A 71,710-nucleotide genomic window follows, 5' to 3' on the forward strand; every position below is an offset into this window, starting at 1 on the left:
CCCTCTGGGCCTGCCCCACTGTGTGTGATGGGGGTGGTCAAAGGCACCTGCTAGGCCCAGTGAAACTAAGGGACTTGTGGCAGCCTGGGTCGGCCTGAAGCAGCGTTTGGCTGTAGTAGTCGGGGACAGAGAGTTGTGTCACTTTACCCATAAAGCAGATATTACCACGTGTTTATAGGACGCCAGGCTGGGTGCTTCCTGGCTTGGGGAGAGCAGCCGGGCCTCCTGGTGGTTCCCAAGTGCCCTCTGCTGGTGGCTTTGGGGAACTGCACAGCTGGGGAGGGGACCGGGCTCAGCCGCCTCTGGTGCCTGATCCTCTGGGTAGCCTGTCCTGTGGTCTCATGGGGCTAATGACTCCATGAGAAGAAGGCTGGAGTCACATCTTCATAGACAGCTGGGACTTAGCTGAGAACCAATTCATTGTAACTCAAAGACTGGCATCAAATTTATTATTATCTTTTGTTAAATACTTTAGATCTTTTCAGGACACATGGTCTATAAGGGCACGGTAGGTTGTCTTCCCAGTTTTGCGTGTACAGTTATGTGACAGGAGGAGAGGTGACATAATCAGGTGATATGCACGTAGGGAGGGTACTGGGGGACTGCCCCTGCACCTGCATCCGTGAGCCTTGCCCCTCTGAGAATGGCCTCTGGACTTCCACCAGGTAAACCTGGGACTTACATCTCCCAGTCAGGTGACAGCTTAGGAGGAGGGCCGTTGGGGACAGTGAGGATTACAGTCATACACGTGCATTCGATATATTTTAAAAGAACAATACACAATGGGCAGTGGGGGAGGTGTTCTGCCGGGCAAGCCCCTGCTCGCTGCACGGCCGCCTGTCCTGCAAGCGTCTCGTGGGGTGGGGGTGGGATGTCAATCTCCATGGTGCTAATTGGAGAAGGGTCTCTCTCCTGCCGGAGGTAGGGGTGACTGGGCAGTGGGTGCTGGAACGGGGAGTGGGGGCCCGGGCAGAGCAGCTCCAGCCTCCAGAGGGTCCTGGTCACTTCCCTGTGAAGGCTTGACCTGCCAGAGCACCGACATCAGGCACACACCAGGGGAAGAACACAGGGTTCTCCCCGGGGCCACAAAAAAGTCTGTTGATAGCCTCCCGGCATAGCGCAATGCTGCTGGGTCCTCTGGGCCAGCACCAAAGACCTTCCTCAGTGGGTCCCACGGTGTTGGCTTCTCATAAGGCCGTTCACAGCTTGGAAGGTGCCTTGGGTGGCAGATGGAGGACCCAGAGGGAAGAACCAGGCATTTCTCAAGCTGGACAGCTCTGGACTATCACCTGGTTCTTCCACTTTTGGGCCAGGCAGGTGGGGCTGGAGCCCTCCTCCAGCAAAAGGTGGCCATGGTGGCCTGTGCTATGTTGGTGTGGCCCCTGACTAGGGGTCAGAGACAAGAGTCGTCTAGATTCAGAAAGACCTTCCCTGGGCTCCCCTGGGACTAAAGATTTGAAAAGTAAATTCTTCACAGCAGCGCAAATAGTCTGAAGTTCTAACAAAAAAGTTCTGTTGGGTAGTTCTCAACACCCAGGGGAAGGTACCCTGTGACCCTGACACTTGGTGCTGCAGAGACCCCTGTCCCTGGAAGGGTGAGCTGTTCAGCAAGCTCAGGAGAGGACACCCCACCCCCCAATTCCTCATTTGTTGTTTGAGATGGAAGTACAAAGCTCTGTCTTCAGCCTTGGAGAGGCAAGAAAGCCATTCTCATGGGACTAGGTGCAGGGGACGGTGGGGCGGGACCTGGGAGACCACAGTACAAGTCTGGCTCCACCTCTGTCCCTGTGACTCTCAGACCTACGGAGTCCTTGTCAGAAATTGGGGACCGTGCCACCACCCAGCATGGTGGGCAGGGCAATCAGGGCTGGCCCCATAGGTGTTGGGCTACATGGAATCTGAGTCTGAAGGGAAGAAGGCCCCGGGAGATCCAAAGGGTGGCCTAGGGCAGGCGTGGTGATGGAGTTTGGGGAGCCTTGGAGCCTGGGTTTTATTCTTTCTAACCAGGGAGGAGGAAATGCCTCCTGGCCCAAGCTGAAGGAGAGGAGTTCCCAGCCTGGGCCCCCTACCCTCTGCTCACCATCCAGACACGTCCCTCCACCCGTGCCAAGGGTCAGAGCCCAGGGTCTTGGGGTCCTTGCCTGGGGGCCGCCCTCAGTAACAGTCGTCTGCAAAGAAGGGTGCACGGGCAGACGGTGGGCAGTCCCCCACATCGTGTGGCCCCACCAGCTCCCCATACTCGCTGTTGTAGAACACCTGGCCTCCCCGTGCCCCGCGGTCCGGCCTCCGCCGCCGCCCTTGGGTGTCAGGGTGCGCCCTGGTCACGTCCACATTCCGGCCAGGTCCTTTACAGCTGCTGAGACAGGGAAGGAGATGGTCAATAAGACAAGAAGACAAGAGGGACAGGACCCTAGTAGGGGGTCTGGTTGGAATCACCAGAGACATGACCAGAGCATCAAACAAGTCCAGAGCCATCAGGAACACAGGCTTGACGCACACAGCAAAGCAGGCTGATGTGAGTGTTGGCAAACACTGGAGCTTTCTCTGTCCCAAGCCTGGGTGTGGGATGATGGAGAATGCCTGCTCCATGCCTCCAGACCTATTTCTCTCCCAGACCTGCCCATCTCTGTGAACGCACCAATGCTGACTCAGTGGCTCAAGCCCCTGGGTGACATCCTTTCCTGAGCCCCTCACATCCAATCCACCCAGACGCCTGTACATTTTAACTGCAGAATGCATCCATGCCCCTCTCTGCATGCCCTGTCCTGCTCCAGAGCCAGTGGCCACCTCAGATGCTCTGCACTAACTTGGCACACCTCTCCTCCTCCCAACCCTGCCTCCCTAGGGCCTTGTCTTCAGGGATCCTTTCAGCTGGAGAATGTCCTTCTCCTGACAGACCCTCCAATGGCGTTTTGTCACTCTCAGGATGAACGCCAAGCTCCTCTCCCTGGCCTGGGAGGCCTTGAAGGTGCCAGCCCCAACCCCTGCGTCCTCAGTGATGGTCAGGTGACACTCCCCACTAAGCTCTCACTTTCTTTGAGAGTTTGCAAATGTTGCTTCATTGCTTCTGATTTTAATTTTGCTTTGCATGGTGCTAAGCCTGATGCCAGCCTGACTTTTTTTTTCCTTCATAAATGACTCTGCCTGGGGCACCTGGGTGGCTCAGTCAGTTGAGTGGCTGACTTCATGATCTCAAGGTTCATGAGTTTGAGCCCCACATCGGGCTCGCTGCTGTCAGCACAGATCCTCTGTCCTCCTCTCTCTGCCCCTCCCGGCTTGCATTCTCCGAAAAATAAATAAATATTAAAAATAAATAAATAAATGACTCAGCCTTTTTGCCTGAATTTACAGAATGTTTACCTTGAAAGTCTAACAGTTCAACTAAGCTTTGAGTCCAAGCCTACTGTTCTGGGTCAGTTTTCCTAGTCCATCTTTGGAGATGTAGATTTAGTTATTCTTTTCTAAGAGGGTTATCTTGAATTCCAAGTTTATTTTGTTAATTTTTTTAATCGTTTATTAATTTTTGAGACAGAGAGAGACAGAGCATGAACAGGGGAGGGTCAGAGAGAGAGGGAGACACAGAATCTGAAACAGGCTCCAAGCTCTGAGCTGTCATCACAGAGCCTGACGTGGGGCTCGAACTCACGGACCGCGAGATCATGACCTGAGCCAAAGTCGGATGCTTAACCAACTGAGCCACCCAGGCGCCCCTTGAATTCCAAGTTTAAAATACTAGGTCTATTTTACTGTCAGCATAGGCTTCCTCAGAGACTCCAATTTTACATAGATTGGCTCTTTTCTACTCAACTACTACACCACCAACTTTCTTTCTCATCTTTTTTACCTCTTTGTTTTGGTTTTATTTTCTTTTGTCTTTTCATGTCCATCTTCGGTGTCTTTCTCTGTAAGGAAGAATTATCATATCTACTGATCCTTGGGCACCCCCTCTCCAGTCTTCATTTTTGAGGGGATTTCTCTTTTATTTCAATTTCTTTCCTGAAATGTAGTCAACCACCATTTAATACTGTCACACTACCTATTTCCATCTGAGTGTTTGAGTTTCTGATTCCTGGTGTGGCTCCTTTGTTTAATTATGCATTGAATACACTGGAGTATGTATCAGCTTTTCCTTGCTTCCTTTTTTTTTTTTTTTGTTTTGAGTATTTACATCTACATTCTAATTGTTTTATTCTTATAATAATTCTGTATGGATAGTGATTATTTTTTTCTGTTCATGATTATTCATGCTGGGATTTCCTCAGCTAGAAGTATCTGGTTATCCTATGGAAGGGGCTTGGGATATGGGTGGCTTCTGAGGTTGCTTAATTTAGGAGTGCTGCACTAGACCTGTGTCTGTGGTGTCACATTGAATTCCTTCAACTGCATCCTCTGCAAAGGCTCCATTCTTGTCCTGCATTGTATTGTCACCTGGAGCCAACCAGTGACTTTGCTGGGAGTCCTGGGCCCCCTTGTGGTTGCTGCCACACAGCCATGCTGACCTACCACAAGCCCAGGGCTTCCATATCTTCCTCTTGCCTACACACTTGGATGAAATGCCACACTTCAGGGGGTGGATCTGTCATCCTAAGTGGCCCCTCTAAGGGCCGGGTGAGTGACCTAGAAGTGAGGACCCTATGTGGTAAGTGTGATTGGTGGTTCACAGGAGACAGGAAAGGACCAGACAGATAAGCTCCCTCCTTCTCCCTGCACAGAGCCCTTCAAGGTGCATTCTATCTTTGCACCTGTTTGGAGAATGTTCCATGTACCAAGTGAATGCACCCACCAGGTGACCTGCTGTACCTCTTGGTGGCTGGTCATGCTGTGCTTCCCAGGGAACCCCGTGAGAAGAATAGTGCTGTCACTTCTATTGTGAGGTGCAGTGTTGTAATAAATGTTTTCCTTGGGTGTGTATCTGTCTTCTGGATTCTTGCTTCTGGAGGACTCTTATCTTCTGCAACTTTCTTCCTCCTTCACTATGAAGCACTCCCTTTCACAAGCAGCTCCTTCCCAAGACGGCTGCCCCTGGTGCCTCAGACTTGCCCTGGAGCCCTGCTCTCCTCCACCAGACCTCTGGCTCCTCCATTATCTCCCCAGTTTGTCTGGAGGACCTTATCACACTCCTCTCTCACGGGACAGTCCCTATTTACTCTCCCTCCACCAGGACTCAGGTATGGCTCTGCTGGCCCTAGTGCTGAGTTCCCTACTCACAGGTAAACTTGAGTCTGTTTCTCTTGGTTACATCACAGGTATGGGCTCTGAGTGGCCTTATTTTGGGTGTTGTTTTTACGAAGATAGGTGGAGATTAGAATTTAACAATCACCCTATGACTCACCCTCTTACTGAATTATCTTTTTTTGAGATAGAAAATACTGTTTGGTAAAGGGACATTAGCCAAAAACTATTTACAACAATGCAGTTAGCATTAATTTTCCGAAACTAGGTTACCAATAGAGATCACCTGATGGAATCAAGGAAAACAAAAAAAGAGGCCAAGATGCATGGTATAGATGCAAGTAGTCATGTCTGGGTGTGTGATCCCACAACCACCAGCATTCACAGCGCTGCAAACACACCCTTTGCAGGCTGCTGGGAAAATATCCAATAGTTGGTTGAGTTGTAGATGTCATAAATACACCTACCAGAAAGGTGAACAATAGCATCAACTATCCTAACGTGATACAAATAAATACTTGTGGTTTAGTGTAAAATATTCAGTGACAACCTCATTTAGTGATTAAAAAACAGCAGAGGCAGAAGCCATGGTTTGTTCTGGAAAATTGTGTCAGATGACCTAAAAAGGGACTCCTGAGACAGACACAGACATCAAAGGTAGAACTGAATGGTCTGAAGAAAGTGGAAAAGGGCAATGTCTTACAGTATTGTAGTTCCTGTCATCTATTCATCCATTCATTCATTTGTTCATTCGTTCATTTCAATGTGGGGTTTGAACTTGCGACCCCAAGATCAAGAGTTGCACGCTCCAAAAAATGAACTATTGGGACCTCATTAAAATAAAAAGCTTTTGCACAGCGAAGGAAACAATCAGCAAAATGAAAAGGCAACCAACGGAATGGGAGAAGATATTTGCAACGACATATCAGATAAAGGGTTAGTATCCAAAATCTATAAAGAACTTATCAAACTCAACACCCAAAAAAAACAAATAATCCAGTGAAGAGATGGGCAAAAGACATGAACAGACACTTCTCCAAAGAAGACATCCAGATGGCCAATCGACACATGAAAAAAGGCTCCACATCACTCATCATCAGGGAAATACAAATCAAAACCACAATGAGATACCACCTTACACTTGTCAGAATGGCTAACATTAACAACTCAGGCAACAACAGATGTTGACGAGGATGTGGAGAGACAGGATCTCTTTTGCACTGCTGGTGGGAATGCAAACTGGTGCAGCCACTATGGAAAACAGTATGAAGTTTCCTCAAAAAACTAAAAATAGAACTACCTTACGACCCAGCAATAGCACTACTAGGTATTTATCCAAAGGGTATGCTGTTTCGAAGGGGCACATGCACCCCAATGTTTCTAGCAGCACTATCAACAATAGCCGAAGTATGGAAAGAGCCCAAATGTTCATCGATGGATGAATGGATAAAGAAGATGTGGTATACATATACAATGGAGTATTACTTGGCAATCAAAAAGAATGAAATCTTGCCATTTGCAACTACATGGATGGAACTGGAGGGTAGTATGCTAAGTGAAATTAGTCAGTCAGAGAAAGACAAATATCATATGACCTCACTCATATGAGGACTTTAAGATATGAAACTGATGAACACAGGGGAAGGGAAGGGAAGCAAAAATAATATAAAAACAAGGAGGGGGACAAAACATAAGAGACTTTTAAATATGGAGAACAACCAGAGGGTTACTGGAGGGGTTGTGGGAGGGGGGATGGGCTGAATGAGTAAGGGGCATTAAGGAATCTACTCCTGAAATGACTGTTGCACTGTATGCTCACTAACTTGGATGCAAATTAAAAAAAAAAAAAAGAGTTGCACGCTCCACCAACTGAGCCAGGTAGGCACCCCCAAGTCCTGTCATTTAAACAGCTATGTACAGGGCACCTGGGTGGCTCAGTTGGTTAAGCATCTGACTCTTGGTTTCAGGTCAGGTCATAATCTCTCGATTTCATGAATTGGATCCCTGAGTCAGGCTCTGGGCTGGCATCGTGGAGCCTGCTTGGGATTCTCTCTCTCTCCCCCTCTCTCTCTGTCCCTCCCGTAGTTGTGCTGCCTCTGTCTCTCTCAAATATATAAATGAACTTAAATAAACCCAGTAATGTACAAGTCAAGTAGGAGAATGAATAGGTAGACATGTAACTATTTCATCTATACTCTTAAAAGATTAAAGTTTTTTTGGGGGGGGGTGCGTAGGGTGCTATCACCTTGGACAAAGGGAGGTCATCTATCTGGGTCACTTTCTGTGCAGGCACACAAGGATTTCTCTGTAACGGTATTCTTATCAAAATAGGACAGCAGCCAGCTCCAAGTCACATGATCTCTCTGTCTCCTTCTGCCACTGAGCTTAAATACTGGGGTCCTGGGATGGTGGTGGAGTCCCCTGGCTACGGGTGCGTATGTACAGTGGGCATGGTGGCTCATACTCGATTCAGCTAGAGCATCCGTCATATGGAAGGAAGGTGTAGGGGACCAGCACCAGGTATGCTGAGCCAGGATGGTGATGGGGGTGGGGGCTATTTCGGGAGGACTGGTGGCCAAAGGCCTTGAGTTCCAGAGTAGTTTGCTTTGAACACACAAAAAGGCAATAGGCAACCATGAAAGGTTTCAGGTAAGACAGTGATGGGCATACCCAGGCCCAGCTTCCCTTTCTGGCCCTTTGCAGGGAAAGAGGTTCTGAAAGCCCTACCTGAGCCCGCTTTCTTGTCTGTACCTGCTCTCCAGCTGCTCAAACTCCTCGGAGGCTAGCACCATCCCACTGTCCGTTTGGTTATCCTGTGTGCAGAGAACAAGCCGAGGCTGTAGGCCCCCCTGAAGCCCATCTGCAGGCAGCTGCCCCCCGGCCAGAACAGCATGGCACAGACCTGCACTGCTGCAGACCTAACACCTGTCCTGTGAAAAGTGAGCAGAAAACAGGTGTCCGCCCCTCACTGGAGCATGCGGGGGAGGGTCACATGCCCTTGCCATGGAGGGAGAAACTGAGGCCCAGAGGGGCCGTGCTTGGCCGGCACTCAGAAGTTGGCAAAGCTGGGATACCGCATGCTGGGGGGTCCTACAGAGTGGCCATGCAAGCGCTCAGGGTGCAGGGAGAGCAGGAACACAAGGAGAAACTGGGAGAACATTGAAAGAATCTGGCAGCTCGTAGTGGATAAAAATGGTCTTCACGGAGACACATCCCAGATTTGGCGGGGTTCTGTCACCCTTAGATCGGGTGTGACTTTCGTTTTGAATTGCATGGAGGGGAATAGCACTCTCGTCAGAGCTGGGGGCCCTCCAACATCTTCACCTGGCCCCAGGCGACATGAGTACTCACTGACCAGGCCCATCCAGAGCGAGGCTGGAATGGGAAGGTTCCTGGCTATGTGTCTTGGCAATAGGCTAAGAGGGTGAGTTTGTGCTTTTACAAAGTGGACACGCGGGCTCCGGCTTAGTGGCATGGTGGGTCCACTCTGCTTGACTGAATCCGAGGACACAGCTATGTCCTGTGCCCTGTTCCCAGGCCTCCTTCTCTGGGGACACCATCCCCTTCTCTCTGGCCACATGGCTGGGGGGCCACCAAAGGGAAGCCCTGACCCAGGCTAATCCAATAATAACCATCTGGGAGGAGAAGCTGTCTTTCCACTGGGTTTCTATGCTGTGCGGAAGGAGACCCTGTGTGAGTGATGAGGGCACAGTGGGGAGCGGCTGAGGGATGGTGGCATCGCAGAGGCACACAGACCCCAACATGCCTGAGGTGCAATAGTGGACTTGACATTTCAAGGGACAGTCGGCACCCTTTCCTCAGCGACTTTTCCCCTGCCAGCCTCAGGAGTTCCTGGCACCTTCTCCCAGCAGACAGAGACCAGCCACCCTGATCTGGGGTGCCCGGGCCCACTGGCCCCACTTACCACGGAGGCCTTGTAGGTTGTTGGGGTCATGGGAAATTCTTCGAATGTTTTCATCCTGGAGGAGCCCTGGGTCTGAGTCCCTCTGGCCAGGCACCCAGGAAAGGACACACAGTTGTAGTATCTGTGGGGAGAAAGCAGGGAGTGCTGAAGAAATGTGCCCCAGAAAGCTCTCTCCACCTCTCCATCTGCCCCATGTCTCCCCAGGAGGACCCAGTCCTGGGATGAGAGTATGGGCCCTGGGTGCGGTGCTGGGCTGGGTCCCCCTCGGGTGCCCCCTGCAGCCATCTACCACGCGGCCCCCCTCCCCATGCTGAGCGGTGTCTCCTCTCCTGTGTGTGCGGGAGGAGAAAACCTCCTGAGGCCACTGCTGGGAAGGGCATGGGATGTGAGTGCAGAGCGCCCAGCCCCGGGGGGCAGAGGCGGGTGGTTGGCATGGAGCTGGCGAGAGATGTAGGGAGGCCTTCACCCCAGAACGGGCCTCTCTGTGCAAGGCAAGCAGTCTGGTGCAGCAAGCTGCCACCTGGCCTGTGTGTGTGGGTGTGTGTACACATGTGTGCCCATGTGCATGTCCGTGTGTGCGTGGGGATGACTGGTGGAAGGAGCCTCGTGGGCACCAGCTGGCTGTTCCTGTCTCCCAGGCCTGACCCTGCTCTATGCTGGGGTGCAGGGGGTGGTGGGTTTCAGAGAAACATAAAAAGCCTTCCTGGAGTATAAACAGCCATCGGCAAGAGACATCTGATCCAGAACTCTGGGAACTTAGGCTACCGTCTGAATCCTGAATACAGATTAGTGACAGGCCTACTCTGCTCCCAGGACCCCAAATTTCAGACTAAGGGGAAGTGCCTTTAGGGGCTATGAGTGCCAGAAGCAGAGGAGGCTGGAGGGTAGAGAGAAGGACTGAAGGGGTGCAGAGAAAAGCAAAGTGGCAGTCTATATGGCCTTGGAGGGGCCCCAAAGCTAACCAGGGCCTCCAGGGAGACACAGCCCCCAGTACTGTCTTTTAAAATCACTGTGCTCTTGGGGTGCCTGGGTGGCTCAGTTGGTTAAGCATCCAACTCTTGATTTTGGCTCAGGTCATGATCTCACAGGTCGTGGGATCAAGCCCCGCATTGGGTTCCAGGCTGACGGTGCAGAGCCTGCTTGGGATTCTGTCTCCCTCTCTCCTCTGCCCCTCTTCTTTTCGCTCTTTCTCTCTCAAAATAAACAAGCAAACATTAAAAAAAATTAAAAAAATAAAATCACTGTGCTCTCTGAGTTGGTCTCTCAAGTCCTTGTGGTTTGCTTTTTCTTGATGACTAACGAGAATAAAATATACCATGTTGGAACTGCTTTCTCCCTGCCCAGGGGATCCCTGGACCTGAGGCAGTGTGGCTGACCTGGCCGCCAGGCTGTGCCGGTGCAGGCTTGGCGGGCTGTCCTCGGTGTCGGCCTCGGCGATGTGCAGGGCCGTGGTGGACGCCTGCAAGAAACTGCCTTCCTCCAAGCTCTGAGAGCTGCAGGGAGCCATGCAGTCCTCCTCCTCCTGGTGGGAATGGCAGAGCCCACCAGGGTCAGACATCACTGTGTCCCCTCAGCCCCCACCCTCACGCTCAGGACTGCTGGGGCTCCTGACCGGTGAAGCTCTGTGCAGCAAGGTGCTCTGAGGTTTAAGTGAGCCTGCCTGGCGAATTCTCCCAACAGCCTTCCCAGGTGCCCCACTTATAAGGAGGAAGACACAACATGGGCAATCTCAACCCAGGGTCCCGTCCTTTGGGGCACAGTTGGTGTTGTGGGCACAGCCCTTGCTCACGCCTCTGGACCCCAGAGCACTAGGGTGGGCTTGAGCTGGCTTTGCTCTCTGCACCCCCAGGCACATTGTGGGAGGGAGACAGAAGTGAAAGGTGGGTGCAGGGGGCAGGGCTTGCAGACCCCCTGAAGGCCAGTCGAGGGCTCTGCATGGCCAAAGACGGGCTCTGACCATCTGCCCGATGGTCCTGGGGTTGGGGGTCAGAGGTTGCTACAGCAGGACAGGGTGGACAGAGAAGACTTACTTGTCGGCCCCTGCCCTGGAGCAGGTCCCCCAGGATCTCCACCAGCTCCGAGAACGCAGGCCTCTCTTTGGGGTCTCCTGACCAGCAGCTCAGCATGATGCCACGTCTGTGGGTAAAGCCGGCTGCTGGCCTGTGGTCTGAGTGCACCCGCACCATCCACCAGCAGACTGCCCAGCTCCCCTAACCTTGGCCCCTCACACCCTCACTGCCTACCCTGTCTTTTCTGCCTGGGGCAGGTGGGGGAGAGCTGTCCAGGGGCCAGTGGGTGGATCAGGGGTGGAGCAATGAAGTCCATCTGCAGGCCTCTACCCCAGCCTCAGGCCTGTGCCACCTCCCCAGTTCTGCTCCTTTTGCATGCAACACCCCCAACCCCACCAACCCCCCAACACCTACAGAGTCAGTGGGGAAACTCACATGGCGGGAGTGGCCAGCTCTGGGGCTCTCATCCGCGTGCCCTCTTTTAGCCGCTGACAGAACTCCTCGTTGATCTGCACCCCAGGGTAGGGGGAGGCCCCTGATGGCAGGAACAGGGTGAGGCAGAGGGTGGGTGGGGAGCAGGCAGCCGGTGCTCAGTCCAGCCCCCTCAGATTGGCTCTGTCCTGGCCCTTTATGGCAGAGGGCTCATCCTGCTGCTTCCAGGCCTGGGGTGGGGGTGGGGGCTGGCCAGCACTCCTGTCCTCCTATTATAGTTCTTCATTAGGTTAAAAAAGAATGATGGATGAAAACACGGTTGCAGGGATCCCCAGGGTCAGGGAGCCACACTGAGCCAATTAAAACAGGTTTGGCACAGTGACCCCTCTTCAGAGACACCCTCCCCAGGCATCCAATCCAATCCCTTCCTAAATCCTGTGGCTTTGCCTGCAGCACCTTGCCTCTCCTGACCACAGAAAAGATGGCCCTAAAGAGCCTCTTGGTCTCCCTCTGCCCCTGAGGGCAAGCCACACAACAGCAGGGCGATCCTTTTTATTTTTTTAATGTTTATTTATTTTTGAGAGAGAGAGAGAGAGAGAGAGAGACCGAGTGCAAGTGGGGGAGGGGCAAAGGAGAGGGAGACACAGAATCCAAAGCAGGCTCCAGGCTCCAAGTTGTCAACACAGAGCCCTACATGGGGCTTGAACTCACGAACTGTGAGATCATGACCTTAGCTGAAGTTGGACGCTCAACCCACTGAGCCACCCAGGAGCCCCAGTAGGGCAATCCTTTAAACTTTTTTTTTCATTTATATTTGAGGAAGAGAGAGAGAGAGAGAGAGCATGCACGCGCATGTGTGCCTGCATGCGAGCAGGGGAGGGGCAGAGAGAGGACAACAGAAGATCCGAAGCAGGCTCTGAGCTGGTAGCAGAGGCTCGAACTCAAGGATCGTGAGATCATGATCTGAGCCAAAGTCAGATGCTTTACTGACTGAGACATGCAGGCGCCCCAAGAGTGATTCTTTTAAGACAAAACCCAGACTGCTCTCTCCCTCACTCAAAGCTCTGAATGGCTTCCATGAGACTTAAATTCCAGGTCCTCACCCTGGTCAGCTCGTGCAGGGCATGGACCACCTCTCCTACCTCTTGCTGCATTTCCTGACGCCCCTTCCTCATCCCCTGCCCACCTCCGACACTCCGGGATGATGGGCCTGGTTGCCCCCTAGTCCTGGAGTGCTGTCTTCCCAGGCCTGCCTGCCCTCCCCCAGCCCCTTCATCAGCCAGGTCCTCCCCTCCAGCTCACACACAGCCCCTGTCTGTCCTCCTGTGCTCTCCAGGCCCTTGGATTTTTAGTAATAGTATTCATGGTAGTTGCTCTTTAGTTCTTTTACTTCTCCATTTGTTCACTGCCCAGCTCCACCCTAGTGTGTGTGTGTGGGGGGTTCATCTTGGTCCCAGGGGGCCCACCCAGGGACCCACGTGGAACTCTCCTAAGTAGGTACAATCCTTGAGTCAGCACCCAGTCTCCTCCAGGACACACCCCAGCCCTTGAAGGCAGGAGCGGCATCCCCAGTGACAGGTGAGGAAGGGGCTCATCCAGGGAGGGGACGATCTGGGGAGACCTGTGAGGCCTCTCCTCTGGGACCTGCGGTAGCCCCGGGGACTGCCTAGTAAACACAGGCTCTGTGCTCACAGAGACTGGAGCACACCACCCTCTTCCTGCTAGAGCTGGTGCCAGGGTGGCCCACGCTGGAGGCAGAGGGGAGAGGTGGAGGGCTGCTGCTTGCTCCAGGTGCACACGTCTGAGCCGCCCAGCCCCCTGCTTCACAAGGGCTAGGGTGCTGTGACCTGGAGCCTACCATCCTGCCTCTCCCCTCCCCCACACCCTGCCGTGCACTTACCCAAGGAGAAGATCTCCCAGAGCAGCACCCCAAAGGACCACACGTCACTCTGCGTGGTGTACACTTTGTCAAAGATGCTCTCAGGGGCCATCCACTTCAGAGGCAGCCGGGCCTGGGGGAGGCGGGAGGAAGCTTGTCCCCATGGAGGGAGGGAAGAGAGGGAGAAAGCCAAACACTTGGGCAGCCCCTCTCTCACCCCCAGTCTCCCCAGAACTCTGGAGCCACACCCCAAGAAAGGCCTTTGGCCCTTCCCACCCCTTCTGTGTTCAGAAGACTCTCACACCCTATAGGTGCCTAGTGTCTTCCTTGAAGTCTTCTGCCCTGCTGCTGTTCTCCCAGGTCTGTCTGGGCCCCTTTCTGCCCCTGAGCACTCTTAGGGGGGCACTTGGAACCCCTCCTCCTCTGGACCCCAGACCCAGCCTCTAGCGGAACCGGGACCCTGCACCCCCTCACCATCCCCACCTCATCTCCTCATCTGATCACTGGGTAGCCACTGGACGCCTGGCATCACCCCTGACCACTCCTCTTGTAGCTCCTGATGTGCCTTCCCCATCATCTGTCTCTCTAACCTCTTGTGGCCTCTACCTGGGAGCCCTGAGGGCCACAGCTCCTTCTGACTGACCTCTGCCTCCACCTCAGCACCTCTGCTCCCCTTTCCTCACGGCCTGCAGAGGGGGCTTCTGGAAGGCACACTGGACTCTCCCCTCCAGCCCCCTCTACTCACCCGTGAGTGAGAATGAAGGGCAAAAGCTTTCTGCATGGTGGCTATGCTATCAGGGTGGCCCATCACAGCCTAGACCCATCTCGCCCACTGCTCCCTCTCCAAGCATCTTCCTTTCTCCTCCGGGGGACAAACCCCTAAATTAGTGCCTGCCTGGCTGCCTCTGAGTGCCACCAATGAGACACACACTGCACCCAGCACACACAAACTTTTCTGTGACCACCCTGCACCATTCAGGGTCCACCTCTGCAGGGCAAGCATGTGGAGTCAGTCAGTGTCCACCTACTGGACAAGGACATGGGGCCAAACACAAGCTCTAGTTGGAACACCACGGTCCCTGCTCTTCAGCTCCTGTCTCTACTCCCCTGCCCCACGTGCCCTGGTGGGGCCTCTAAGGTCCCTATAGGCTCTCAGGCCTGCCATGTAGATGGCTGTGAGTCCCCCACCTGGCTCCTGGATGGGAGCTCCATGCCCCCATCGTCTGCCCTCCCTCTGTGGCCTGCACTCACGCTGCCCTTGCGCACGTAGTCAGGGTCTTTGTAGATGTCGCGGGCCAGGCCAAAGTCACAGATCTTCACCACATCACTTTCTGACAGCAAGATGTTCCGAGCAGCCAGGTCTCTGTGAATACACTAGGGGCACGAGGAGGTGTGAGGAGGGGTGGTCAGCACAGGTCCCCGGGGCCCACCCATGCCCAAGTCCTGCTCTTTCTTTTTTTTTAATCTTTCAAATTTTATTTATTTATCTTGAGAGAGAGAGAAGGGAGAGAGAGAGAGGGATGGGACAGAGAGAGAGGAGAGAGCAAGAATCCCAAGCAGCTTCCTTGCCAGTGCAGAGCCTGATGTGGGGCTCAAACCCACAAACCATGAGATCATGATCTGAGCTGAAGTCAGATGCTTAACCAGCTGAACCATTCAGGTACCCCTTGGGGATAGATTTCTTGCTCCCCTGACACTCTCCAGGGGCTCATGGAACTTTGGGGGCAGCAGAAGAGGCTGTGGAGTGGGACAGATTCCACATCCAGTTCCACTGCTGATAGCTAGAGATCTTGGGAAATCACTGTCACACTCTGGTGTCAGTTTCCTCCTCTGCAAAGTGGGAGAAACATCCCCTGACCATAGCATCACTGTGAGGTGAGCTAGGACAGTGTGTGTCTTGGTGTGCTGGTAGGTCTGCACCTTTCTCCCTTCTGAGGGGCCTGCTGGGACAGTCACCTTGCGTGAAGCGAGGAACTCCATCCCTCGGGCCACCTGGAAGCTGTAGCAGACAAGGTCTTCCATGGTCAGCGGGCTCAGCCACAGGTCCCGGGCTGCACAATGGAGTGAGGCGGGCTCATGAGGGGCCCCTTCCACAACTCCTATCTTCCACCCCTCCCCAAAGGGAGCATTTGTTCACCAACCCTGGCGTATCCTCCTGGTTGGGCCCCTGAAGCCCCTGGCACTAGCTCACTGGCGTGTGGGCCCCTTCTCCTGCCCCTCAGCATCCACTTTCTCTGTGACACCCACTATCTACTCCCAGAGCAGTGAATGTTGTTGCATCACAGGCCTTTGCACCTGCTACTTCTTCCTGTTTGTTCCCACCCTTGTCTGGAAGGCAAATGTCTGTACATCCAATGATGCACGAATCAAATGTCAAGTCTCTGGAAACTGCCCCTGTGGTGTCTTCCCTTCCAAAGGAAAAGCCCATTACACACTCTCCCATGTAAGCCCCTTCAGGAGGGCCCAAGTGAGGCCAGTTTGTCTCACAGTCCCCTGATCATGGGTATCATCATGCCAGCCAGACTTCTCTGGGCAAGGGGAAGCCAGGCTCTTACGTTCTTGGACCGGAGGGGCCCGTCCTGCCCCGCCCTTGCCCATCAGGAGCCTGGAGAGGAGGGCCCTGTCGCTGCTTCCTGGCCTCCGGTCAGCCTTGGCGCCTTCCACCATGGCGCGGAAGCGCCTTCGCTGCTCAGGGGACTTCTCCTAGGTATGAACAAAGTGGGTCTCAGGGGGGGCTCCGCCACCCGCGGCAGTGGCGCTCCCCCACCCTCTAGCCCACCTTGGCATCCTCCGGGTCCCCGGCAGAGCTCGGGCCACTGGTAGGGCGCCCACTTACAGCATAGGGGTTGAAGGCCTCCCGCTTGGCACGCAAGAAGTTGGAGAGATTGCCGTACTTGCAGAACTCCACGATAACCATGAGGGGGCCTAGAGCAGGGCGAGAGCGCGGCGCTCGGGGACCAACGGCAAGGTAGAGGGCTGGCACCACAGCAATGCCCCACTCCTCAGTCCTCCTGCCCCGCCCCGGACCGGCCCCGCCCATACCAAGCCCAGCAGGCCCCTCCTCTCAGGGGAAGGGGAGGGGTGGGGCACGAGCTCCTCACCATTGGGCTTGGTGCACGCCCCCAGGAGGTTGACCACGTTGAGGTGGTTGCCAATGTGGATTAGGATCTTGAGCTCCGACATCAAGGCTCGGTGCTCGCTAGCTGTGGCGCCCTCTGGAGGGGATATGGGGGCTTCGCGGGGTGTCCGGCCTGCCGCCTCCCTCCCCGGACCCGGCCCCTAGTCCGTGCGCGTCCCTCTTCCCCACCACCGGCTTAGCTAAAGTGCAGCTAGAGCTCTCACGCGTGAGGGCGTAGAGTCCCCAGCTGGTCCTGCTCGCCTCTTTGAGGCTGGAGTTTCGGGTGGGATTGGGAAGCATGACTCGGATCCAAGCCTCAGGCCTCCATGAAGAACCCTGGGTCAGGCTCTGGCTCTGAACCTCAGTTTCCCCTTCTGCACCACAGCTCTGCCAGCCCACCCAGAGCTGCTGCCCCTCACCGTTCCCACCACCTCCTGACCCGCAGACTCCACACCTTTCAGCATTTTCACTGCCACAGTGTCACAGCTGCTGCCCTTGTTGATTCCAAAAGCCGAGGCTTCCACCACCTTCCCGAAGGCCCCATGGCCGAGAACTCTCCCTGTGGGGGCAGGGAGCCGGCTCCAGGTGAGCTGTATGAGGGCGAGGGTGAAGAAGGATGGGCAGCAGGGGCAACCCTTGTGAGGGGCCAGGAAGGAAGGCCCAGGAGGGGGAGGAGAGGGCGCCTCTCTGCCAAACAGGAAGAGCACTGAGACCAGGAGCGGGAAGAGAGGGAGAGGAGAAGCTGACAGGAAGGCCCTGCATCCTCTCCCAGCAGGTGCGATGGGCCCACCCAGCTCAGAGCTGCAGGAAGTGACCCCGGGGGGCCTGAGAACTGAGAGCCCTGGCCAAAGTTCTTGGGATGCACGCCCAGATGGGCAGGTTGGGCCAGGTGGGGGCCAGGCATGACTTTCTGGCCTGAGAATGGAGGGATTTCAGCACTTCAGAGGCTGAAGCCCATCTGTGCAGGCAGGATAGGGTGGGTGGGGCAGGCTGGGCGATCGCCTCACCGAGGTGCAGCCGCTCCCGGGGGAACTCCCATTGGCTGGCATCATAGGACAGGTATTCACACTGCTCCTCCAGAGGCACCTCCCCGGGGTCCATGATGATGGACAGGTAGCCTGTCTTGATGTCTGCATGGGCTGGCTGGGGTGGGGGTGGGGACGACTCACTGATTTGGCCACACCACGGTCTTGGGTAAAACTTTCCCCAGGACAGATGGGATCTCCTTTGGGACTCTCAGGCAAGGAGGGGACAGACTGACAACCTCTGGTGGTGTAAGAGCCCAGCATGGAGGGGTCTGAGAGGCTTCCTAGGAGGTGAGGCTTCCAGGTGAGCCAGGACGGATGAGGATTTTATTTCTTATCTTACACGAGGTGCATGGTGTAGAGAGACCCCACAAGGAGCGGTGGAGAGGCTCAGTTGGGGGAGAAACGCTCACCCTCCTCATGTTACAGAAGATGAGGAGGAGGAGGACCCAGAAGAAGACAGCGATGACCCCGGTGCCGACAAGGATCACGATCTCCATGCTGCCTTTATCTTCGGAGCCTGAGTGGGCAGAAAGGGGCTACTCTGTGTGTGTGTTTTGGGAGGGAGATGCACCCTGCGAGAAGCGCCCTGTCTGGCGGGCACGACTTGAGGGAGGTGACTATGAGAAGGCGTCAAGTGCGGGTGGCAGGTGGGCGGGAGGGTGCAATGGGGAGGTTGGACCTTCCACGGCCACGCTGGCGGAGGAATTGACGCAGCCCTTGGCGTTGCACACGCTGCACAGATAGCGTCCCGCGTCTTCCTCACGCACGCGCTGTATGCTCAGTTTCTGGTTGGAGTCTGCCAGGTAGATTCCTGTATGGGGTGGGGTGGAGGTTCGAGTTCATTTTGGGTCTGGGCCCTTGACCTGGATAGCCTCTCTCTGCACCCAGCCCTTCGCCTGGATCCACCACCTACCGGACTCTTCCTCCAGTAGCCTCTCGTCTTTGTACCACAAGATGCTGGGCACGTGCGCCCCTGCCACGGGGCACCGCATCTCCAGAGAGTCGCTCACATTCACCAGGAGATCGGTCAAGTTCTGTGTGAGCCGCGGGGCTTCCAGGGCTGAGGGTGGGGGTCGAGAGCGAGCTAAGTAGCGCTGCAGAAAGCCTCAGGGCATTCCGGGAAAGGGTCTCGCAGGGCTGGGAGCAGAGAGTGGGGACGGATTGTGCGAAGCTCAAGGAAGGATCGGGTTTCAGCACAGAGTGGGAGGGCTGTGGACCTCCACAGCAGAGGGGTGGGGTGGGGAGGAGGAACCTCAGTGGCGGCTCAGGCGCGTTCTGGGAGGGGAGAAAGGCTCTTGGGGAAACACCGCCAGCCCTCTCCTGCAGCCCTGCCCGCCTCACCCTGCACTGACAGGTACTTCTTGTGGCAGTGCTTGTCGTGGCTGCGACGGTCCTGCACCTCGCATACGTAGTCGCCTTCGTGCTCTGGAGCCACGCGGGGGATGGTCAGGCTGAGTGTGGCGTGGCGCGCCCCTGGCTCCGCCTCCTCCAGGCTGGCTGCCAGCGGCGTAGCGAAGAGGTGCACGTTCTTGCAGTCGAGCAGCAGTGGGTTCCCGTGCGCATCGTGCAGCGTGGACAGGTTGAGGCGGGTACCAACGCAGATGCTCGTAGGTGTAGTTGTCCGCCCGGCAGCTCAGGCGCACGTCTTGGCCCTCTAGGGGTTCTTCGGATGGCTCGGATACTATGCTGAAACCGTCAGGGATGTCTGGGGAGGGAGGAGGAACCTCTGTGACACTGCACCCAGAGTTGGCGCACCTACCTGTCTGTCCCGGTGCTCGCTCTCCCTTTCCCAGCTCTCTTTGGACTCACTCAGCTCTCGATCAAGAGGGTGCATCACGTGTATTTGGGCCGGGTGCACCACCAGGGAGAGCCCCCTTCTCCCCAACACTGACCAGTGGGACTGGCTCCCTGAAGTCAGCCCCACCATTTCCTGCCTGTCATCCTTCTAGCTCTCTATTGGATAAACCCCAGCCCCGCTGCTGTCCCTACTGCTCCTGGGAGCCTGGACCATCAGTGGGGTCCTTGTCTGCACACTTGGTGCCGTCCTGTCCCATCCTCCCTCGCTGCTGATCACACTCCACCACTATCCCCTCCTTGAAACAATCTCATTGTTTCATTAGCTTGTGGCGATGCCTCGCTCCTGATTTCCTTTTGTCCCTTGGTCACACTCCTTGTCCGGCTCCTGTGGGCTCCTCTCCCCCCTCCCTCCCTGGGGGAGGGTGTCCTCTCTGGCCCCATCTCTCTTCGAGGTGCCCTTATCTACATGCCTGGGCACAGTGACTGTCCTTTAATAGGCTTCTGAGCATAATTGGGGGCACTAAAACATCTGAAAATCTGAGGAAACTACAGACCTTTTTCCCCCAGGAAACATGTACATGTGAGCCAGCTGTGGTGTGGGAAGGGGGTGGGAGGAGCACCAGTGGGGAGGTGCCTCCAGGGCTGGGGGCAAAGGGTGCCACTCCATCCCAGTGGACCGGCACCCCAGTTCATATGCTGATGACCTCCAAATCTATCCCTCCCACCCAGACCCAGGGGCCCACTGGGCCCCTGATGTCTCTCCTGGGTGCCTGACATCATCAGAAACTCAATGGGCCCAACTTGGGTTCCTTATCCTCTTCCAGGCCTTGTCTCCTTCCTCCTGTGCCCGCTGGTTCCTGACTCCACCCAGACCTGTGCAAGTCACTCACTGGTCACGTAGAAGTAGATGAGCCGCTCGTCCTGGCCCACTTTGTTGAAGACCATGCACTTGTACATGGCAGACACGTTGGCATCCTGGATCACCAGCTTGCTCACCGTCTAAGCAGAACACAAGCATTTCCTGCCCAAGTTCATCCCACCCTGACCTTCCTCCCTTTCTGCAAGAGGGCAGCTGTGCCCAGCAGAGTAGTGGGGATCACTGAGGCCTGGAGCTGGAGGGGACCAAGCTCAGAGACAGGACCAGGTGGGGAGCAGAAGGTGAAGCCTTTGCACAGCAGAAGTGGCTCTCTGGAAAAGTCAAGGACGAAGCTATGAACAGCATCAGCTGTGGCTGAGGTCAGAGGGCAGCATTAGGCAGGGCTACAGAGACCTCTGGGTGTGGATAGGCTGAGGCTGTGGCCATGTTGAGGAGGAGGGGACAGACTCAGTCTAGCACTGGGGCGGTCCAAGCCAGGGCTAGGATTCATGGTGTGGAGCAAGGCCAGCAGCTGGTCACTGTGTGGGACCCTTGCGATGTGTCACATTCACCCCAGGGCTGCTCACAGCACTTCTCTCTCCTGGATGGTGGCAAGGGGAGGGAATGGGTCCCAGGTCTGGAATAGGACTGGCCTGAAGGACTCTGGCCTGGGGAATAGGAAGCTTGGAGGCTGGGGGAGGAGAGGGCAATAGGCCCTGCCTACCATCCAAACACCACCACCCCCCATTCCAAGCTGGGCACTTCCTGGCCAGGCCTGGAACAGGAAGAGGCTCTGGAGGTGTGTAGGAAAACAGGAAGTGACCGTAGGAAGTGGGTGCCTTTGTTCAGTCCCTTCCCCCCCCCCCCGCCCACCCCCCCCCCCCCCCCCCCCCCCCCCCGCCTCTTCTAGGCATTGCCCCCAGGCTGGGCCAGAGGCTCAGTTGCCTTCGGTGGAGACCTAGCTAGCCCCAGGCATAACCCTCCTAGCTCTGGAGCCTGTGGGTGGCTGGGGCCCAGAGCCTGGATGGGCTGCCTTGAATCTAAGCTTCTCTGTCTAGGAAGCAGCTGGAGGTCCCACCCCCCATCCACGTGCAGGAAGGGGAGCTGAAGCCCAGAGACACTGCAGAAAGACCACCAACTGTCAGAGCTCAGCAGGCCTAGGGGAAATGGAGGAGGCCAGGAGAGGGCTCCTCTCTGCCTGCCTTCTCCTCCCCTATCAGTGGCACAGCTGACGCATACCTTATTCTTCCCCTCTACAAATTCGGTCCAGGTGTCCAGACTTTCAATGGGGTTCACCGCATCCTGTGTGGTCACCTCTCTCCAGTCACGGCACTGTGGCATGTGGTCTCTCTGCTGCCGCCGGCTGCTGGGAGCAAGAGGGGGCCAGGTCAGGTCAGGATATGGGCAGGGAAGGCCCCACAGAGGGTGGGGGTCGAGACTTTGTCATACTCAGAGTCATCTGCTCACACGTGTGGGGATTGGGGCTTTGTTTCTGGAACACTATCTTCCACTCTTTATGCTTATGGTCCCCTAAAAACCTATCCTGTGAAGGCTGCCAGACACAGCCTTCCCCAAAGGCCGAGGCCTGCTGCCTGTGGAGCAGCACATACCTGTGGCCTCATGGCCCCCTCTATCCTTCTGTGCCCACCATCCCCTACTCAAGATGTGTCCCTTCGGCATCCCATTCCTAGATCTCCCAGGGGCAGCAGAGTCAACACTTTTGTTCTAGGAAGCCCCCTCCTCCTTCCAGAGCTGTGGCCCCTTCCTGGGCTGGGTGTGACCCCAGCACCTTTGGTCCCTTGTTGGGATATGGGTCTGGGGTCCCAAGGGAGGCTCTTGTCTACCCCCAGCAGAGCAGAGTGGGAACCTAGGGTTCTGTCAGTTGGCCTAGAGCAAAAAGGTAGAAGCATCAGAGGGAAGCAAACTTGGAAGGGCCTTGTGGTCTAGAGGAATCTCTTATGAGCCTTGGATGCAGCAGGCCACCCCTACCGAGCCTCCACCATTGATGGTCCTGTCGCTATAGCCCCTCTCCTGGTGCGGCTTCTCTGTCACTTCCTTGGGTTCCCAGCCTCCATCCTTCCCCAGCCTGTGCCCTTCCACCCTGCCCACAAGGATCTCTTGCTCAATGGCAAATGTGACCTGTGAGCCCCCCTACTCCGTGCCCTTCACTGCTCCCTAGTGCCTTCCAGACTGCTGGCTACCTTGGCACCCTCTTCTCCCATCCCCTGCTTGTCCAATTTGTCCCTGCTCTCAGCAAACTCCTTGGTCTGTCTGTCCTGCTGGTACCCAGCTCCGTGTAGGGGCGCATGGCTCCTCAGTCGGGCGGGCAGGCTCTGCTGCTTACAGCCGTGACCTTGGGAAAGTCAGGGCCCTTCTCTGATCCTCAGTTTCTTCCTCTATAAGGGGTCATCATGAACACTGCTCAGGAAAAGTTAACTGGGCATGATTGGTGTGCCCCAGTGCTCAATACAAGTCTCATAAAACTAGCTCACGTCTGCCCACTTGGTGCCCAGTTCCCTTTGTCCTCCTGGATGATGCAGTTATGTGTCTTGGGGGCTTTCATTTCAAGGCGGTGGGTGGCAGCTGCACCATCCCATGTGCAGCCCAGCCTGATGGATACTAGGGAGGCTCTGAGCCTTGCTCAGGTGAGGTAAGGTCAGGAATGGCGGTAGGGTTCGAGTTTAGAGCAGGACTCTGGGGAGGAGTGCGGGCAGCGAGAGGGGTACCCAGCCAGGTTGAGGATGGGGCTGGGAAACAGGGAAGGACAGGCTGGAGCCACACTCACAGGCTGCGCTGGGTGAAGGTCTTGCAGGGGGTCCATGGCCTCCAGTGCCACTGGACGCTGAGAGGAGGGGGCACCCCATAGGCAGTGCAGGTGAGGGCCTGGCGGCTGTGGCGGGAGTAGGTGCTGGGGGAGGAGGCCTCCTTCTCGTGGATGTGGGGGGGCACTGGGGGACACAAGCAGACAGCTAGTCAGCAGGCCCCTGCCGTGCCCACCATTCTCTACTCAAGATGTGCCCCTTCCTGTAGAGTCCACCCAGGAACAGCAGAGTCCCCCGTCTTGTTCTAGGAAGCCCACCCTGCACCGTCCCTTCTCCCGTGTCGCCCCTGTACCGTTCACCACCAGCTCCAGGCTGATGTTTGCGCCACAGGCCGGCCGCAGAGTTCCACAGGGCGAGGGTGTAGATGCCTGCACTGGCCTCCGTCACCTCCTTGAGCACCAGGGCATGCGGACTATGGCGCCCGGACACTGACTTTCTGTCCTTGTACCTGGCCCGAGAAGGGGAGTTCAGGGGCTCACGTGCACCAACGCCTGCCCCTGTCCTAGCATCCCTTCCCTGCCACAGCCAGGCCCCTACAGGATAACTGCAGTAGACTGTCAGGGGAGGCAGGAAGAGGCTGGTGCCAGAGTCCTGACGGGGCCAGGCTGGAGTGAGAGACCCCTCCTGGACCAGACCAGGAGGCTGCTGGGAAGGGCGGCAGGGCTTCAGGCTGGGGCAGCTGCTGACTCTGCATGGAGAGCAGATGACCTGGAGGCTATGGGGATGGTCTCCACGCCACACTGTCTCTCACAGACTTCAATGGTATGTACTGGAAGGACCGGAAGTGCAGTCCTCCAGTAGCACAGGACCAGACCCCCTTACTGCATGGGGGCTCTGCCTCACTCTCTGACCCCAGCTCTGCCCTTCCTGGAGCTTTTCACATGCTGGGTCTTCTTGCTGCCCCCACACTCCCACTTGGGGCCTTTGTATTTGCTGTCCCTCTCCTTGCTTGGATGCTCGGTCCCCTAGACACCTGTATGGCTCCCTCTCTCCTACATTCAAATACTTACTCATTAGAGAAAACTTTGCCTACTGTCCTATGAACCAGCTCCTGCCCTCTGCCCTGCTTCTTCCTGCCTGCTTCTCCTCACACTGTCCCCTTTACTGCTATGTCCCTACACTTAGAGAAATATACATCGGTGTTCAGTGTATATGCAGATAGATGTGGTTCTCCCCAGGCCTGACCTGGGAGTGCTGCTGGCAGCTGCCTCTGCAACCCAGACTCTACCTGGAAATGGTCCTCCCTCATGCAGGTGCCTTCCCCTGGTATTCAGCCAGAGTGGTGTGGGAGGAGGCACACCCTTGGTCAGAGACCAACAGTGAGGGGGGACGTAGGGGAGGAGCATGAGTCATCCAGGGTCACACAGCAGGACAGGGCAGGGCAGACCTGAGGCCATGTGGCCTGCCATGGCTCTGGTGCAAAATTCTGAGTCTGCCTCCTGCTGCGTCTGTGATCTTCGGCAACCCCCTTCATGGCCCCAAGCCCCCAATGTCATCATCTGAAAACCGGGGAAACAAAATGCACTTTTTTGCAGGGGTCATGAGGTTGAACTGAGTTATAGCCTGTGGTGTCAGCACTGTGCTGGACACAAAGGGTGCTTCAGGAGCTGAGGGCCAGCCTGTCTGTCCACTAGATCTCTATCCATTCACTTACTCATGGCCATCACATGACAGCCTAGAAGAGTAGACCCTTGTGGGGCTGTGGTGGCTACTGTGCCTGGGGGCAGGTGTCTCAATGGACAATGGGCCCAGCTGAGCACTTCTTGGAGGCAGGTGTTGGCCAGGTGAGAGGAGAAAAACTAGATGTAGTGGGAATGATGAGAGGCAGCCAGCTGCCTGAGCCTCAGGTCTGGGCCAGACCCTGGATGGGTCAGTCTTGCTGGCCTTGGAGAGCAGGGGACAGAGCCCCAGGTATCTCCAGGAGGCTGATATGTAAGGGAGGCTCCAGGCTGCATCAGTGCCTTCTACCAGGTACTGCTAATGGACCACAAAGCCTATGGCCTTAGAGGTAGGGTTATACAAGGCCCAGGCCCACAGCATCCTGAGGCCCTCCCAGGAGAAGCCTGCTTCCAGCCTGGGACAGCCAGCACAGTGACATCCCAGTGAGAATGTCTGGGGCCCCTGCTTGCCCAGCTCCAGGCTTTCATAAAAGCTCATCCTGCCTGGAGGGAGGTGCCCTGGTCTGGGAAGGGCAGGGTTTCTCTGGCCAGCTGGGAAAGGATGAAGCAGAGTTCTCCCAGGAGGCTTAGTGATCAGGTAGTAATGCCTTCCCCCTTCCCCTTCCCCCACCTCTGTTTCCATGTGTACAATGGGGGTCAGGCTAGAGTGTGACATCCCAGGGTTGGACTGCACTGATTGCTCAGATGACCCAAGGGTGTGTGTGTGTGTGGGGAATGCTGTGCCAACCTGAGCTCCTAGGGAGCTCTGGGAGCACATAGCAAGGGCGGAGCCACCACTGAGGGACCCTCCCCCTCACTGATCCTTAATACATCCTGAAGGGGAGGCCTTCTCGGGTCACAGACCAGAGCTGGGGCTCTGGAGTCTGTGGGCCTCCTGGAAACTCTTGCTTTCTGCCACACAGCTCAGGCCCAGCCCAGAGCCTGGCCCTACAACAGTCTGTGGAAACTGTGTGGCATCTCTGAACTCATGGATAGGAGGGTCCTGGCGGTGGTAACCTGTTCAGAGGGAGGCCTAAGAAACCCAAAGCCACTGCTGTAGGGCAGGCCCAAGCTCTGTGACATCCTTCAGCTGGTAGGGCCCTCAGGGACACTGAGCAGTTGCAGGAATCAGTTGGATAAAGCCCTACATTGTGCCCACCACACCCACTGATAACAGGAGGCTGGTGTTTGCAAGCTTTCGTAGCTTAGAAGCAACCAGAGATAACTTTCCCTCTGGCTTAAATATTGTCTTAGGTGCATGTTCCTTAGAGTGTCTTCAGAGGAGAGTCCCCATAGGGGTCTCAGGGCACAGACCCTTGATGGGGAGGATGCTGCCCTTCCCGCCTTGTTGGACCTGGTGGGTAGCAAGAGGCAGGGGCCAGGGCTGGTACCATTGGAACTCCGGCGGGGGGTACGCTGCTAGCTTCACAGGCAGCTTCACCAACTCATCTCCTGCGGTGGCCTCCAGGACAGGACCCTTGAGCCACTCGACGCTGATGAAGGGCTTTTCTGCCAGATGGGAGGCATCAGTGTAAAGCCGGAGCCTGGAGTCACTGACCCAGCCCTGCCCAGGGACTCCCAGCTGTGGTCTGGCACCCCCCAGAGGACAGATGCCTGCAGACTGGGGCTCGCCCTGCCCTCTGGGGTCCACTCATTACCCTCCCTTCCCTCTGGCTGGACTCTACACTGCTCAGGTGCACCCTGACCTCTGACCTCCGCCCACACTGCACATGGACCCTTGTTCCTCAGGCTTGATGACTGACACCCGACTCAGCCCCACGCCATACCATGCACAATGACCTCAGTGCTCTCTCGGAATCGCTGGATGCCGTTGTTGGCCTCACACACATACGGGCCCAGGTCATGCTGGCTGACGTTGTGGATGGTCAGGATGCTGGAGAGCTCTGTGTGAGTCTGCTGGGAGCGCCGCTCTGGCACCCACTTACCCCGCTCTGCCTGCCCACGCCCAGGGGAAGCCCAGGGTCAGAGCAGGTGGGTTCTGGCAGAACTGAGCACCAAAGGCACATACCCCAGCCTAGCAGGGACTCTGGAAGCCTTGGACCCAGACCCAGAGTTTTCCTTGGGGTAGGAAAACTTTGCTATCAGACAGGGGCTCTTGGGGCAGGACCCTCTATTCAGAGGCCAGTGTGCACCAGGCCAGGGTGGGGGTGGGCAGTGATGGACACTCCTGGGGACAGTGTGGGCAGTGAATGGGGACTCCGGGGGATGGTTCCAGTATGACCCTGGCCGGGCTGCTGGCTTCACCTGCTTCCCTGGATAGTCCCAGTCAAAGGTGACACCCGAGTTGAACTCAGCCCACACAGTGCAGTTCAGGACCAGCTTCTCCCCAACCAGCAGCTCCAGCGACTTCTTGGGGAACAGCTGGATGTCATAGAGCTCGTTGCCTGGTGGACACATGCACAGTGACCCCCCCACCCTTCACAGGATGGCACACACAGGGTGTAGGGCACAGGGTGCCCGATGAGACCAGCTGTGGCACCTATAGCCCCATTAGCAGGAATTGGGGGACCCCCCATCCTCTTCCTGCGGTCCCCCCAGGACATGGGCAGGGGTTCCCAGGTGGGGCAGGAGGAGGGCCTGCAGAGCAGGGCAGCCCCTACCTGTGATGTGCACGAGGAACGGGTTGGACAGGAAGGCCTGGCCACCCCAGGTGGTCTCACACTGCAGGTACAGGGCGTCGCGCAGCAGTGGTGTGGGCACCCGCATACCCCGGCGGTCGTCCCACACCACCTCCTGCCCATCAGGCCGCAGTGCTGAGTTTTGCTGCAGAGACATGGTGGCTGTCAGCTCACTTCCTCCTGGCCAGACCGGGGAACTCTTTTTCCAGTGACAGAGACAGGAGGGCCAGATCCTGGGGTGGGGTTGGGGATGGGGGCTGTACCGATCGCAGCGTGACGTTGAGGCCAGGGATGGACACCAGGCAGGGCACCCACATGGAATCCTTCCTGTTGACTAGAAGCGTGTCTGGCTTGTTGATGAACGGCTGCTCCAAGTCTGAGGAGAGGGGGCAGGTTGTGGGCGGGGAAGGCAGGGCTTAGGGGTTTTCTACCCAGGCAAGGGGCCCTGGGTGGCGCCCACAGGGTGCGCAGGTTGGGGCTGGGGGTGCAGCTGCTGGATGCCTCTCCAGGATCCAGCACCCTGCCCATGCCTCCTGGGCAGCCGCGGGGCCGGCTGCTCTGGGTGCCCTCACCTCTCACGAACACGTAGGTGCTGGCCGCGGTGGTACCCTCTATGCGGGCTTTGATGTACTTGTAGTAGCAACGGTAGCTGCCCGTGTTGTTGGCGTGGGCCTCGGGCAGCAGCAGCACCTTGCAGTAGGGCCTGGTGTCCGTGCCCTCGCAGTCCCGAACAACCCCTGTGTCCTCACCGTCCTTCTCCCCCGTGGCTGGTGTCTCGTGAGCCCCTGGCCAGGCCCACTCGAGGGGGTGCTGCCCCCTGACAGAGGACATGAAAGGACAAGGGGGTTCCTGCTGCAACTCTAGGGCACAATCCCTGCGGAGCCTTCCCAGAAGTCAAGGTTTGCCTATAGCTTGTCTCACCCAGAGGTTGGAACAGCCCATGGACCCAGCCCGGGGCAGGGTGCTCCTGGAGGCCCTTGGGGGCCTTTGCATGGCTCCTGAGCCCACATATTGCAGGCTGGCTTGCAAAGAAGCCTGCAAGTCATTCCTAGGGCTGCAGGGAGGATAGGAGGTCTGAGGTCTGTGTGGGTGGGCCTGGAGCCAATGGAGGGTGGCTGGGGGTGGGTGTAGGGAACCTGGAGTCCATGCAGGGTAACTTGGGGCATGGAGTGGCCTGGGGTCAGTGAGGAGTGACCCAAGGGTGGATGCAGGGTAATCGATCTGTGGCGAGAGCAGGTGTAGTGTGTCTGCAGGGCAGGGGATGGTCTATGCCTCCAGGAACCCACACCCAGGCAACCAGGGAGCCCCACGAAGCCTTGAGGTCCCTTTGCCCTTGGGAGGGACTGCCTTCCAGGTTCTCCTCTACCATCTCCTGCCTTGGCCTTCTGTAGGAGGGACCCGGGCCCCTGATCCCTTGGCTGAGGTATGAGTACCTGCAGGAGATGGACAGGCTGTCACTGGAGTCAATGATGTATGTCTCCTCCGTGATGTTTAGGGTTGGAGGGGTCATGGAGTAGCCACTTGCCAGACCTGGGGTGAGAGACAGGGTTAGTATGGCGCTGGATCATGAGTTCACATGGTGATGTCAGTCTGGGACTGATGGGCCTTCCCTGCCCACAAGAGCATACCCCTCTCTACGGCAGGGCTGCCCCAGCTCTTGGCCCCGGGCAGCACCTTCCAGGCCCCAAGACAACCAGGGATCTCTACCTCAGGCTGCCCCTTGCTCTTGTCCCTGGCAACAGACTGGGCCCAGCCCCCAGTGAGCTGTGACCTGACTGAATCCCAGTCTCTGGCCCCATAAGCTCACATAAGCTGGGCTGCCGACATGAAGTTGATGGGAGAGACCACAGGCCTTACTCTAAATTGGGGAAGGCCTGGAGTGTGTCACCTTGGCATGGTGACCCCCACATGACTATATGAAGGGCTTTCCCTCCTAAACCCCAGACACACAGCCACTGCTTGTAAGGGGGTCCTTACATGCACAGTGTAGACCCTTCCCAAATGCCCAGAACCAAGGGCCTCCACTGCCCCTGCTGCAAACTCTGCCCATGACCTCACCCTCTCCCAGGTCCCATGGAGTTCGCCTCCTGTGTCCTTGGCTCCATCTGCTTCTGTCCACCCTCGCAGCCCCCTCTGGCTGCCCCAGCATCCCCCGACACCCTTTGCCTCGTTCCTCCATCCTTCCCACAGGGCTTGACCCCAAACACACAAATAACTCTGCTTTGAAAACCCTCCTGCTGCTCTACTGCTCATGCAGCTTCTTGCCCCCATTCTCCTTTCAGCAGGACAGCATGTGCTTATGTGTGCACGTGCCCATAGGTGTGGGTCTGTGTGTGTGTGTGTGTGTGTGTGTGTGTGGCGTGGATCTGCGTGTTTGTGAGGCTGGTGTATAAGTGGTGTGTGTGGCTTTGTGTGTGGATGTGTATGTGTGTGTCTGACATGTCCATGTGTGCATGCCCATGGGCGTGTGTGAGTGTGTGTGTGAGATCCCGGTAGGGGTGGGAACAGGCCTTGGGGGAGGTCTGGACCTGGAACTCTGGCAGATGCATCCTGCCAGGACCATCGTGAGACAACAGGAAGAGAGGACTGCATGGCTGGAGGCCCAGGGCTGTGTCCTGTCCCCCCTCCCCCCAACCCACCGTGTCCCATGGCCCTGTCCTTCTGAGGGGCACAGCTCACTACTGACCCACAGATCCAGCTCCTCTGTCCTTCCCTGCCCACCTCCTTGATACCAGGTGTCCCGCCCTGGCAGCTTATTGTGGGATGCGGATCCTAGAGGACCCCCACTATAGTTGGCTCTACACCACCCTGAACCCTTGACCCCCGACCCACCCTAGGGTGTAGGACAGCACACTCTGTACACTCAGATCTCATTTAAGCCTCATGTGGACAAGAAGGCCACTAGCCAGAGCCTGGCTCTCCCCTTCCCTTCCATGCCTCCTGTTGGCCAAAACCTTCTAGGCACCACACCACAGTGGGGTAGAGGCAGAAGGCCCTTACTGAGCATCTAGTCTCATTGTACTGACAGGGAAACTGAGGACCTCCAGTTGGACTGCACCATTGCTCTCAGAAAGCAACTCCCCGTCTGGCCACTGTGACCACTGCAAAGTCCCTCCTTAGCCTGAAGGTGTACCCCCTTCTGACACTCAGACCAGTGGGCTCTGCCACCAGTTCCACCCTCCCCAGGGCAGGTGTTAGCACTCCCTGCACACCAGCCCCCATTGCACACCTCCAGGGCTGGTGTGGGAAGGGGGTGTCCTGCAGAAGGGAGCCTCCCCTCAGGTGGTTAGGGGCTAGGAAGAAATCCCAGGAGAGGTGGGTGTTGAAGGAGAAATGGGATTTTCCAGGTAGCGGAAAGTGAATAAAGCCACACCAAGCAGATGGCTGGCCTCTGAGCTACAGTAGAGGGAGGTCAGTGGGCTTGGGTTTGGACCTGTGAGGGAAGAAAGGATGGGCCCTCCCAGTGGATCAGTTAGGGGTGAGGCCTGAGGCTGGTGTGTGGGCACCAGAGGAGAAGTATGGCAGCCAGCACTCACCTGCCCCAGGCTTGCGCATGCCCTGTGGTGAGGCCTGCAGCATTGCCTTGGGACCCCCAGGGTCCCATTTTCTGGGGTACACATCCAGGGCACACCCCTGGCACCCCTGGCTAGGAGCTGTGGCAGATGTCAGCCCAGCTTCTTTGGCAGCAAGCTTTTGCTTCTAAGATAAAGTAGGGGCATGCCAGGACTTTCTGCCCAGTGCCCTTCTCTCCAGCTTCATCCCCTGACACATCTCTGAGAGGCACAGAGTGCTCACCGTTGTCGCAAAGGGCCGGGCTTTTCATATCCTGAAGTCTTTGCTTTCACCTGTCTTTTCACCCTGGACATTTGTACTTCCTTCCCTTCTGCAGAGCCCCCTCTTCAGGGCCTAGTTCACATGTCCCTTCCCTATGGTGGGGCAATCATCATTACTCAGGCAGCTTCTGCCTCCTCGGCTCCTGCTGTTAGAACGTTTATCAGGCTGATTTGTGGTTTTCTGGTCACATCTGAAGAGAGGCTGTATTTTATTGATCTTCCTAAGCTCAGTTCAGAGGAGATGTATACCGAAGATTGAGGGGATTGATTCAAGAATGGTAAGATGGATGATGAATGATCAGGTGAATAAATGGATGGGTGTGGGTGGATAGGTGGGAGGGTGGATGGGTGGCTGAATAGTTGGATGGATTGATGGTGGGTAGATGGATAGTGGATGGATGGAATGATGAATGAGTGGTGGGTGGATTGATGGATGGAGGGTGGATTGGTGAATGGGGCATGGATGAGGGGTAGATGGGTAGATGGGTGGGTGGATGGGTGGATAGGAGTGGATGGGTGGATGAATGGGTGGGGGTTGATGGGTGGATGTGGAATGGATGGGTGGACTGTGGGAGGATGAATGGATGAGAGGGTTGGTGAATGGAGGGTGGATGGGTGGATATGGGTGGATAGGTAGATGGGAGTAGATGAGTGGACTGGGGGGTAGATGAGTCGATGGGTGGGTAGATTGTGGGTGGAAAGGTGGATGTTGGAGTGGATTGATGGATGAGGAATGAGGCCTGTAGGATCTTCCTCCATAGAGGGCACCGTACCACCAAAGGAAGCATCCATATCACTGTACTGAACAGACAGGCCATCCATTTTCCTTGCCAACCCTTTTATCATCTGTGCAAGCCTCTCCTTTGTCTCCAGTGCCCCTGTCTTCACTCACTTCCACCAGGCTCTGCATGCTCAGCAGACTTTGCTGTAGACCTCACCATCCTCAGCCTTAACTGAAATATGACTTTCTGAAACCACCCCTCTCATTGGGGCAGTACTGCTCTCCACTGCACATACCTGGCAATGAAGGGCTCCTTGTGGTCACCTCTGTTCTCTTATGGTACCACCTACTCCCCACTAAAGCTGTCATCAGCTGCCGTCGTGGTGACTTCCCTTCATTCTCTGCTCCTAGCTTTCCAGCTCCTGCAACCACAACTCCCACCATTCCCCATGACTTCAGAATCCACGTGGATGACTCACCAGCGTCCTGGCCTTTGTGGTCTTCATCCCTACTGTCCTTCCTCCTCCTCTCAGCCACTCACTTCCTGGGCACACCCTGGATCTGGTCCTCATGAGAACTACACCATTACCAAGTGCCTGCCTTGCCCTGCTCTCCCCATCTCCTCTTGCTAGGTGCCCTTATGCCACCTCTGCTAAGTCCTTCAGCCTCATGAAAACTCCTAGTCCAGGGACCCCTCCCCATAGGCAACCCCCTCCCTGGCCTTGCCCTTGTCTACTGGCATAGTGCGGCCTTCAGCCCATCATCCTGATCCTTTCCTTGCCTCTCACCTTCCACCCCATCCCTGCAGCGCCACCATGGCCCTCAGTGGCTCAACACGCAGTGCAAAGCCAGAGCCCTGTGCTGTTGCCCCACCCCCTTCTTTTCCTGTAGATGGATCCTAAATGAGCCCTCAGACTGAAGTTCAAGGTGTTCTTTCCTCCCTCACTCTCAGCATTAATGAAGTAAAACCATCATATGGAGATCATCTTTCCCCATCCGAACTCTACACCCCCTACCTGGGCCCTGGAACCCCCTGACACTCGCACTCCCAAGGCCAAGACCTCCATCTCCCATCCTATAAACAAGTCTCGCCCCACCCGCCACCACCCATTCCTTGATCCTCTATTCGCTTCCTGTGCCTGTCCCCTTTCCCCTTTCCTATTCCCCTTCACCGCAAAAGCTCTGCTTGCTGCCTTCTCCTCTCAAGTTCATCCATCCTTCCTGTGGGGTGCAGATCTCCTTCTCCTCCAACCCCCTGCTTCAGGGAGCCATTGGTCAAGGCATCCCATGACCTCCATGTTATAGGACCAGTGGGTGCTCCAGGCAGAGAGCAAGGCTGCTTCCTCTTCTGCCACCTGCTGTGAGCTCGCTGTACTCTTATCTTCCTCCTTCCCCTCTGCCCAGCACCACATGTACTCCCTCTCACTCTCTTCTCTGTAGCTCTCTTCCCTAAGTGTCAGGATACTTCCAGAGTCTCTACCTCCTGTCCTTCTCTCAACTCCAGCCTGAAGTATCCAGCTGCTGCTGCACTTAGCCACCTTACAGACACCCCAAGTCCGACATTTCTGATACTGAACTCCAGACTCACACCCTCTTCACTTCTGCCCAAGGTTTCTCCTTGATAGTTCCCACCTCTCCATACGGGAGCAGCTGTGGACACGCTTCTCCTCACCCTGGCCAATCACCGACCACCCAAGCATCTCAGAGCCAGCCCCTGCTGTCTCATTGGGGCCTGCCCAACTGCACTTTCCCCCAAAGTGGGCTTCTGGGCCTATTCTTGCCCTCCTTCAGTCCCCCACATAGTTGTAAGTGATACATAGGGAAGAGAAAGGGGCCATATCATGCTCATGGTTAAATCTCTTCAGTGATTTCCCCTGCATTTTCAGGAAAATCCAAACTCCATGGCTAGACCCCTGATCCCTTTCCATTCCCTCTTGGGCCACCCTCACCTTGTGTTCGTGTTCTCCAGCCATCATGCCCTTCAGGCTCTTCCATAATGTGCATGCTCCTTCCTGTCCCGGGGCTTTGAACACACTCCTCCTGATTTGCATCCTCTCACATGCCCTGCACAGGCTGGCTTCTTCTCACCTTAAAGCCTTAGCTTAGCCATGACCTTCTAACCCCTTCTAAAACCTAAATCCCCCTTTAATATTCATCTTAACTGTCTGGTTGCTTCCTTAATCCTTCTTGTCACAACTTGTAATTATCTTATTTACTTATTTGTTTAAGTTACATTTTTCCATTTCCTCTACTAGACAGTAAATTTCAATGGGGTAAGAACCAGGACAGTTTCCTTTTCTACCCCACCCCATGTCTAGCACAGCATCTGGCACAGAATCAAGATTCCATAAATACTTGTTGAATGAATAAATGGATGACCGGATAGACTGATGGATGAATGAGTGAATGGATGGAAATATGGGTGGATGGATGAATGAAAGAAAAGATGGCTAGCTGGACTGTCAGATGGACAGACAGATGAATAGAAGGATGGATGGATAAATAGAAGTACAAATAGATGGAAAGAAGGATGGGTAAATGGATGGATGAAAGGAAGTATGGCTATGTGGAAGGACAGATGTACAGACAAATGGATAGAAGGACGGACAGATGGATGGATGGATGGATGGATGGATGGATGGATGGATGGAAGGGTCGATGAATGGAAGGATGGGTGGATGGAAAGATGGATGAAAGGATGGAAGGGAGGATGGCTAGTTAGGAAGATAAATGGACAGATAGTGGATAGAAGGATGGATAGATGGAAGGATGGGTGGATGGATGGATGGATGGGTGATGGGTGATGGATGAAAGGGTGGAAGGAGGGATGGATAAATAGAAGGATAGATGGACAGATGGATAGAAGGATGGATAGATGAAAGAATGGGTGGATGGATGGAAGGAAGCAAGGATGGATGAATGGATGGATGGATGGAAGGAAGGAAGCAAGGATGGGTGGTTGCATGGATGGATGGGTGGATAGAAGGATAGGTGGATGGCTGACTGGCTGGCTAAACAAACCTCAGGTTTTCCTTTAGGTTGGAACTATGTCATACCCTGTCATTCCTCTGGAAAATGTTTCCAATTTTAAAGACCAAGCTCCCTGGTGACCATGTGTACCCCAGAATGCTCAGTAGCTAAGGCAGATTTGGTCCAATGACTGCCTTGCCCAGAGGCTCCATGCTGCCCAACCCCCACCTGCAACCCCAAAGAAGATGCATCCTTCCTGCCTGGTTGTTGTCTGTCCCCACTGTCCTTCCCTTCCCGCAGCAGGAAGCGCTGTCATCCTGGCCTCTGCTGCACTCCCCCTGCCTTCCTGTTCCTGGCCCAGGAACTGGCTTTTTCCTTCCCCTGGCTGGCGTCCCTGGCCCCCCAGCTTGCAACAGAGCAGTCAGGGCAGGCACTGGGCCGAGGTCAGGGAGGCCAGAGTGCACACCTCCTCTTCTGTGTGCTGTCAGCAGCCTTGGACAGTGGGGACCCTGGAGTCAGCCACAGGCAGCCGGCTGTGGGAGCAGCACACTGGGATCCTGGGTGAGGGGTGAGTCGCAGGGGGCGAGGGTGTGGGAAATTCTGTGCATTAGGCACTGGCCATGACCTTGTAGTCACTGTCTCATTTGATCCTCACAGAGCCTGGGAGGAAGGAAAGAATCATGAATCTAGTCGGCAATGAGGAAACTGAGTCTCCCAGCCCCATAGCAGCAGCAGGCTAACAGCTGTGCAGGAGCCCAGGTCTGGAAAAGTCCAGGCCCATCCCTGCCCAGTCCTAGCCCTCACATTTCTCGGTCCCCTTCTCTCCCACCACTAACCTGAGTGCTGGCCTCTCCTCTTCCCTGCTCCCCAGCAGCCTCCTTTTTGGCCTCCAATCTGTCCCTCAGCCCAGAGGGGTGTCGTGACCTGAGGAAACCTGCACTGGACCCTCAAGGCCCTCTGGAGCTGTGCATGCCCTTGGCCTGGCCTCCAGGGTGATGCCCATCCTAACAGGCCCTGCCCTCCTGGCTGGCTTCACCTCCCAATGCTCCTGCCACAGCCAGCATCTACTAGGTCCTTGCCCACCTCCCTGCTTGCTTCAGGTTGTACACTTTGTCCTTCCCTGCTCTCTGTGGCTAGAGAATCACTGCTCCTGCTCCAAGACACTAGGCTGAGCACATTGTCCTTACCCTGGCCCTGATGCTCTACATGGGGAGGATTTGTATCATCAGGCAGCTCCTGGGGGTCATGGCTCTGTCCTCAAGTCCAGTATGGCCAACCTGGGGATGATGTCAGGATTGTCTGTGAGCTCAGGGGTGCCCCCACACACTGCCAGAATATAGTGGTAGTGGTTATTGCATTTGATAATTTCTTCCTGCAGACACTGTCATGGTCACCCTGTGGGTGATGGAGATTATATGGCAGTAATGCCAGTCTGATCCACACATTCCTTAGCAGCTGTGTCCAGAAGGACAGAGGCAGCTATGGCTGCAAACTGGAGGCAAGCTGAGGGAGAAACATGGGAGACAGCTGGCCAGTTGAGGCTGGGTTTGGGGTCTCTATGCATCTGTCCTAGAGCTGAGTAGATCTGGGGAGACCTGCTCCAGGTCTCTCTCTTTCACTCTTGGCCAGAAGGCACAGGGGTGTTCAGTCCTAGAGTCCCCCCACACCTGGCCGGTAACCTCTGTGCCTCCAGAGGTCAAGGGTAGGGTCAAGAGGCCACAGTTCCCTGACCATACAGGGCTGAGATGGCTGGGATGAGAGGGGCTGTTCCCAGAACGTGCTTGGAGCCCCTTGAGCCTGGCTGTGTGCTCCACAATGCCACTCTCTGGCTGTATGGCCTTGGGTAAGTCCCTTGCTCTTTCCAAGCCCCAGTTTTCCTACTTGAGAAATGAGAATTGTTCCCAGGATTACAGGGAACCACAAATAACAATACCACATAAGAATCATAGCAAGAACAAACTGTTGCTGGCTCATGCACACTGAGCCCTTGGCTGTCACTGTCTGCTGAGTGCTTTGTATGTCACAGTTGTGGTGGTGGTGGGGGGTGTCAGAGAAAGCCATGCTGGTAGGAGGGGGTGAGCTGAAATGGGCTTTGTAGACTGAGTAGGAGTTTCTTCCAGGAGAACACACATGGCAGAGGGAAGTGCAAGACCAGAGTATGGCTGACCTTGGATTGTCACAGAGACAGAACTGATGTGGGTCAATGAGGCCACAGAAAAGGGTCCCAGGTCACAGGTCAGCCTCAGACTTTTGGCCTTGCTCCCTGGGGTGCTGCCTTCTGGTGATGGCAGGGCTCTGAGCCCACCTTTGAGCTCCCCCACTCTCCCTGGCAACTCTCTTGAGCTCCAGCCCTGGTTGGGGGTGGGGCTTGCTTCCAAGATGTCTCTGGCAGGGCACCCCCCAGCCCTCCTACCAAACCACACTCACCACTGGGCAGGATAGCTGGAGCCACAGGGCACACAGCTGTGGATGAGCAAGTGTCTAAAGGATAGAGAATTCCCAGTGTTGGCAAGGATGTGGGCACACAAGCACTCATCGTAATAAAAGAATATTCACATGCTTTGATCCCCAAATTCTGCTTACCCCATACATACTATTTAGGATAATAGTAGCAAACATGGATTTAACACTTTTCTGTGTGCCTGCCCAGGCCTATGCACACCACACCCCTCTAACGCCCCACTGAGGTGGGTACTATTCTTGGCATTTCGCGGGTGAGAAAACTAAGGCACAGAAGTTAACTTGTTGCTCAGAGATGATCTCTGGGGGACAGGATTATGGGAAGTTACCACTTACTCTATACAGGATCGCATTATTTGCATTTCTGCAGTTTATGAAATGTAAAGGCCTTCAGCGGATCTGACCATCTTCCTTCCTTCAGCCCAGAAGCATTGCTCTCCCTTCCACTAGGTTTGCCATCCTAGGGACGGTCACCTGTCAGGCATTCCTGACTCTGCCCACCCCCCACAGCCCGTTAGTCATAAAGTCTGTCCATTCTCAGAGGCAGCACCAAAGGCAGGGTGGCTGGGAGCTCTTGGCCTGTCCCTCTTCTCTCCCTGCCCCCCTGGCAGAGGGCTTTGCACTTCCAGCATGCAGACATCTAGCAGTGGATGCCTTCTGCTTGGATAGCCACATCTTAGGTCTGCCCTCCTCCAGTCCCCTGCTGTCTAGCCCTCCAGTCCTCTACTGTCTGGTGTGGCCCACCACACCAGTGTCTTCCCACTGGTCCAGATCTTACCCAGTGGTTAGATTATTTTTCTAGAACACAAGTTGCTTTCCTGCCTAAAACCATTCTGCTGCTTGGCGGCAGAAGCTGAGCTCTTTGCATGGCCTTATCTAGTGCCCACTCCCTAGAGGTACATGCTGAGGCCCCTCCCCCCTCACCGGGGACCCCATTGCATGTTTCTGCAGCTCCATGCAGTGGTCAGCTCATTACATTTGACAGTTGCTTTGTGCAAGGATGAGGGAGCTAATGCTCGCCTTTAATGGTGGCATCCCCAGTATGAGACTTGGCCTGGGATTGCTGCCCACTCCCCCAAGGATCTAGGGGGCAAAGGGGCAGCTGTGGAGGTGAGGGATGGACATGGAGATGTCCTGCATTGAGGTAGGCATGTTGGCCAGGGGCAGACTTGGGAGAAAGGCAACGTGTCTGTGGGGCATGTGGCTTTTGAAAGGTCTCTGGGACAATCAAGGTAAAAATGTCCAGAGGTGGTCAGAAATTTAGTTTCCCCCATGGTCCCCCCTCTAGATCCTTCCTTGGGGAACGTGGACAACCACCTGCCCCTTCTAACCCCTTGGCCCTATGCCATCTGAGACCAGATACTTTAGCACGTAACACTCTAGCAACTTGTGAGCCATTTCACCCCTCTGGCCTTAATTTCCTTATCTCCAAAATGGGCACAATAAGCCTATGACACAAAGCTAAAACTTTCACACACCCTAGGGTAAAGCAATTTGATTTACCATTTTATACTGAGGTGAGGCTCCGCTGCTGGACACTCCAAATGTGCATGTGTGTGTGTGCATGCCTGTGTGCTGCTTAATACTGAGGAATCTCCATTTGGTAGAATTTAGGGTGGCTTTGAGAATGGGGCTTTAGGTTGGGTGACGATAAGAGCTCCCCCTGGAACTGCCTGAAAGCATGCATTTGTGCCTCTGAGGCACACAGCGAGTGGGAATGAAGCCCCCTCCCACCCACCCACTTGGAACAACACCATCCTCCCTCCACCAGCCTAGAGCTCCTGGCAATCTCCCAAAGGCTGGGTGAAAGACAAGGTGTATCTAGAGTAGGAGAAAGGTCATGTGCTGAGAGCTGGGGTGTGTTGTGGGTGTGGGCTAGGCAGACACAGGGTTAGGGATGCCCTTGGGACCCCAGTGGGAAGGGTCAAGAACTTGGTGCTTATCATTGGCAGTGCCACTGAAAGGTCAGATCAGATCTGTTTTCTAGAGGTCCCACGGGGGCAGCATGGAGGTGATTTCAGGGAGGATAGGCTGCCTGAGTCCCCCTGAGGGTGATATGGGGGGAGGGGCACGCTGGCAGATGTTGGGCTCCTGGTGCAGGGCAGCTGTGCCAGGCAGTTGCCTGGCCTGCCTGGGGTCAGGGCTCTGCTCCCTGGCGGCAGGACGGGCGGTGTTATCGGACAGCCCAGCTGGCTCAGAGGTGGCCCCCCAGCACTTCTAAATCGGGGCCGTGGGCTCCTGCCACAGGAAGAGGGAAACGCAGGCAGGATGTCCTCTCCTGTGGCCGACAAGTCCTTTCCCATGAACCCCTGCTGACCTCGCTGGACACGTGGCGGGGCTCCCCCACTCGCCACCCAGACCTGCGCCTGCTCGTGGGGCCACCCCCACCCTGGCCTGGCCTGGTGGGAGGGTGGAGGTGGCCTGAGGCTCGGGTCCCGGCCGGGGCGTGCCTGCTGCTGCCCCACCCAGGCCCAGCCCCTGCCAGCACTGAATGCCCGCACCTTCCTGCTCCCAGACTTCTCCCTTTGGCGTGACCGGAAAACTGAGATCCCAGAGGAAGCCAGTGTCTGAAAAGGATCGAAACTCAGGAATCCCTGGCTCCAGCTGGACACGTCGGCTGCCTCTGGCTCTGAAGTCAGTGCAGGGAGTGTGAGGGACTCTCCGGACCCCTTCCTCTGCCCACCTCCCTCTCTGAGAGGCATCTCAGAGAGCTATGGGGGCCAGGCCAGGCCCCAGGGGGGTTGAAATCTGCCATATGGAGGAAAACACCCAAATGACAGCAGTAGGAGTATAAGCTAGATGCAGAGAAGAACTTCCCACTTAATTTCCCTGGGTTCCCTGACTCCTCTCTGCCCTTTTACACTCAAGCACTCCCAAATTTCCTCCTTCCTTATCTGGCCCGGTTGCATCAACTGGGGTCTCCCAGGAAGTCCTGCTGGGCACCTCCACCTGGAGGACCTGCCTCCCAGGGCAGCACTTCCTCTTTCCCTACATGTGCCCCTCCTCCCATCTGGTCAACAGTCTTCACGACCCACTCTGTGGCTTAAGCCAAAGACTAGCATACATCCCTCTCACCCCACCATCTCCTGCTGTCTCCTCCTCTGGTGTATTGTCCTTGCCATGGGCTCCCATCTTGTTTTGCCCCTCTGGCAATGCTTTCAGGGAACCTGACTAGGTGGCTCTCTGTCCAGAACGTCCCCTTTCCAGGTGTGCTGCTGGCTCCTGCCACCTCCAACAGCCTCACCTCCCCCACCCCACCCAAGACTAGTGTCATCTGACTACCCCTGAGTCCCCATAGGCCATCTGCACCTTCCTGCCTCTGAACCTTTCAGGGGTTCTTTGCCCTACTTGGAATTCCCTTCCCTGGAGTCTGCAGACCCTTTCAAGAAGCCCTGAGCTGGAAATGATGCCACCTTCCTGAGCAGCCCACAGCTCCCAGCTGGACCTCATGGGGGTCACTGAGCACCTGCATCCCTATGATACAGATACCATGCCTGTGTCCCTGCCAGTCTGGCACTCAGGAAACCCCTGCAGGATGGGGCTGGTCCAAATCCTCCCTGAGCTACCCTGAGCAGGCACCCTAGCTTGCGACGTGCACAGAACTGCAGTCTCCTTCCCTGGATCAGGGTCCCACTGCCTGGGGCAGGGTGGGGAGGTGGCCAGATCATCCTCTTGTTATGCCGCATTCTCAGTGCGGTGCCTGGTAGTGTGGGCACTGTGCTTTGTGAAGGAAGAGAGCCCTTCAACCACAGTGACTGAGCCGGGGCCAGTGGTCCACAGGACTGAGTAAGGTGGCCCAGCCCCCACATCCTGCCTGCGCTGACTTGCATCCCCCATCCCACCCCCACACCTTTGTCCAGACTTGGGTCTGGCTCAGGGCTGAGTAACAGGGACAGCAGAGAGCTGATTGGCTGGCAGGGGCCACTGTCCTTAGGCCAAGGCAGTCCTGAGCAGTCACTTGCTTCCCCTACCTGTCCCTGAGCTGATTTCCTACTGTCCAATGGCACAAACAGCCTTTCTCTAGAGGGACTCTCCTCCCTCTTGGGCCCATCTTCTGCCACTTGCCCTCTCCACAGGGACACTGCCAAGGCAAAGCTTTTTGGAACTGGACTGGGACCCCAAACCATAAAGTTGGGCCCAAGCACAGCCCTCAAGTGCTTGCCCACTGCACTGCTATGCATGGGGAAACTGAGGTGCAGGGAGAGGAAGATAGAGTCCCAGGCCACAAAGCCAGGAATTTAGGGGCAGAGCTGGGACAAAAATCTGGTTCTAGGACTAACTGCACACCTTTGAGGGGTCAGCTTCAGGGTTCCCAAGATTCTCACCTACCAGTACTTGGCCACCCACCCTGGGTGCCCTGACACTTGGTTACATTTAAGTGTTTATGCATCTGCTCCAGCATCACCTACCAGGCTGGGAGCTCCTCAGGGCAAATGCAGGGCTCATTTCCTACCAGCCATGCACTGATCCAGTCTGGGCTCTCTTGCTCCACGGACCCCTTCAGCTAACATCCTCTCTCCACTTCACTGCCTGACTTTGGTAAGAGCCACCCGCACTCCCTGTAGGACTGGCCTCATCTGTCTTCACTCTTCCACCCCCTGGGTACCCTACAGCAGTTCTTACACCTTGTGGTATGTTCCCTGTCTCCCGGGAAGCCTTTTCCTGTTCTAGCTTCCTCCCTGGGGTGGGGGAATCCCGTCCTCGAACCTTTGCTCTGCTCCCACTCCAGCTCCCCAGCCCAGCCTCTCTCTTGAGCCTCATACACTACATGCAACTGCCTGCTGGGTATCTCCTCAAGGTGGGGTCTCCCATTATCAGCCTGACCACCTTCACTTCTCTCCATGTTCATTCAGTCACTCAACAAGCTCACCAAATATCTGTGGGAGCCTAACCTCAGCTGGATGCAGGAGAGCAAGGAAGGACTAAAGGACAGCCCCTCTTCTCTGACCTGCCCCAACTCAGATGTCCTCCTCCAACCTGCCTCTAGATTCATCCACACCTACTTCATCTCCCCTGTCCTCTGCCCTTCACCTTGCCAAGGCATAGAGAAGAGGGCTTTGTTATCCTATAGATCTGGGTTGACCATTTCCCTTACTGCTGACCTCTGAGAACCTTGAAGAAGTTACATATGTCTTTATTCTGTGCCCCCCATCTATAAAATGGGTCTAACACTTCCTTGTGAGTTAAAACAGTTAAAACATGTAAAGCCAGTACTCAATATGGGCAGTGTTCAAAAATAGTAAGCTCCCCACCCCCTTCTCCAGCCGTTCCAGCACTTTGCTCCCAACCACTGGGGACCCATGACCCTCCTTCCACCCTCTGATTCCCTGGGTCACTAGATCATGCGTGGACTTCTAGCACATCATCACCAAACCCCTGAGGGGTTATCCCTGACATCTCGATTCAAACATACCCCTCTGTTCCCTCCCTCATCTTCCACACTCCCTTTTCTCCAACCCCACAGGGGCAACTTCTGGTTATATTCCTTTCACAGACCGGACCCTGTCTGTCTTGCGCTTAAGATCCTTCCGTGGCTGCTGCTGCCTTATATATAGTCCAGGCTCTTGAATTTGGCCTTCAAGGCTCCTGACCCATTAAATACAGGGAGCGCTGGAATCCTGCCTCTTGCCACGCTGATCTCTCCTGAATTGCCAACTCAAGACTCCCCTCAAGTTCCCACGTGCACCTGCGCCCAATCCACCTGACGGCTTCTGTCTCTGGCGGTCCCCGAACCGCTGCCCCGGCAATCTCTGGCCTGGGGAAGGTGGACACCTGCCCGGAGCGCCCTCTGGGGGACCGACCTCGAGTGCAGCTAGGAGGAGTCGGGAAGTGCGCACCCAGGTCTGCGGCCCCGCGGGGATTGCCGCCTCGGTCACCGGGATACTGTCCCCGTTGCGCGAGGGTCTGAGGGCAGAGCCGTGCAGCGCCGGGACTCCGCCGGGGAGCTAGTAAGCAAGCGAAGGATCCTATCTGAGAATGCCGTGCGATGGGGCCAGGCTCCAAGGGAGCTGAGCCACAGACAGTGGAAGGTGGTCGAGGACCCCGAGCACAGTCCCTCCGCTGTGGTGCAGACGGTGCCCGGTCCCTGACCCGGCTGGTCTCCGCCCGCCCTTTCCTGATCCCGGAGGGCCCAGGCCCTAACTGCCGTGCTCCATCGGCGTCCGTATCCCCGGGCTCCCAGCCCCGTCTCCCCTGCTGCCCCAGGCTCCCGGGGGTCCAGTGCCCCCCCCCCACCCCATCCCTCATCGCCCCGGGGAAGTATCCCCCCTCGCGGCCAGCCGCGCACTCGCGCGGGCGGCGGGCTCACCGCGCTCGCCGTCGAGCAGTCCGAGGCAGAGCCACAGGCGCAGGCACAGCGCGGCTTCCCGCTGCATCTCCGGCCGCTGCGGCGCGGGTCCGACCTGCGCGGCCGCCGCTTCGGGCTCGGTGTGTGAGCGCGCGGCCAGACCGCGGGCGGGGCTGGGGCCAGGCCGCGGGCGGGGCGGGGTCCCGGCGGACACCCCCAGGGGGTGGGGCCAGGCCCGTCGGACCGCCCCTCGCACCTATCAGTCCCGCCCCCTGGCCGGGTGGAGCTTGCCCGCTAGATCCGAGGTACCCGTGTTGCTCAGCGGCTTGGAGGCTGGTTAGTGTCCTCCTTCGGAGTCCGTGGCCGCCCTACAGCCCCCCGGGACCCCTGCGGGCGGACAGAGAATGCAAGTAATGCACCAGTCCTTCACTGCGCGCTGAAAAGGGAATGAACCCCGCAGCGGTCAAGTTTAGACAAAATGTAACGGGGTGTAAAATTTTTCTGTAATTTCCTTTAATCAGTAAATACAGTGTTTAAAGTAATAAAAATAAAAAGCAATGAATACAGTATGTCAAATCTTCGAGAACATTCGGTAAGGTTTGTGTGGCTGGAGGCTGTACCCTTGGGCGAGACATCCAGTGTTAACAAACCTCCGCCCTGCAGGCACCGCCTCCTCTTTAGATCTTCCCCAAATAGTTTTACTCTGAGCTCATTCATAAGTCCTTGTATCAGGTGACGCTTTACTCTCTGACTTGGCAACCCTCTCACAGACTTCCTTTCTCTTTTCAGTTCTGTCTCTAGAATTTTCCTATTTAAAAATAAATCCCATGATGATGACTATCGCAGCCTCCCTCCCCCGCTTTTATTCACACTTCAGTCCCCCCGCCCCCACGCAAAAGTCCATTCATCCTGGCCAAAAACCAAGACCAGATTGTTGATAACAACCATAACCAACTCTCAGCTGAGAGTAAGAATTAAATGTTAGAAATGTGTGATAATTCAGATGATTTAAAAAATTATGTTGGAGGAACCCCGCCACCAAATAAATGAAGTTAGACTTTTTCTCAACTATATATTGATTTTATTACAATATTTTTAGTTTGAAAATAAAAACTTGTTGTAAGATATAGCACACATAAAAAGTATATATCAGTGTATTATAAGTGTTAATTTAAAATATGCCTACACCATCCGGATCAGAGCATATGGAATGGCAGGAGCATTCCAGAAGTCCCCACCCTTTCCCATCACAAACCCCTCCCATACATCCTCCGTGACCCACCAGTCCTGGCCTTATCATTTCCCTGCTTCTGTTTATCTTGTTATTACCCAAAAAAATGTTTTGGCTGTTTTAAAACTTTATTTAAATTGATTCATCCCATATATTCTTTTGTTCAGCATCTTTTGTGTGATACATGTATCACGATGATGGTACATCATCACTCATTTTCATAGCTGTGTGATAACCACAATTAATCTGTCCCTTTACTGTTGAGTTGAGTTTGAGTTGTTACCAGTTCCCAACTTTTGCTGCTAGGAACATACTTGTGTATGTTTCTTGGTGTACATGTGCGCTGTTCTCTAAGCATGTGGCTAGGAGTGAAACTGCTAGGTTAGAGAGTGTGTATCTTCAACTTTGCTGGACAGTAACAGCTGTTTTTGTTGTTGTTGTTGTTGTTATTTGTACTATTTTGCACTCCACAGCAGTGTAATTAGTTCCCTGTACTCTGTATCTTCACTGGCACAGTATTGTCAGTTTTGATTTCTTAAATTTAGCCATTCTGGTTGGCTTATAGGGGCAATCTCATTATGATTTTCATTAGCTTTCCCCTTATTACTGTTGAAGCTGAACACATTTTTATAATTGACCATTTAAATTTTAAGTTGTTTGCTCTTTACCACTGTCTGTTGTCTTTTTCTTACTGATTTGTAGAAGTTCTTTATATATTCTGGATATGAGCCCTTTGCCAGTTTTGGATATTATTGCTGTGCAACAGATTACTCCAAAGTGTAGTGATATAAAACAGCAACCATTTTATTTTGCTCAGGCTTTTGAAAGGCAGAAATTTGAGAAGGAGTTGGCTGGGTAATTCTTACCTGGGGTCTCTCATGAAATTGCTAAAAGCTATCCAAAGGCTTGATTGGGTTGGACAGTTGGCAGGTGATGCTGGTTGTTGCCTGGGAACTCACCTGGGGCTGTCAACCAGCATCCATGGCCATTCCAGCATGGCAACCTCAGAATAGTAGAGCTGGCTTCCCCAGATAAGTACCCCAAGAGAACCAGCTGGAAGCTACATGGTCTCAAAGTGGTAGTTACAGCCTCCTGGGGAGACATACTATCCAGCTTTTAGATAGGGAGAGGCAAGGTCACACTGACGAAGAGCATGTGGGAAGGGAGATACTGTTGAGCCATCTTTGGAAAATACACTTGGCCACAATGTGCTGCTGGAATCCTCTCTCCCATTCAGTATCTTTTCACCCTCTTAATGGTGTCTTTTTTGGGGGGAGAGTGGGAAGGATGTGAGACAAAGGATCTTAAATTTAATGCAGAACCCTTATTTTCCTTATGGTTGTGCTATTTGTATCCTTTTAAAGAAATCTCTTTCTTGCATGAAGATATTTACTATTTTTTTATCATTTACAAATTTTTTTTAAAAAATTGAAAAAAAAATTTTAATGTTTATTTTTGAGAGAGAGAGAGAGAGAGAGGCAGAAAGAGAGAGAGACAGAATGCCATCGGGGGAGGGGCAGAGAGAGAGAGAGAGAGAGGGAGAGAGAGAGAGACAGAGCATGAGTGGGGGAGGGGCAGAGAGAGAGGGAGACACAGAATCCGAAGCAGGCTCCAGGCTCTGAGCTGTCAGCACAGAGCCCTATGTGGGGCTCCAACTCATGAACCTCGAGATCATGACCTGAGCCAACATCTGATGCTTAACCGACTTAGCCACCCAGGTTCCCCTATCATTTAAAAATTTTAATTGTTTTGTCTTTCACATTTATTTTTTTAAGTTTATTTATTTATTTTGAGAGAGAGAGAGAGAGAGAGAGAAAGAAAGAGACGGACAGAGAGAATCCCAAGCAGGCTCCGCATTGTCAGTACAGAGCCCAATGAGAGGCTCAATCTCACGAACCCATGAGATCATGACCTGAGCCGAAATCAAGAGTCAAAGACTCAACTAACTGAGCCACCCAGGTGCCCCCAGGGTGGTTAGTCCTCTTACATTCAAAGTGATTGTTGATGTGGCCAGGTTTAAATTTGCCACCTTGATATCATGCTTTGGTTTCCTATTCATCTCATCTGTCTTTTGTTTCTTGTTTTGTCTTTCTCTTTTTTGGACTGAGTACTTCTATGGTTTCATTTTATCTCTCTTGTTGGCTTATTAGCCATAACTCTTTGTTTTCTGACTTTAGAGGTTGCGTTAGGGTTTATGGTATATATCTTTAACTCATATTAGTCTACCTTCAAGTGATAATATACTGCTTCACATTGTTGATGGAAGTTTGAATTGTTACCGGTTTCCAATTTTTGCTGCTAGGAACATGCTTGTATATGTTTTTTGGTGTACATGTGCCTGTTCTCTAAACATGTGGCTAGGAGTGAAACTGCTAGGTCAGAGAGTATATTCTTCAACTTTGCTGGACAGTAACAGCTATTTTTTTGCAATAGTTTACCTCCATTCTCCTCTCTCAGCTTTGATGCAATTGTTGTCATTCATTTCACTTGCTCCTATCATAAGCCCCACAACACCTGATCATTCCTTTTGTCTAGTCACTTATCTTTCAAAGACATTTAAATAATAAGAAAAAATGTTGTATATTTATCATTTCTGATCTGTCAACATTAGGTATCATTTTCTTTCTGCCCATAGGACCTTTTTTTTTTTTTTTTTTTAACATTTCTTTCAGTGTGAGTCTGCTAGTGATGAATTCTCTCAGGTTTTGTAGGTCTGAAAAGTCTTTATTACTTCTATCTTCTTCTGGGACTCTAATTACAAGAATACCAGATCATTTGATATTGTCCCATAGTTTTCCAAGACTTATTTTTTAGCCTTTTTACTTAAAATTTTTTTTAACGTTTATTTATTTTTGAGACAGAGAGAGACACAGCATGAACGGGGGAGGGGCAGAGAGAGAGGGAGACACAGAATCGGAAGCAGGCTCCAGGCTCTGAGCCATCAGCCCAGAGCCCGACGTGGGGCTCGAACTCACGGACCGCGAGATCGTGACCTGAGCTGAAGTCGGATGCTCAACCGACTGAGCCACCCAGGCGACCCTAGCCTTTTTATTTTTAAAAAATTGGGGTAAAATGCACATAACAGAAGCTTTACTATCTTAACTATTTTTAAGTCCAGCAGCATTAACACTCACATTGTTGTGCCATCATCCCCATTGTCCATAAACAATAACTCCCCTCTCATCTTCCCCTCAACCTCTGGAAACCATCACAGATGTATTTTCCATCTGTATAAATTTGATGACTCTAGGTACTTCTTATAATTGGAATCATACAGTATTTGTCCTTTTGTAACTTATTTGTCCTTATTTCACTCAGCATAATTTTCTCAATGTTCATCTATGTTGTTTGTAGCATGTGTCAGAATTTCATTCCTTCCTAAGGCTGAATATCATTCTATTGTGTGTATACAACATTTTGCTTATCCATTCATCTGTCGATGTACACATGGGTTGCTTCTACCTTTTGGCTATTGTGAATAATGCTGTTATGAATGAGTGTGAAAATACCTTTTTGAGTCCCTGATTTATGTACATTGCTTTGGGTATACACCTAAGGGAATTACCGGCTCATATGATAACTTTATTTTTAATTTTTTAAGGAACTTCCATACTGTTTTACAGCAGCTACATAATTTTAGTCTCCTATCAACAGTACACACAGATTCCAATTTCTCCACATTCTCACCAACACTTGTGATTTTCTGTGTTTTCCCTTTGGTAGTAGCCATCTAATGGTTGTGAGGTGGTATCTTATTATGATTTTAATTTGTATTTTCCTATTGGTTAATGGTGTTGAGCATCTTTTCATGTCTTTATTGGCCATTTGTACATCTTCTTTGGAGGAATGTCTATTTAAGTCCTTTGCCATTAAAAATTTTTTTCTTTTAGCCTATTTTTCTAGTGTATTTCAGTTTGATGGTTTTTACTGATTTTTCAAGTTCCCTGGTTTCTTTTTTCTGCTAATCTTCTATTAGGTATTTTCATTTCTTTTTTTTTTATATATATTAACTTGTTTTATTTTTTATTTTTTTAAATTTACATCCAAATTAGTTAGCATACAGTGCAACAATGATTTCAGGAGTAGATTCCTTACTGCCCCTTACCCATTTAGCCCATCCCCCTCCCACAACCCCCCTCCCCCCGCCAGTAACCCTCAGTTTGTTCTCCATATTTATGAGTCTCTTCTGTTTTGTCCCCCTCCCTGTTTTTATATTATTTTTGATTCCCTTCCCTTATGTTCATCTGTTTTGTCTCTTAAAGTCCTCATGAGTGAAGTCATATGATTTTTGTCTTTCTCTGACTAATTTCACTTAGCGTAATACCCTCCAGTTCCATCCACGTAGTTGCAAATGGCAAGATTTCATTCTTTTTGATTGCTGAGAAATACTCCATTATATATATATACCAATCTTTATCCATTCATCCATCAATGGACATTTGGGCTCTTTCCATACTTTGGCTATTGTTGATAGTGTTGCTATAAACATGGGGATGCATGTGTCCCTTCGAAACAGCACACCTGTATCCCATAGATAAATGCCTAGTAGTGCAATTGCTGGGTCGTAGGGTAGTTCTATTTTTAGTTTTTTGAGGAACCTCCATACTGTTTTCCAGAGTGGCTGCACCAGCTTGCATTCCCACCAAAAATGCAAAAGAGATCCTCTTTTTCCTCATCCTCACCAATATCTGTTGTTGGCTGAGTTGTTAATGTTAGCCATTCTGACAGGTGTAAGGTGGTATCTCATTGTGGTTTTGATTTGTATTTCCTTGATGATGAGTGATGTTGAACACTTTTTCATGTGTCGGTTGGCCATCTGGATGTCTTCCTTGGAGAAGTGTCTATTCATGTCTTTTGCCCATTTCTTCACTGGATTATTTGTTTTTTGGGTGTTGAGTTTGATAAGTTCTTTATAGATTTTGGATACTAACCCTTTATCTGATACGTCGTTTGCAAATATCTTATCCCATTCTGTTGGTTGCCTTTTAGTTTTGCTGATTGTTTCTTTCGCTGTGCAGAAGATTTTATTTTTATGAGGTCCCAGTAGTTCATTTTTGCTTTTGTTTCCCTTGCTTCCAGAGACGTGTTGACTAAGAAGTTGCTGCGGCCAAGGTCAAAGAGGCTTTTGCCTGCTTTCTCCTTGAGGATTTGATGGCTTCCTGTCTTACATTGAGGTCTTTCATCCATTTTGAGTTTATTTTTGTGTATGGTGTAAGAAAGTGGTCCAGGTTCATTTTTCTGCAGGTTGCTGTCCAGTTTTCCCAGCACCACTTGCTGAAGAGACTGTGGATTGGATATTCTTTCCTGCTTTGTCGAAGATTAGTTGGCCATACGTTTGTGGGTCCATTTCTGGGTTCTCTATTCTGTTCCATTGATCTGAGTGTCTGTTCTTGTGCCAGTACCATACTGTCTTGATGATTACAGCTTTGTAGTATAGCTTGAAGTCTGGGGTTGTGATGCCTCCTGAATAGCCAAAGCAATCTTGAAAAAAAAATTTTTTAATGTTTATTTATTTTGAGACAGAGAGAGACAGAGTGCAAGCTGGGGAGGGGCAGAGAGAGAGGGAGACACAGAATCTGAAACAGGCTTCAGGTTCTGAGCTGTCAGCACAGAGCTTGATGCAGGGCTCGAACCCATGAACCGTGAGATCATGACCTGAGGCAAAGTCAGACACTCAACCAACTGAGCCACCCAGGTGCCCCAAAGAGAAAAATCTTTAAAGCAGCCAGAGAAAAATGAATCATCACCTATAGGAATTCCCTGTAAGATTAACAGTTGACTTCTCAGCAGAAACAATGGATGCCAGAAGACACTCGGATGACATATTCAAAGTGTTCAAAGAAAAAAAAAACCCTGTCAACCAAGAATCCCATAGATAATATAACTCCCTTTCAAAATGAAGACATAATAAAGACATTCCTGATAAATAAAAATTGAGAGAATTTGCTGCCGGAAAATTCACCTTACAAAAAATACTGCAGAATTTCTCCAGGCTGGAAGTAAGTGATCACAGATAATAATTCAATTTCATGTGAAAAAACAAAGAACACCAATAACAGTAATTATAAAAGACAGTTCAAATGAATATTTCCTTTCCTTTCTACTCCTAACAGATTTAAAAACAATTATATAAAATAATATGTATGTAATATCTTGTTGATCCTTTAAAATATAGAAATGTAACATATTTGCAATAATAACATAAGGGAGGAGAGTGTGAGCAAAGCTGTACTGAGTTGAAGACATAACTCTGGGTAGTAACTTGAAGCCACAGTAACATATAAAGAAATCCAGAAATGGTAAATGAAAAGGCTAAAGTGACAGAAGCTATAACTGTATACTTGATCCCCTTTCTTATCTCAGCTTCTTTATTTTTTTTTAAAGTTTATTTTGAGAGAGAGAGGGAGAGAGCACATGTGAGCAAGCAGTGGTGGGGAAGGGGCATAGAGAGAGGGGAAGAGAGAATCCCAAGCAGACTCTATGCTGTCAGTGAAGAACCTGATGTGGGCTTGATCCCATGAACTATGAAATCACAACCTAAGCAGAAATCAAGAGTTGGATGCTTAACTGACTAAGCCACCCAGGTGCCTCTCAGCTTCTTTAAAAGATAAAATTAACAAGAAGATGTGGCATATATACACAATGGAATATATTCAACCATAAAAAAGAATCAAAAAAGAATGAAATCTTGCCTTTTGAAACAACATGGATAGAGCCAGAGGGCAAAATGCTAAGTGAAATATGCCAGGCAGAGAAAGACAAATACCATATGATTTCACTCATATGTGGAATTTAAGAAAGAAAACAAATGAACAAAGGACAAAAAAGGAGAGAGACAAACCAAGAGACAGACTCTTACAGAGCAAACTGATGGTTATGAGAGGGGATGTGGGTGGGGGGATGAGTGAAATAGGTGATGGGGATTAAAGAATACACTTATCATAATGAGCACTGAGTAATGTATAGAGTTGTTGAATCGCTAGATTGTCCACCTGAAACTAACATAATATGTTAGTTGTATGTTAGCCATACTGGAATTAAAATAAACATTTAATTAAAAAATTAAATTAAAGACATAAAATTATGTAAAGTTCTAATTAAAACCTTAAATTTTTAACAGTGTATTCTATTTGTAACAGGGATGGAATATGTCCAACTATAATACCACAAAAAAAGGGTATATCCTATATCTTACTGGGATTGAGTCAGTACAAATATGAGTAGATTGTGATTGGTTAAGATGTATGTGTAAGCCCAAGAGCAATCACTAAGGAAATAACAACAAAAAAAGTTTAAAAAAATCATTAAATAAATTAAAGTTACATAAGAAGATATTATTGCAAAAGAGAATAGAATAGCAATAGAAGAAGAAAATAGAAGAACAAAAAATACATGAGACATATAGAAAACAGGAAAAATGAGATGGTAAACAAACCCATCTATATCAATAATAATAAATGTGAATGGATTGAATAATCTATTCAAAAGATAGAGATGATCAGACTGTACAAAAATAAGACCCAACAATATGCTGTCTATAGGATACACACTTTAGATTAAAAGATACAGATGGATTGAATGTAAAAGGCTAGAAAAAGATACATCATGCAAACAGCAGCCATACAAAACCTGGTGTGGCTGGGCTAATATCAGTCAAAATAATCTTTAAAACAAATGATGTTACTAGAGATAAACAGGAACATTTTATTATGGTAAAAGGGTCAATCCATCATGAAGATATAGTAATTATAAAAAAATATGCACCTAACAACAGAGCATTAAAATACATGAATCAAAACCTGACACAATAAAGGAAGAAATAGTCTATTAACTGCAGGGTTGGATACTTTAAACCCTACTTTTAATAATGGATAGAACAACTAGACACAAGATCGACAAGGAAATCGAAGACTTGAATGACACTAAAACCAGTTGGATCCATAGGATCTATAGAACACTCAAACTTTCAATAGCAGAAACATACATTCTTCTCAAGTGCACAAGTGAGAGTCCCCGAGGAAGCCATATGCTAGGCTATAAAGCAAATTTCAATAAATGTAAAAGAATTGAAATTAGACAAAGCATGCTAACTACAATAGATTGAAATGAAAAATCAACCACAGAGAGAAATTTGGGAAACTCACACACATGTGGAAATTAAACAACACATTTCTAAATACCCAATGGTCCAAGAAGAAATCAAAAAGGAAATTAGCAAATACTTTGAGGTCAATGACATAAAGACACAACATACAAAACGTATGGGATGCAGCTAAGGTAATAGCTGTAAATGCCTATATTAGAAAAGAACAAAGATCTCACTAGTAACCTAACCTTCTGCCCTAAGACCCTAGAAAAAGAAGAATACACTAAGCCTTATGAAAGAAGATGAAAGGAAATAATAAGATCCAGGGGGAAATTAATGAAATTGAGAATAGAAAAACAATATAGAAAATTAATGAAGCAAAAAGTTAATTTTATGAAGAAAATTGACAATACTGACAAACCTTTAGCTAGACTAAGAGAAAAGGAGACAATGCAAATTAGTAGAATAAAAAAATGAAATATGAGACATTACCAGTGACCTTACAAGAAGAAAAAGGAGTATGAAGGAATAGTATGAACAATTGTATGCCAGTAAATTACATAACTGAAGTGAAATGTACAAATTCCTAGAAATATACAAACTACCAAAATTGACTTCAAGAAAGAATAGATAATCTGAATATACCTGGAGTAAGTAAAGAGATTGAATTAGGAACCAAATAAACTACCCACAAGGAAAATGCCTAGGCCCAGATAGCTTCAGTGGTATATTCAATGAAACATTTAAAGAATTAATACCAATTGTTCACAAACCCTCCTAAGACACATCCTAACTCATTCTATGAAGACATTATTACCTTGATACCAAAACAAAACAAAACAAAAACATCATAAGGAAAGAAAACCACACCCTAATATTTTCTATGAATATAGATGCAATAATCCTCAACAAAATACTAACAACTAATATCTATCAACATGTAAAAGTAACTATACATTATGACCAAGAGGGATTCATTCCAGTATTGCAAGGTTAGTTTAACATTTGACAATCAATTAGTGTAGTGCACATTTCAAGAGGCTAAAAAAAATAATCCACAACATTATATCAATTGATGCAGAAAATGCATTTGACAAAATTCAGTACCTTTTTGTGATAAAAGCACTAAAAGAATAGGAATAGGTTCACCTGAACCACACATGTGACCATTTGAAAATGAAATTAAGAAAACAATTGTATGTACATATAAACAAAATGCTTAGGAATAAATTTAACAAAAGAAGTTAAAAAATTATACCCTGAAAACTACAAGATATTACTGAAACTTTAAAGATTTAAATAAATGGAATGATAGTTCATGTTTTAGGATTGGAATTGTGACGATGACATTAATATTAATTAATATTGTGAAAATAACAATACTTCCCGGACTGACCTATAGATTCAAGGTAATTCCCATAAAATTCCTTTTTACAGATGTTGACAGGCTGGTTCTAAAACCCAAGGTACCCAGAATTGCAAACAATCTTGAAAAAGAAAAAAAAAAAGATGGAGGACTCACGACTTTTTGTCTTCAAAATTTTCCATAAAGCAACAATAATCCAGACAGCATAGCAGTGGCATAATGTAGACATAAAGATCAATAGGGTAGAATTAAAAGTCTAGCAATAAACTTATTTGTATATGGTCAATTGATTTTTGAGAGGGACCCACTGATTTTTGGCATGGGTGCCAAGATCACTCCATGGGAAAGGAATAGTCTCTTCAGCAAACAGTGCTCAGATAATTGGACAGCTACATGCAAAAGAATGAAGTCGGACCTTTTCCTTACACCATATACAAAAATTAACTCAAAGTGTATCAAGACCTGAATGTGAGAACCAGAACTGTAAAATTCTTGAAAGAAAACTTAGGGGTAAATCTTTGTGACTTTTGATTTGGTAAATGATTCTTAGATCTGACACCAAATGCACAAGCAACAGAAGAAAAACATGGATAAACTGGGATTTATTAAAATTAAGAAAATTTGTACACCAAAAGGCATGAGCAAAAGCATGAAAAAACAGATTATAGAATGGGAGAAAATATTTTCAAATCATATACCTGATAAAGCACTTGTATCTAGAATCTATAAAGAACTCTTTGGGGCATCTGAGTGGCTCATTCAGTTAAACATCCAATCTTGATTTTGGCTCAGGTCATACTCTCATGGGTTCATTGGTTTGAGCCCCGTATTGAGCTCTGTGCTTACAGTGTGGAGCCTGCTTGGGATTCTCTGCCTCCCTCTCTCTCTCCATCCCACCCACCCCCACTCATGCTCTCTCTCTCTCTCAAAAAATAATTCTTACAGCTCAGTAATAACAAGATAATTCAATTAAACGTGGGCAAAAGATCTAAATAGACACTTCTCCAAAGAAGAGCTACAAGTGGCCAATAATAACACGAAAGATGCTCAACGTCATTAGTCATCAAGGTAATGCAAATCAAAACCACCATGAGAAGCTACTTCACACCTACTAGGATGGCCATGATCAAAATAATGAACAATAACAAGTTTTGGTGAGGAAGGGAAGAAACTGGAATTCCCACATACTTCTGGTGGGAACTACTTTGGAAACTATTCAGCAGTTCCTCAAAAAGTTAAACAGAGTTACCATATGACCCAAGAATTTCACTGGTGTGTATATATTCAAGAGAAATGAAAATATATGTCCACAAAAATATGTAAACAAATGTTCATAGCAGCATTATTCAGAATAACCCAAAGGTGAAACAACTCATTTCTACCAACTGATGAATGGGGAAGTTAAATGGGGTTATATCCATACGGTGGAATATTGTTCTGCTATGAAAAGGAATGAAGTAATGATACATACTACAATATGATAGTAGTTGCTTAAGGCTGGTGCAAGGGAGCATAGGAGAATGATAGTGAAAGAGTACTAGTTTTCTTGTTTTTTTAATGTTTATTGATTTTTTAGAGAGAGAGATAGAGCACGAGTGGGGGAGGGGTCAGAGAGAGAGGGGGACACAGAATCTAAAGCAGGCTCCAGGCTTTGAGCCTGTCAACACAGAACCTGACCTGGGACTTGAACCAATGAACCGTGAGATCATGACCTGAGCTGAAGTTGGATGCTTAACTAACTGGGCCACCCAGGCACTCCCTACTAGGTTTCTTTTTTTCTTTTTTTAATAATTTATTTATTTTTTAATTTACATCCAAGTTAGTTAGTGTATAGTGCAACAATGATTTCAGGAGTAGATTCCTTAATGCCCCTTACCCATTTGGCCTATTCCCCCTCCAGCAACCCTCTGTTTGTTCTCTATATTTAAAAGTCTCTTAAGTTTTGTCCCCCTCCCTGTTTTTATATTAAATTTGCTTCCCTTCCCTTAGGTGCATCTGTTGTGTATCTTAAAGTCTTCATATGAGTGAAGTGATATGATATTTGTCTTTCTCTGACTGACTAATTTCACTTAACCTAATACCCTCTAGTTCCATCCACATAATTGCAAATGGCCAGATTTCATTCTTTTTGGTTGCCAAGCAATACTCCATTGTATATATCTATATCTATCTATCTATCTATCATCTATCTATCTATCTATCGTTATATATATATATATATATATATATGTATGTATGTAATATATATATATATCTTCTTTATCTTTTTTACATCTTCTTTATCAATTCGTCCATCGATGGACATTTGGGCTCTTTCCATACTTTGGCTATTGTTGATAGTGCTACTATAAACATTGGGGTGCATGTGCCCCTTTGAAACAGCATACCTGTATTCCCTACTAGGTTTCTTTTTAATGTTATAAAACCTAAAATTGATTCTGGTGTTGGATGCACAACTGTCTGAAAATGCAAAGAGGCATTGATTTATATACTTTAAATGGATGAATTGTATAGCATGTGAATTAGTAGCACAGTTTTATACACATTAAATGGTTAAGGAGTAGATAAATACTTCAGTAAATATGGCATTTTACCCTGAATAAAATTCAAGGTTGCTTGTGGAAATGGTTGTTGGAAGCGTTGCAGTTTATGAGTCGGTGTGAAGTGATGGAAGGGAGATTATCTGAAATCAGATGGAATTGGAAGTTGTTACACCACATATGAATGGATATGGCTCATAAAACACATGGTGAGGTAAGGTGGCTGCTAGGTGTTGGAGGTATGTTTCTTTGTGCTTTTCTGTACTTCTATATGGCTGAGTCAGTTGGGAGTGGGTACATTTTCTACATTTACTAATATTTCTTGAAAATGAAATCACACAAGAGCAAATGCAAAATGTGTGCTATGGTCAAATTGTTTCCTAATATATCAATTGTGTTGAATAAAATTCAAATATTCAAAATAAGTCTTTTATAGCATAACTGACTGTAACTATTCCCTTATGTTTAAAATATTTGATAAACACCATTCAGTTGACTTAAAAAAGAAACTAGGCTGACAACCTGACATTAGTGCCTTTACATTTAATGTAATGACTAAGATATTTGGGTTTATGTCTATCATCTTGTCATTCATTTCCTATTTGTCCTTTTTGTTGTTAATTTATTTCTTCTTTCTTATTTTTTATGGACCAATTGAACGCTTTAAATAGATTTTATTTTTTAGAGTAATTTTAGGTTCATAGCAAAATTGAGCAGAAGCTCTAGAGATTTCCCATATACTCCCTGCTTCCACACATGTGTAGCCTTTCCCATTATCAACATCCTTCACCAGGTCAGTACATTTGTTACAATTGGTGAACATACATTGACACATTGTCACCCAAAGTGACAATAGTTGTTACTAGGGTTTAACGATTTGTACATTCTATGGGTTTAGACAAATATCCACTATGACAGATTAGTTTGCCCTACAAATCCTCTGTGCTCTGCCTGTTCAACCTTCCCTACCCCCTAACCCCTGGCAACAACTGATCTTTGCATTGTCTCAATAGTTTTACCTTTTCCAGAATGCCACATAGTTAGAATCATACAGTGTGTAGCCTTTTCAGATTGGCTTCTTTCACTTAGTGATATGCATTTAAGATTTCTCTGTATCTTTTAATGGCTTGATAGCTCATTTCTTTTTAGTGCTGAATAATATTCCATTGTCGAAAGTACCACAGTTTATTTATCCATTCACCTGCTGAAGGACATCTTGGTTGCTTTTGGGTTTGGGCAATGATGAATAAAACTGCTATAAACATATGTGTGCAAGTTTTTGTGTGGGCATAAGTTTTCAACTCCTTGTTGAATCATGTGGTAAGTGTATGTTTAGTTTGAAAAAACCCACCAAACTTCCTTTCAAAATTGGCTATACTATCTTGCATTCCCATCAACAATCAATGAGAGTTCCTATTGTTCCATGTCATCCCCAGCATTTGGTGTTATCAGTATTCTGAATTTTGACCATTCTGATAGGTGTGTAGTGGTATTTCATTGTTGTTTTAATTTGCAATTCCTTGATGACATACAATGTGGATCATCTTTTCATGTGTTTACTTGCCATCCATATATCTGTTCAAGTTTTTGGCTCCTTTTTAAATTTGGTTGTTTTTATTATTGAGTTTTAAGTGTTCTTTTTATATTTTGGTTGACAGTTCTTTATCAGATGTGTCTTTTGCAAATATTTTCTGCCAGTCTGTGACTTGTCTTACTGTTCTCTTCACAATTGCCTTTCACAAAGCAGAAAATTTTAGGTTTAATGAAATCTGGTTTTTTCCTTTCTGGACCATGCTTTTGGTGTTGCATCTAAAAAGTAACCACTATTCCCGGGGCCATCTAGGTTTTCTCGTATGTTATCTTCTAGTAGTTTTATAGTTTTGCATTTTACATTTAGGCCAATGCTCCATTTTGAGTTAATTTTTGTGAAGAGTGTAAGGTCTATGTTTGGATTTATTTTTATGCATGTGGATGCCTAATTGTTCCAACACCTTTTGTTGAAAAGACTCTTTTCCATTGTACTGCCTTGGCTCCTTTGTCAAAGATCAGTTGACTCTATTTAGGTTCCATGGCTCTATTTATCTATTCTTTTGCTAATACACACTGTCTGGATTACTGTAGCTTTATAATAAGTCTTGAAGTTAGGTAATGTCAGATGTCTGGCTTTGTTCTTCTTCAAAATCCAGTTGGCTATTCTGGGTCTTTTGCCTCTCCACTTAAACTTTAACACCAGCTTATCCATATCCACAAAATAACTTGTTGGGAGTTTGAATTGGATTGCATTGAGTCGTAGCTCAAGTTGGGTTAAGTGTTTTTTATTATTACATATTTTCTCTTCTATTAATGTGGCAGGTAGATTGCAAAGATGGCCACCATCCCTTACTTGTTCCTATGTCCATGCACTTTTGCTATGTGACTTTGAACCTCCTTCCATCAAAAGTTGACGTTGATTTCTTATCTCCTTGATTCTCCTGTCTTATTTTAGCCAAGAGAATTTCTCTTTACACTCTTAGAACCTACCACCACTGTGGCATGTACATGTTAAGGATAGTCTGCTGGATTATAGAAAGCAGAGGAATCACCAAATGATAACTCTGGTCTGACTTTGAAATTAAATGTTTTAAAGCTCAGAACAGAGGTAAGTGTTGGGGAAGATGGCAGAGTAGGAGAATGCTAGGCTCAACCTGTCCCATGTTAACAACTAGATATCATCCACATCCAAGTCAATAAGCCAGAGAGTGATCCAAAGACTGGCAGAACAAATTCCATAACTAAATATAGAGGAGAAGTGCAGGTGAAAGGTTAGGAAGATCAAGGGTACCTGGTTGACTCAGTTGGTACAGCATATGATTCTTGATCTCAAGGTCATGAGTTCAAGTCCCATGTTGGACAGGGAGCCTACTAAAAAAAGAGAAAGGTTAGAGGAATGTCAGAGAGGCAAAGGGAGGCTGCCGACAGCAGAGAGGGAGCTGCATGTGTGAAGAGGGCAGAGAAAAGGGCCCTTACACCCAGGAGCTCATATGGGGAAGACTAATCCCCATAATGTTTGGCCTTTAATACCAGAGGGGCTGAATTCTGTGAGTTTGTAAAACCAGTGGGACACCCAAAGTCTGGAGCTTTGAAAGTCAGACAACTGAGCACTCGTGGGTGGGGGAGGGTGAGTGACAGCTGGGTCGCTGCCCTTAAAGAGATAGCAGCCTGTGTGGAGAGGCAACATAAAAACAACCGTGTACATAATGCCAGGGCAAACCAGGACAGATCTGTTCATACTGATTTTTCAGCATTGGGGGGACTTCTCTGAAAATGAGAGAGCTGACAGGTGCCATTTTCCTTCTCTGACCTCCAGCACAAACACAGAACCACCTGCAGGAGGTGGGGTTGCACAGACACTTGTCTCAGCCCAGGGCTCAGGGCAAATTTGATTAAAGCTGCATGTGCACCCTGCCCAGCCATAACACAGTGCCCAACCGCCATGCCCCCTGCCACTGTTGTAAGCTGCACCCACTTAGGCATACAGTGGCAACTGCACACAGCACCCAGCTGCCCCACCACACCCAGACTTGTGTCCCCAACCACTCTGGCATGTAGCCCCCAGCCACTGCAGTGCTTCAGGGGATCTGGCATAAGACTAGTGGCCCAACACAAACTTTGTTAAACACTGCCACTCTGCACTCATGCTCCCTAGTGCATACACCCCCTCAGACTTGGCCTGCATGGGTCCCACTAATATCACAGGCATAGCCCACAACAGGCAGAGAGTCAGTGCAGATGGCTGCACTGAAAGGAAAAGTGACAGACACAACAACAGGGCATAAGCAACACAAATAAATTACTCTCCTGAAGTGCCAGGTTCTGGTGAACAGGGGACACTGCACTGCAGGGCACTCCAGGACCTCATCTGCATTAAAGTCACTACTCTGAGAGCAGAAAACATAGCTAACTTTCTTAAATATTTTTTAAGTGTACTTATTTATTTGAGGGAGAGAGAGAAGGAGAAAGCTGGGGGGGGGGGGCAGAGAGAGAGGGAGAGAGAGAGAATCCCAAGCAGGCTCCACACTGTCAGTGAAGAGCCTGATGCAGGACTTGAACTCACAAACCATGAGATCATGACCTGAGCTGATCTCAAGAGTTGGATGCTTAACTGACTGAGCCACCCAGGTGCCCTAACATAGCTTACTTTCTTAGCACAGAGAAACAGACACAGAGAGGCAGACAAAATGAAGAGACAGAGAAATTTATCTCAAATGAAAGAATAGGACAAGGACATAGCCAGAGATCTAAGTGACACAGATATAAATAACATGACTGATAGAGAATTTAAAGAAATAATAATAATAGGGATACTCACTGGACTTGAGAAAAGACTGAAAAACATGAGTGAGACCCTTAACACAGAAATAAGGAATAACATAGCAGAAATAAAGCTCAATAAATGAAATGAGAAACATGATTCATGGATTGAACAACAGGCTGGAATAAGTAGAAGAACGAATTAATGACCTAAAAGACAGAGTAATGGAAAGTAATCAAGCTGAAAAAAAAGAGAAAAAAGAATTACACAAAACAAGATTAGATTTAGGAAACTCAGTGACTCCATTAAATGTAATAACAGTTGTATTATAGCAGTCTCAGAAGAAGAAGAGAGAGAAAAGGGAGTAGAAAATTTATTTGAAGAAATTCTATCTGAAAACTTCCCTAATCTGGGGAAGGAAGCGGACATCAAGTTCCAGGAGGCACAGAGAATGCCCATCAAAATCAATAGAAGCAGACCCACACCAAGACATATTGTAATTAAATTTGCAAAATATAAAGAAAAAATCTGTAAAAACAGAAAAAGTAGTCAGCAACTTACAAGGAAAAGCCCATAAGGCTAGCAGGAGATTTTTGAACAGAAACTTTGCAAGCCAGAAAGGAGTGGCATGATATATTCAACATGCTGAATAGGAAAAATCTGCAGCCAAGAATACTTTATTTAGCAAGCCTACCATTCAGAATAGAAGAACAGATAAAGATTTTCCTAGACAAACAAAAACTAAAGGAGTTCATATCCACTAAACTAGCCCTGCAAGAAATATTAAAAGGGACTGTTTGAGTGGAAAGAGAGAACAAAAGTGACAGTATAAAGGCAGGAAACACAAAAACAGTAAAAACTAACATTTCTGTAAAAAAATAGGTCAAGGAACTCACAAAAAAGGATATGAAGTATAATAACATATACCTAAAATGTGGGGGGAGGGAGGAGAAAAGAATGGGTTCAGATTTAAATGACCATTCAACTTGATATAGACTGCTATGTGCAGAAGAGGTTATATACAAACCTAATGGTAACCGTATATCAAAAACCGCTAGTAGATATAAAAAGAATAAAGGGAAAGAATTCCAGATATATCAGTAAAGAAAATTAGCAAAATGTGAAAGAGAGAAAGAAAGGATCAGAGAAAATCTTCAAAAATAGCCACAAAACAAGTAATAAAATGGCAATAAATACATATCAATTGGTAAATGCTTTGTAAATAGACTAAATGCTTCAATCAAAAGACATGGGGTAACAAAATGGATTAGAAAAACCACAAGACCTGTCTATATGCTGCCTATAAGAGACTCACTTCAAACCTAAAGACACCTGCAGATTGAAAATGATGGAGAAACATAGATCATGCATATAGATGTTAAAAGAAAGCTTGAGTGGCAACATGTGAGACAAAATAGACTTTAAAACAAAGACTGTAACAAGAGACAAAGGAGGACACTATATAATAATAAAGGGGACAATCCAAAAAGAAAAAAATAACAATTGTAAATATTTATGCACCCAACATAAGGAACCCAAATACATGAAATAGTTAATAACAAACATAAAGGAACTAATGAATAATAATACAATAATAGTAGGAGACTTTAACACCCCACTTGCATCAATGGACAGATAATCTAAACAGAAAATCAAGAAGGAAACAATGATTTTGAATGACACTGGACCAGATGGACTTAACAGATATATTCAGAACATTTCATCCTAAAACAGCAGAATACACATTCTTTTCAAGTGCACTCAGAACATTCTCCAGAATAGGGGTGCCTGGGTGGCTCAGTCAGTTAAGCAGCTGACTTTGGCCTGCGTCATGATCTCATGGGTCATGGGTTCAAGCCCCGTGTCTGGCTCTGTGCTAACAGCTCAGAGCCTGCTTCAGATTCTGTCTCTACCTCTCTCTCTGCCCCTCTCCTGCTCACTCTCTCTCTCTCTCAAAAATAAACATTAAATTTTTTTTAAAAGAATGTTCTCCAGAATAGATCACAGAATAACCCACAAAAGAAGCCTCAAAAAATTTAAGAAGATTGAAGTCATACCATGCATCTTTTCTCACCACAATGATATGAAATTGGAAGTCAGACACAAAAAATCTGGAAGGACCACAAATGCATGGAGGTTAAATAACATGCTACTAAACAATGAGTGAGTCAACCAGGAAATCAAAGAGGAAATTAAAAAATACATGGAAACAAATGAAAATGAAAGCACGGTAGTCCAAAATCTTTGGGATGCAACAAAGTGGTTCGAAGAGGAAAGTTCATAGCAATACAGGTCTACCTCAAGAAGAGAGAAAAATCTCAAACAACTAACCTGATACCTAAAGGAGCTAGGAAAAGAAGAACAAATAAAACCTAAAACCAGCAGAAGGAAAGAAATAACAATATAGATTATAGCAGAAATAAATGATACAGAAACTAAAAAATAATAGAACAGATCAGTGATACCAGAATCTGGTTCTCTGAAAAAATTAATCAAATTGATAAACCTCTAACCATACTTACCATAAGAAAAGAGAAAGGACCCAAATAAATTCACAAATGAGAGAGGAGAAATAACTAACACCATATAAATGCAAACAATTATAAGAGAATATTATGAAAAACTATGTCATAAAAATGGACAACCTGGAAGAAATGAATAAATTCCTAGAAACATATAAACTACCCAAACCGAAACAGGCAGAAATAGAAAACTTGAACGGACCAATAACCAGTAAAGAAATTGAGTCAGTAATCAAAAATCTCCCAACAATAAAGTCCAAGTCCAGATAGCGTCACAGGCAAATTCTGTCAAACATCTAAAGAAGAGTTAATATCTATTCTCCTCAAACTATTCCAAAAAAATTGAAATGGAAGGAAAACTTCCAAATTCATTCTATGAGGCCAACATTATCCTGATACCAAAACTGGATACAGATCCCACTAAAAAAGAGAACTACAGGCCAATATCTCTGATAAATGTAGATACACGTATCCTCAACAAAATACTAGCACACTGTATCCAACAATACATAAAAAAAAATCATTTGCCATGATCAACTGGGATTGATTCCTGAATTGTAAGGGTGGTTCCATTTTCCAAATCAGTCAATGTGATACATCATATTAATAAAAGAAAGGATAAGAACCACATGATCATTTTAATAGATGCATAAAAAGCACTTGACAAGTACAACATTCATTCATGATAAAAACCCTCAACAAAGGGTTAGAGGGAACATAACTCAACATAATAAAGACCATCTATGAAAAAACCCACAGCTAATATCATCCTTAATGGGAAGAAACTGAAAGCTTTTTCCCTAAGGTGAAGAATAAACGAGGATGTCCATTCTCACCAATTCTATTCAACATAGTACTTGAAGTCCTAGCCTCAGCAATCAGACAACAAAAAGAAATAAAAGACATCCAAATTAGCAAGGAAGAAGTCAAACTTTTACTATTTGCAGATGACATGATACTCTATGTAGAAAACCCAAAAAACTCCACCAAAAAATTTCTAGAACTAATACATGAATTCAGCAAAGCTGCAGGATATAAAATCAATGTACATAAATCCGTTGCATTTCTATACACCAATAATGAAGCAGCAGAAAAAGAAATCACGGAATGGAGCCCACTTACACTTGCATCCATAACCACAAGATACCTAGGAATGAATCTAACCAAAGAGGTAAAAGACCTGTATTCTGAAAACTATAGGACACTTATGAAAGAAATTGAAGATGACACAAAGAAATGGAATATTCCATGCTCATGGATTAGAACAAACATTGTTAAAATGTCTATACTACCCAAAGCAATCTATAGATTTAATGCAATCCGTATCAAAATACTACCAGAATTTTTCACAGACTAGAACAAACAATTATAAAATTTGTATGGAACCATAAAAAAACCTTGCATAGCCAAAGCAGTCTTGAAAAAGAAAAGCAAAGCTGGAGATGTCACATTTCTAGACTTTAAGTTATATTACAAAACGGTAGTCCTCAAGATAGTATGGTACTGGCACAAAAATAGACACATAGTCAGTGGAATAGAATTGAAAACCCAGAAGTGAACCCACAACTGTGTGGTCAATTAATCTTTAACAAAGCAGGAAAGAATATCCAGTGGAAAAAAAGTCTTTTCAATAAGTGGTGCTGGGAAAACTGGACAGCTGCATACAAAAGAATGAAACTTAGACTACTTTCTTACACCATACACAACAATAAATTAAAAATGGATGAAAGACCTAAATGTGGGATGGGAAACCATCAAAATCCTAGAGGAGAACACAGGCAGTAACTTCTTTGACATCAGCTATATCTTCTTTCTAGATATGTCTCCTGAGGCAAGAGAAACAAAAGCAAAAAATAAACTGTTGGGACTTTATCAAAATAAAAAGCTTCTGCACAACAAAGGAAACAACCAACAGAATTAAAAGTCAACCTACAGACTGGGAGAAGATATTTGCAAATGGCATATTCAATTCAGGGTTTGTATCTAAAATATACAAAGAACTTATAAAACTCAACACCCCAAAGCCAAATTATCCAATTAAAAGTGGGCAGAAGACATGAAAAAACATTTCTCCAAAGAAGACATACAGATGGCTAACAGACATATGAAAAGATGTTCACCATCACTCATCATCAGGGAAATACAAATCAAAACCACTACGAGATACCACCTCACACCTGTCAGAATGGCTAAAATTAACAACACAGGAAACAACAGATGTTGGCAAGGATGTGGAGAAAGAGGAACCCTCTTACACTATTGGGAATGCAAATTGGTGTAGCCACTGTACAAAAACAGTATGGAGGTTCCCCAAAAAGTTAAAGATAGAACCAGCCTACAATCCAGCAATTGCACTACTGTGGGTATTTACCTAAGGAATACAAAAACACTAATTCAAAGGGATACATGCACCCCTATGTTTATAGAAGCATTGTCTACAATAGACAAGTTATGGAAGCATCCAAAGTGTCGATCGACAGATAAATAAAGAAGAGGTGGCATATACATACAATGGAATATTATTCAGCCATAAAAAAGAATGAAGTCTTGCCATTTGCTACATGGTGGATGGAGCTAGAAAGTCTTATGCTAAGTGAAATAAGTCAGTCAGAGAAAGACAAATACCATATAGTTTCACTCATGTGGAATTAAAGAAACAAAACAAAAGATCATAGGGGAAAAAAAGGAGAGACAAACCAAGAAACAGACTCTTCACTATAGAGAACAAACTGATGGTCACCAGAGGAGAGATGGGTGGGGGAATGGATTAAATAGGTGATGGGGATTAAGGAGTGTACTTGGGATGAGCATAGGGTGATGTATGGAAGTGTTGAATCACTATATTGTACACCCCAAACTAATATTACACTGTATATTAACTAACTGGAATGAAAATAAAAACTTAAAAAAATAATCAAGCTCAGAGTAGAGAAACCACCTGAAAACTAGTTGGCTTTTGATTTCCAAGTGTTAGAATGAAATTTTGGGTTGAACTCCAGAAAGGCCAAGAATAGAAGACTCAGACCACAGAATTTAAAAAATGAAGGCACAAAATAGGGAAGTAGCTATAAGAACCATTTTTCCGAGGAGAGACATGTGTATCATAGGTAGACAGGAAGAAGTGTAGGCACCCAAGTCTGATGAGGCCTGGATTCTCAGGGGTATGTCGTGTCCCCAGTAATTGGGCCTTGGCCCAGGAAGGTGGTCTTGAGATGATGGTTGGGGGCTACTTCAGGACACAGAGGCAGTGCCATATTCTGGAGGTTGCCTGGAAATAACATGAGCACCAAAGATAAGCCCATGTCCAGCACACTGCTGTTGGTCCTGTGGAGAGTAGACAAGAAAAGGCTGAGGGAGATGCCCCGAGTGACAGGCCCAAGGCATCCTCCAGGGAAGGCCCCATGCAGTGCATGCCAGGAATGTTGAAGAGAGGTCCTGGAATTGGTTTCTATAAGACCCTGTAGCAGGTGTGGCCTGGAGGAGCCAGGGTCACGACAGGAGGTAATGGCATCAGGCCAGCCAGCCGCATGGCAGTGATTACATACAGGGGAGACCCTAACTCTGCCCAGAGCTGCTGAAGAGTGGAGAGTGAACTCTGGGGAGCCTCTACAACCTCCCCAAACTTAGATCACCCTCAGGGATGAGGGGAGCTGATGGAGAATTGGGGGAACCTTGACATGCCAAGCATTTACCCAAAGGAGCCTGAGTTAGCTTGAGAGGAACTGAGATTCAATTCAGAAATGACTAAAGGGACATGTAGGCACAAGTGTGTTTACAGAATCTGTGGAAACAGAGGATGTTGTCCAGTAGTAACTTCATTCAATTATGGATAAAGAGCCATGCATTTATGTGCCTCTGAGTTACAATATGTCCATGTCAAAACTTCCGCATTTGTGAGACAGAGAAAAGCTCAAGAAGGGATTTGGTTAAGTAGGTTAATTTAGCTTCACATCATGAAATCCCAGATAGCCATTAAAAGGTGGTGCTTGCTTTATATGCACTAACTTGGGGAGATGCCCTTGAGATATGATTAACTGAAAAAAAGTACAAATGACAGAGCAAACATTGTCCCTTTAAGTGAGAGAAAGGAAGGCAGATGGGGACACAGGTGGGAAGGATGAATAGATCTCAGGACCTGCCAATTGAGACACTGCCTCATGGTCAGGGTGCTGCTGTTCCACTCTTCAGGGCCCACCTGAATGGAGGAAGAGGAAGATGCCCAGGTGGAGCCCCTCCCCCTACACACACCAGCAGCCCTGACCCCACCCTACAGGCCACCCTACCTGCTCATCCTCATTCCCTCCCCTGCACAGGGCACAATTGTGATTTCATTTACCCCTGAGATTGGCCTACATGGGGATAGTACTAGTACTCAAATACCTAATGGGCTATTGTGGAGAACAGGATTTGATTTCTTCCATCTGTCTCTGGTGGAGGGCAACTTAGGAACACAGTCTTTTTGAATGGTTCTAGTTTTCTAAAGGCCCTGCATAGTTGAAACCATATATTTATCAAGGTTAATTTTTCTGTATTTTCTCTTCTCCACATTGTCTCTTTTACCTCACAGACTCTCTGGCATTATAGCATGTCATACTGTAGTAGAAGTTTCATTGGCTTCATAACATTGTAGCACATGTAATTTCAAGCACTGATTCTTATTTGTGTTTCTCAGCTCTGGCACTAATGTTGCCACCTAATGAATGTGGTACACTACTGTGGTACTTCTGGGAAACACAGCTTACAGTATGATAAGAATTTTAAAATAGTATAGTCACATTGTAGAAAGAAAGAAAAAGAAAGAAAGAAAGAAAGAGGGAAAAGGAAGGAAGAAGGAAGGAAAGAAACAAAAGAAAGGGAGGGAGAGAGAGGGAGAAAGAAAAAGAAAGAAAGAGGGAAAAGGAAGGAAGAAGGAAGGAAAGAAAGAAAAGAAAGGGAGGGAGAGAGAGGGAGAAAGCAAGCAAGCAAGCATAGTGAGAGACCACTTGCAGGTGAGATGTGGGGATATTGCAGCCTGGGTTTCAAGATCCTAAGCAACTGCAGCAAAAATTTGGTTACTTCCTAAAGGGCGCCACCGTGTGGCTATATTGTGCTGTGTGGCCATGAACCTAAAACTGCTTACCTATAAAAATCACTGGATCTTGAGAAACTCAACAGAAGACCACAGGGGAAGGGAAGGGGTAAAAAATAGTTATAGACAGGGAGGCAAACCATAAGAGACTCTTAAATACAGAGAACAAACTGAGGGTTGGTGGGGGGGTGGGGGAGAGGGGAAAATGGGTGATGGGCATTGAGGAGGGCACTTGGGATGAGCACTGGGTATTGTATGTAAGCAATGAACCACGGGAATCTACCCCAAAAACCAAAAGCATACTTTACACACTGTATGTTAGCCAATTTGACAATAAGTTATATTAAAATAAATAAATATTAAAAATGAAAAAAATCACTGCCATTCGCAATGACATGCATGGAACGTATTATGCTAAGTGAAATAAGTCAGTCATAGAAAGACAAATACCTTATGATTTCACTCATATGTGGAATTTAAGGAATGCAATTATGACGAACACAGGATAATGTATGGAAGTGTTGAATCACTACATTGTATTCCTGAAACTAATATTACACCGTGTGATAGCTAACTGGAATTTAAATAAAAACTTAACCAAAAAAGTCCAGAAACATAAAAAAATACAGAAACATACGAAAAAAAATCACTGCCCCAATATTTTTTTAATTTAGAAGGATTCACATTATTTTTAAAAACCGTGCACAAAGAGAGGACTTATGAATGATTTTTAGCATGCAATTTCAAATTCACATAATTTATACCTATGGAGAAGATCATACTTAGGGAGAGACGAGCTGCACTACTTTGAAGAAGAGCTGTGTAGACAATGTGAGTCAAGAGGGTTCATCTTTCCCCTTTCCACCGGTGCTTAGGGGCGTGTGCCTAGAGAAGAAAATCCCTCTTTAAGATAGGTGACCAATCCAGTTATATTTTACTGAATGCTGACTGGCCAGCCCCCATGGTAAGTACTCCATGCATTTATTTATTTGCTTATTCATTCAGTAGTGACACCTTGCACTCCTACTATGTGACAGGATCTCAGGATATAGGGGTGAATGAGTAGGAGCTCCTTGCTCCTTTGTAATCTATTGGCCTCACCACAACTCTGTGAGGTAGGTACTATATTCATCTTCACTTTTCTTATTGGAAACTGACTTGCCCCATAGCATTACTCTGTCGCTAGTTTGGACATGCCCCTGCCATTTTATGGTCCCAAGTAGGGGCCATCTCTTTGGGGATGCATCATGCAATCAGGAAGGGCCACAGAGGTGAGGAGCACTGCCTGGTATGCCAGATCTCCACACACCTCCATTATCTGTGGATTTTCTACTTACTTGCTCATGCAAGAAGGACCCATTAGGCCTGTATAAGGAGCTCTTGTAGACACATGTATGAATGACCTCTCAGGGCTACTCAGTGGGAACTTTAAGTTGGAAGGGCCATGAGAGGTGATAGCTTGTCCTCTGACCTTGCACAGTACCCTCTGCATGGGACCTCTGCTTTGGCTTGCATCCTTTCAGTGATAGGGGCTCAGCCCTTGTAAAGCAGCTGGTGAAACAAGCCAAGCTTCCCTTTATATCTGAAGAAAACCACAGAAGACCCATGATGAAATGAATCTTTTACTCATGAAATTAAGACTTACTTATTTCTTTGCAAAAAAATGCAAAATACTTAAAATACAGAAATTGAGTCACCTCCTCAGACCCTCAGAACTGTCAAGCTAGGACCTGTTTGAAAGTTGCATATGAGCTAGGTCTGTTTCTGGGCTCTCTGCTCTATTCTATTGGTCTATTCATCTATCTCTGTGCCAAACCATCTTCATCATTATGGCATAATCAGGAATAATCAGGAATAAATCCTGATGTCTGGTATAGCAAATCACATCCCTTTAGGCTTTTTTGGAAGTGTCTTGGTGATTCCAAAATTTTTTTTGAATATAGGTTTTATTATTATATGGGTCTGGCTAGGCCAACAGATGATGAAGTCATTGTCATCGAAAAGATCCCAGGAAGAAGGTACATGCTGCCACACTAAGGGGCCACAGAGGGAAGCATAGGGTCAGCAGATTTAGGATTGACTAGTTTGAATAATTTTAGGGGGCTCTGGATGAGATTAGAGCAGGTGGCAGAGTGTGAAAGCCAATAAAGGAGGTGGTTGGGGGTGGTCTCTGGGTTATGTGGTTTGCATATGAAAGATGCACTCTCTCTCCTGGGAGTTGTTCGCTGTCTCTGGGAATTGGGAGACCCTGGAGGGGGAGCCCCTCTGGCGTCCCCATAACTCCAGATGTCAAAACACCAGAACCCAGAAAATAAAAGACACCATTAATACTGTACCCATTTAAAGTTTTATTCTAAAATTTAGTTACAATAAAATTTTGTGATATGCAGTTTTGTAAATTTCATCTAATGCATAGATGGGTGTATCAACTACCCTAATCATGATACACAATTTTATCATTTGCCCAAATTCCTTTATGCTGTCCTGCAGCCCCAACACCTGGCAACCACTAATGTAATTTGCCTTTTTCAGAATATTGTACAATGCAATCATGCAAGAGGTAGGTAGGCCTTAGAAGTGGCTTCTTTTACATAGCATAAGGCTTTTGAGATTCATCTAAGTTATTGTATCCATAATTCATTCCTTTTTGTTGAGGTAGAATTCGCATAACAAAATTCACTATTTTAATCATTTTGAAGCGTACCATTTAGTGGGACTTAGTACTTTATAATGTGCAACCATCACCAATATCTAGTTCTATAACATTTTCATCTCCCCAAAAGGAGATGCTTTCTTTATAAAGCAGGCATCCTGATTCCCCCTCTCCTCATCATCTGGCAACCACAAATCTGCTTTGGGTCTCTGTAATTTGCTTGTTCTAGATATTCATAGAAATAGAACCATGCAGTCTGTGGACTTTTGTGTCTGGCTTCTTTCACTTAGCATTGCTTTTGAGGTTCATCCATTTTGTAGCACATATCAGTACTTCATTCCTTTTTGT

The 71,710-nt window shown here is 49.1% G+C and overlaps 1 protein-coding gene across 1 annotated transcript; it reads right to left on the minus strand.

Annotated features, from left to right (window-relative positions):
• Positions 1 to 432: 432 nt before the first annotated feature.
• FLT4 (fms related receptor tyrosine kinase 4) lies at positions 433 to 43,788 on the minus strand. Its single transcript, XM_053907624.1, is given in 32 exon segments — positions 433 to 2,356; positions 7,900 to 7,985; positions 9,098 to 9,218; positions 10,474 to 10,619; positions 11,128 to 11,233; positions 11,542 to 11,641; positions 13,439 to 13,550; positions 14,669 to 14,791; positions 15,374 to 15,468; positions 15,973 to 16,120; positions 16,254 to 16,342; positions 16,519 to 16,632; positions 16,990 to 17,094; positions 17,543 to 17,678; positions 17,974 to 18,080; positions 18,243 to 18,374; positions 18,477 to 18,623; positions 18,905 to 19,151; positions 19,153 to 19,268; positions 20,251 to 20,359; positions 21,456 to 21,582; positions 23,002 to 23,164; positions 23,331 to 23,358; positions 23,360 to 23,486; positions 26,088 to 26,205; positions 26,484 to 26,652; positions 26,962 to 27,101; positions 27,318 to 27,480; positions 27,599 to 27,711; positions 27,908 to 28,152; positions 28,769 to 28,865; positions 43,627 to 43,788. Coding segments are annotated over 32 exon segments (4,098 nt in total). The 5' UTR covers positions 43,694 to 43,788; the 3' UTR covers positions 433 to 2,154.
• Between the last annotated feature and the right edge of the window lie 27,922 nt (positions 43,789 to 71,710).

This window comes from Panthera pardus, unplaced genomic scaffold (genome assembly GCF_024362965.1).
Source record: "Panthera pardus isolate Hobbes unplaced genomic scaffold, ASM2436296v1 HiC_scaffold_2, whole genome shotgun sequence".
Lineage (NCBI taxonomy): Eukaryota > Metazoa > Chordata > Mammalia > Carnivora > Felidae > Panthera > Panthera pardus.